The sequence below is a fragment of the Coptis chinensis genome, chromosome 5 (genome assembly GCF_015680905.1).
Source record: "Coptis chinensis isolate HL-2020 chromosome 5, ASM1568090v1, whole genome shotgun sequence".
Taxonomy (NCBI): domain Eukaryota; kingdom Viridiplantae; phylum Streptophyta; class Magnoliopsida; order Ranunculales; family Ranunculaceae; genus Coptis; species Coptis chinensis.
The window spans coordinates 89,402,369-89,463,316 of NC_141460.1; the positions used below are offsets into that span (position 1 = coordinate 89,402,369).

At 35.3% G+C, this 60,948-nt stretch overlaps 3 protein-coding genes across 3 annotated transcripts; 2 read left to right on the top strand and 1 right to left on the bottom strand.

Annotated features, from left to right (window-relative positions):
* Positions 1 to 42,148: 42,148 nt before the first annotated feature.
* Positions 42,149 to 43,734, bottom strand: LOC147499875 (calmodulin-2-like). The gene is made up of 4 exons (XM_086561631.1): positions 43,555 to 43,734; positions 43,060 to 43,217; positions 42,881 to 42,961; positions 42,149 to 42,505 (listed from the first exon to the last, which is right to left on the bottom strand). Exons 1-4 carry the CDS (start codon positions 43,628 to 43,630, stop codon positions 42,371 to 42,373), a joined length of 450 nt encoding a protein of 149 aa, XP_086417757.1. The 5' UTR covers positions 43,631 to 43,734; the 3' UTR covers positions 42,149 to 42,370.
* On the top strand, positions 43,683 to 52,720 carry LOC147499876 (uncharacterized). The gene is made up of 4 exons (XM_086563555.1): positions 43,683 to 43,700; positions 44,385 to 45,022; positions 50,359 to 50,978; positions 52,442 to 52,720. The coding sequence occupies exons 1-4, from the start codon at positions 43,683 to 43,685 to the stop codon at positions 52,633 to 52,635; spliced, it is 1,470 nt and encodes a 489-aa protein (XP_086419681.1). The 3' UTR covers positions 52,636 to 52,720.
* A 148-nt stretch (positions 52,721 to 52,868) lies between these two features.
* LOC147499877 (peptidyl-prolyl cis-trans isomerase CYP63-like) lies at positions 52,869 to 59,829 on the top strand. The gene is given in 16 exon segments (XM_086561632.1): positions 52,869 to 52,998; positions 53,296 to 53,390; positions 53,497 to 53,551; positions 53,885 to 53,973; positions 54,267 to 54,291; positions 54,400 to 54,438; positions 54,521 to 54,638; positions 54,914 to 55,077; positions 55,167 to 55,512; positions 55,592 to 55,731; positions 55,932 to 56,151; positions 56,296 to 56,516; positions 56,518 to 56,558; positions 56,560 to 56,681; positions 56,758 to 56,838; positions 59,161 to 59,829. Coding segments are annotated over 15 exon segments (2,133 nt in total). The 5' UTR covers positions 52,869 to 52,998; positions 53,296 to 53,312; the 3' UTR covers positions 59,555 to 59,829.
* The last annotated feature ends 1,119 nt before the right edge of the window (positions 59,830 to 60,948 follow it).

A 60,948-nucleotide genomic window follows, 5' to 3' on the forward strand; every position in this document is an offset into this window, starting at 1 on the left:
AATCTGACGAAGTTACTACGTTTAACTTCGCTAGTCTAAGTTTGAACGTTTTTACGCTCGCTTAGTTCGTTAATATCGCTATTTGACAAAATCGACGGTTATCGCATTTAACTTTGTCGGTTTAAGTTTGAACGCTTTTTACGCCGCTTAGTTCATTACTATCATTATTTAAAAATCGTGACGGTTACCACATTTAGCCGTCGGTTTAAGTTTGAACGCTTTTAAGCTCGCTTAGTCATTACTATCGCTATAACAAAATCGGACGGTTACTACGCTTAACTTCACCGGTCTAAGTTTGAACGCTTTTACGCCAGCTTAGTCCGTTACTATCACTACGACAATATCCAACTAAGTCACCGTGATTTCGCTTTGACAATCGAAGTTCTAACGCTTTTACACTCGCTTAGTCTAATTTTGCCGAAGTTAAGTATGCATTAGGGCGTTTTTCTCTCACGGGGCGACGTTCTATTTCATTTCAACCGCATAAATCTACAACATTGTCGGTTTTCCGCGGTATGTTATCCGACACAACAACAATATTAAATAATAAACCCATATTTATTTTTATTTTTCATCAAAAAGTTTTTTAGCTCTATAGTATTACATTCACACAATTACCTAAACAATTGTCAATTGTCTCTCAAATTGTCTTACGGTTGTTCGATTAAATCTTCATTTTCTTATTCGAAATCTGCATTCGCTTCGCTTAGTGCTTTCGGTTAACTATTTTCCGCAGTCATTATTTTTTAAGGCATTGTGCCGATCTTTCTATGAAAAATTTTCCGAAATAAAAATTTTCGGGCAACTTCATTATTTTTTCTAAGGCATTGTGCCGATCTTTCGACGAAAAATTCTCTGAACAAAAATTTTCGTCAGTGTCATTATTTTTTCTAAGGCATTGTGCCGATCTTTTTAAGAAAAATTTTCCGAACGAAAATTTTCGTCAATGTCATTATTATTATTTTTTTCTATGGCATTGTGCCGATCTTTCTCTGAAAAATTTTCCGGCGAAAATTTTAAATTTTCATTAATTAATTTTTCTAAGGCACTTCGTGTTTATCTTTCTCTGAAAAATTTTCCCGAACGAAAAATTTTCACAATGTCATTATTATTATTTTTTCTATGGCATTGTGCCGATCTTTCTCTGAAAAATTTTCCGAGCGAAAATTTTCGTCAGCTTCATTATTTTTTTCTATGGCATTGTGCCGATCTTTCTCTTAAAAATTTTCCGAGCGAAAATTTTCGTCATTATCATTATTTTTTCTAAGGCATTCTCGCGATCTTTCTCTGAGAAATTTACCGACCGAAATTTTTGACAAATTTCATTATTTTTTCTAAGGCATTAAGCCGAACTTTCTGAGCGAAACTTTCCGAGGCTCGTACAACTGTTGTTTCTCCGTGCGGCAAAAATTCGCATTACGTTAACTTTCTAAGCGAAAACTTTATTCAGCTTCTTTATTATTATTTTTTCTACGGCATTGTGATCTTTCCGTTCGAAACTTTTCGTCAATATCTTTTGCTCGTAATTCCGCCGTTTCAACCTGCGACGCAAATACAAATTTTTTCGTTAGTCTTTCAGACTTAACCAAAATTTGAAGCTAACTGGAAAAAAATAAAATACTGACATACCTGTTTCATGCTGTCGAATTTTTTTGCCACCGCTTTGTCATATTCTTCGAACTTTTCTCCGTCTTCTTCGGCAGCTCAAAGTAACTCAATAATTGCTCAATTTCTTTGATTAAATTGTACTCCCGCAACTTAATTGTGAGTAAGCCGTTACTACTTCATCTTCTTCGATTTTCGTTTCAAATTCGTACACTTCCTCCATTTCAAATTTCTCGAGTCCTAGTATTTTTTTTTTTTTTTTTTTTTTTTTTTTTTATTTCCTTAAGCGACCATCGACGCGGTTCCAGGTAGTCGCTGTATCTGTCACCTTCTTTCCACCTCACCAAGTCTGCGATCGTCATTGAGTTTTCTTCTCGAGTATTTTTCGCCCGTATAGTACGGTAGTTACTACCTGAAAAAACAAGAAAAACGGGTCAGATGGGTCAAAAACCGGGTCAGCTAGCTCAAAAATCGGGTTCACAAGATCCGGTGTAATTAACAGTACCAAAATCTCATAATCTTATATGATAATAATTCACACGTGACTGCCCTTCCCAATGGGACCAGCTTATTCTTGGCTGACACTCATCTTCTGGGCATTCAACAATTCAAGGACGACCAAACATCCATCCATTAAAATTTTATCTTCATCAATTAAGAAAGTAATCACGACCTTATGGATAAAGTTAGAGTACAGTACAAAGTGATACATCACAGCCCGAATATGGTAATGCCGGGTTTGAGCTTGACATTGATGTCACTATATTCTAACATTTTGAGTTTTTAGTTATCCTAACTAAACAAACACCATACTAACCTTTTCTTCAAAACCCGTAACTTTTCTTCATCTAAACTTCTCTTGCTTACGTCTGTGTAAAGTGTTTTTTATGGAGTGGGATATGCGGCCCCAAGACTTATATAGGATTACGCCGGGTTTTCCACAGCTTTGGGTGGAATTCTTCTCAACCTCGACTTCATCTCTACTCTCAATTCTTATCTCATCCCAACACTTTGAGTCCAATTCTGTTTAACTTCCTTTTATTATTATTATTACTATACTGCCCCTACGTTTAATTTTCAACGGTATAATCCAAATATCGCTATTCCGTTGGCACACTTCGTCGAATTCAGATTTCGTGTTATCACGTGATGCGTTCGGTACAGTTTTCACCAATCAATTTCTTTTGCAATTTTATTTATGTGCATTTTTTATTTTTTCTGTACATTTTCGGCCATCTTTTCTTTAACTACGTCATTGCGTCCCGTCTACATTTATTTGACATTATTTCGTTTCCGATAATTCATGAATTTTTTCCGAATGTCCATTTTCCTATCGTTTCCGTTCACACGACACTTTGTTATACATTCCGCTTACTTTTTTCTTATTCCAAGTTTTTCTTGATTTTTCTTCTTTTCTTTGCCATGTGAACTTTGTTCGCATGACATAGAGGGGGCGGTGTTTCGACCCCCACCTATGTGGCAAACGTCCATTAGTAGGGGTCTCTATTTTATTCATTTAATCAACAGGGCTAAAACCCAATTCGCAATATCATGGATCAATGTACAGGCCCATTAACTCATGTGTCTAAGGCTGAACCTTAGCCACATGGCTTGCCACTAATATACATTGATTTATGTCTAGATTCATTTCTTATCAAAAAGATAATTATCAGTTGACAGTTATATTCTATCACAATTACTCAAGCAACAAGATTACTTGAGCTACAAGGACTCTCTACTCTACCTCTATAAATACCAAACTATTTTTCATAAGGAACTATGTTGAAACTTGATCCCTAGAGAATAGATCTTGGGTACGTAGGCAGCCATTATTTGGTTCAGTTTCATCTCCCCCAACATCAAATTCCTCTGTTTCTTAGTGTGTTCTTTACCATTGCTCTCGTTGTGTTGAAGCAGTTTACTGCCGAAACAGGACCTATTATTAATTTGGATGATAAAGCATGTAACTTGTATTATCTTTGACAACTCCTTTCATTAATAAATTTCCTTACTTGCGTGCAAAAAAAAACTAGTTTCTTGAAGAAACTAAGGAGGTGCTGGTGGTATCTATGACGAGCAAATGGAGGTGCTAGTGTCTTCTATGAGCTGCTGAGAAAGGATCCATAGCAATCCACCCTCATATAGCCATGTAAATCCTATTCTTAGGCTTGGCAATAATGGTCAGTCCATACAATTCAAAGATAAGCGAAAAACTTTAACGTGGTACCATGCTATATGCATGGAAGAAAAGTTGTGCCTAGTTTTTTGTTCTCAAGTTGGCAGATCAAGCTTTTAATAGGTACTATAGAAGAATTTACATCTAGCCATATAGTTCAATAAATCATATTAGTCATCTACATGCTTATGCTATATGTCAACACTACGCTCACGCAGTCAATAAATCTATAAATTTTAGTCATTTTTGATATTTGATTGGCAGAGATACGCTTACAAACAAAGCTTTTGAGCCAGAGTTGAGGATCAATTGTAGTGAGGTTTTGATCATCAAGGCGCTTCCATGTTTTGATCGACTTCACTGCTCCCCAACCTTTCTTATCTGTCTTTTCCAGTGTCACGATGACCACTCTAGCCCTTCTATCCCACCCAACTATTCCATAAGCATGGTACCCAAATGCTTATTAATAAATTAGAGAAAACTAAAATGAAAATTCAAAAATTTGAACAGATAAAAATCAAAATTTAGGAGAAAATGAGGTACTTTTTTCTCCATTCTGAGATGTTAGAGAAGGTTCATCAAATATGAGTTAGGTTTGAATAAGAATTCAGATTGGCGAACCTACGCTTTCCACTTGAATTTGACAAAACCGAAGTGAAATCAAATTTGGGAGAAAGTAGAGGAGGCACCTTTTTCTCCATGCACAGAGGAGATGGAAGAGAAGTTTTACCAATAGTGGCGTGACTGCGATTTCCTCCATTGTTACTCAATTTTTTGACTGTGTTTGTTAAATTTTAACTGGAAAGGAAAGGATATACTTTTTTTGTGTTTCATCGGAAAAACAAAGATTTATTTTCTAATGGATAAACCTCGAACTCAAGACGCATAGTGAATGTGTGCTTGTTCTGGCTTAGTCACGAAGGAAATATTTATTGACGGTTCACTGTTTCTTAGCGATTTACTGATGTTTATTTTATTTGTTATTGATGGTTCAATTAAACGCCAAAATGGTCAAATAATGCACCCTAAAAAATTGCGAAGGGTGTTAATCCTTTATTATATTGCTAACCTGACTGTTTTTGGAAACACGTAATAAATTTATCATATTTTCTTGACGCCTGTGTCTTACACGACATAATGTTGGAATAGCCATCATGAAATTATTATATTTTCTTGATGCCTGTGTCTTACACGACATAATGTTGGAATAGCCGTTATGAAATTATCATTTTTTCTTGATGCCTGTGTCTTACACGACATAATGTTGGAATAGCCGTCATGAAATTATCATATTTTCTTGACGCCTGTGTCATACACAACATATTGTTGCAATTTCCGTCATAAAAATATCACCAAGACACCTATCTTGACGTTTTTCAACAAAACCGTCAAGATAGATAAAAAACATACGTCATAATATGTCCTTTTTTTAGTAGTGATATGCTACCAACTACAAAATTTTAAAAATTATTTTTCTTCATTCTAAACAGTGTCTAGCTAACTGAAAGAATTTGGAGTTTTCTAATTAATGAACGTGCAAGCACGGATAACCTCCCTCAAATTCTTAAGTGACCTGGCCGTTGGTTTGATAGAAAAATACAAAAAAATTAATTAATCTTAGTTAAAATTAGTAAACCCACCCACTACCAAAGCACGTTTCACAGACCTGACATCTAGGCCCAACACGAAGCCCATAGTAAAAAGCCTTATCCCAATTCTTAAAGCTTTATAACTAATAAGGTTAACTTTTTACAGGACTTCACAATCCACACTGTGTACCCGGACCAGTACTCGTATAATTGTTAAAATAACATAGACGTGCTTCAAGGATGTTGAAAATGCTATTTATACGCGTAGGAATGACGCTCCAGGTAACACCTCTTTACATCTTCGAATCTACTGTAAGAGGATTATATTTCTAGTAATAATCAAGCTATTTTTGCATGCTCGTTAGGAATTGCTTATTATACTTAAAACTTGCATGAGATTAAGATCTACTACACATAAACCTGCCTTATTAGTTTATCATCGGTGCAAAAATAATCGCCTATCTAGACATTCACACATCACCACACACACACCACCTACACCCACCCTAACTAAATTTGTAGCAATGGGTGAAGAAATAGTAGAGAAACCACTCTTTGATTTTTATAAGGCTTTAAACGATGGACCTGAGTCTTGCATCATTCTTGCAGATACTATGGGAGATTTTAGAATCCCCCCCAATATATTTAATTTGCTACCTATTTTCCATGGGTTAGACCATGAGAAGCCTTATTAACACTTATGTAGGATACAACAAGTTATTACTATATTCCATCATCCTAACATAACACCTACACAAATAAAGCTCAGGGTGTTTCCTTTCACCCTAGCTGACAAAGCAACAGCTTGGCTAACATCACAAAAGCCAAACTCTATCGACATATGGGGAAAACTAGTCGAATTATTTACGGAACAATTTTACGCACCACAGAAGACTGATGATATGCTATCACATATTCATTTATTTCGCCAAAAGCCTTAAGAATCCTTTTCTGAGGCTTGGAATCGTTTCACTGATCTTGTAGTAGAATGTCCCCATCATAATCTTGGTAAAGACACAGTAGTTTGTGCCTTCTTCAAAGGCTTATCCCAACACTATAAGGAGACTTTAGATATCATTAACGGAGGTAATTTCTTAAGCAAAGGAGCCACAGATGCTTATAACTTTCTAGATAAAAATCAATTTAAGAAAAGTAACAATTGGGGAGGTAACGATTACTCCCGCTCCATCCCTTCTTCTTCTACAGCTAAGGCAGCCAGTATGTTTGAGGTTAAATCAGATCCTGAACTTAGAACTTTAATTGAATTCCTTACTTATAAGGTAGATGCCCTTTCTGTAAATAAACAAGAAGTGAAACCCACTCCAGTCATGAATATAAACTCTCATTGTTGTAATTTCTATTTTAGTCCTGAGCATTCTGACTTCTATTGTTCTCTTGTCCATGAACATACACTACCATAGCCAGACAATTTCTGCGCTTTTAATAACAACCCTAACATACAATAGAGGCAAAACACTAATTATAATCCACAACAACAAGATACACCTCTAAATGTTAATAATCAAAATGTTAGGCCCACTACAAACTTCCACCAATTTAACCAACATCTAGGACAAGGACAAGTAGGTGACCAGAATAGAAGTTTAGTGCCCATGACCCAGAACTATTAACATCCAGACATGAACGCTCATCAAGCTTTAGTTCTGGTAACTCCACCAGTTAAACCATCTACAGAGGACGTAGTAGTAACTTTGCTGCAACATCAAAATCAAATTATGCAACAAAACTCCAACTTGATGAAGGAACAAAATGAACAAAACTGCAGATTTATGAAAGATCAGCATGATCAAAACACTAACATGCTACAATAAATAATGCAAATGATGCAGTCTTTGTGTGAAAAGGTTATTGATCTATCTCCTAACCAAAATAATAACCAAAACGACATGTTTCCAAGTCAAGAAGTGCCTAATCCTAAGTATACAAACACTACCTTCGAAGTAAATAGTATTTAATGTTATGGTAATATAAACCAAGGGGACCTACAGGCAGTCACTACCCTTCGTTCGAGTAAGGTAGTTGATAACCAAGTAACTATGCCTAAAGATCACCCACAAACTAAGAATGAAACCATACCAAATACTGTCATGGAAACTGAAGACCCTATAATTGTAGAAGTTCCAGTCCAACCACAACCAAAAGAGAAAACCTTACAAGACCAAATAATAGAAATTGATGATCCTACACCTGTAGAGGTTATAATATGGAAACCTAGTTGGAAAATGGCAACGGAGAAAGACAAGGTTAATAATATTGTTGACCTTTATGCTAAGTATAGAGAAAAACCACCATTTTCACATAGACTAGTTGTGTCTAAAAAGGACTAGAATTTTGATGAGATTAGGGAAGTGTTTAAAAATCTGAATATAAACCTACCTTTTTCTAGATGCTATAAAAAGTCTACCTGGACACGCTAAGTTTCTAAAAGAGTTGTGCACCACGAAGAGAAAAACCAACATACTTAGAGAAGCCTTCTTAACTAAACAATACCCATCTTTATCCGAACATAACAGATCGTTAAGTACAAGGACCACAATTAGATCCTCTTTGTACAATGCACCTTAGGCGATAACTTCATAACAACTGCACTATTAGACCTAGGGGCGAGTGTTAACTTACTCCATTTTTATTTATATAAAAAATTAGGTCTCCATGAGCTTAAACAAACCAAAATGACTTTGTAGTTAGCCGATCGTTCTATTAAGTATCCCAAAGGTGTAGTTGAAAACATTCTCGTTAAAGTTCAAGATTTTTACTACCCAACTGACTTTGTTATTCTTGACACAAAAGTTGCACATTATTCTATTCCCATAATCTTAAGTAATCCTTTCTTGGCAATTGCTAATGCCTAAATCAATTGTCGGGATGGATCAATGACTCTTTCCTTTGGGAATGCAATGCGAGGAAGTTAACATTTTAAGACTCAAGCATGGAAAACTAGGTTTGCATATAGAAGGAGAAGTGAAGTATATTGAGAGTCTTGTATATCACATTAGTGTAGCCGATGCCTTACTCTCCACACTAGTAGATACCCCTCTTAGGGAAGAAGACAAAGATCACAATTTTGACTCCCTAAACATAACTGAAATAGATGAAGAATTTTCCACCCTGCCTTCCGACCTTATGGGAGATGAAGTCAATCTCACAATGAATGAGATAGATGAATTTCTCAAAGAAGCAGATGAATACCACAATTATGTGGATGCGAACAACCTAGATGAAGAATTCGACGAGTTTCTGAGAGCCTGTGATGATCCAGCCTCTCAAGAAGTACCTAGAGCACTAATAAGCACCTAAAAGTGTAGTTTAAACCTTTTAATAGTATTCTACGTAGGCCAATTATGTTTATAATAAATAAAAGTTAGTACTGTTTATGTATTTTTATGCATTTCAGGACTTGAAGTTGATTAGGTGATTAAAAGCACCACTTTAGCATGGAAAATGAGTCAAGATGATTGCTGAGGAAGTTCTACCTTTAAAGCCCAAGAATCATTGAGAAAAGACTTTTTCAAGCCTAGTCAAAGTCAATCTGGGTAGAAAAAGACAGAAAAGTCAATAGAACTTCAACAGGACGTATCTTTGGACTCAGGGCCTCCGAATTGGGTCTACTTTATGTCAAAATAACCAACTCGAATCACCTTTCCAATGGACCCGTCCTTTCCCTAATAAGAGCTGTAAAAGTGGATGAAAAGGGTATGAAAATAATTTCTAACAGTTTGTGGCCTCTTTAGACCTAACCTAATGGACTTTGGGCTCACATTAGAGGTCTAAAGTCCCCTTTTGGCCCATGCATGAAATATTAACCCTAACCCTCTCCTATATAAAGAGGGTTAAGGCTAAACTTAATACTCCTCTTCTAGCAAACCCTCAGTAGTTTTAGTTTTAATAATTTTTTCTAACAACCTCTTAGTTATAATTAGTTTTACTTTCTTTAGGGTTAGAATAATTTAGTTTGTAGCCACCATTAATTCCCATCAATAAAAAGTTTTAGTATTTCAATTATGGTATTTTCTTTATACTATGTCTTATTATTATTGTTTAGTTAGCATGATTTCTATGACACAAAGGTAAACCTCCATTAGAGGAGCTTTATGAAGCCATGTGAGGATGATTAAACATTAGTTTAGTATTGTTTTGCCTTAAAAACTTCAAGTTCTTCATTGTGAGTGTCTAGAGATAGAGCTCATAACGTAGAACTAGAGTATAGCGCCACCACCAAAGAGATTTGTGGTGGAGCTAAATTCTTATGCTAGTGAAGCCTTGATCCGAGAGGACTTGGTAGTCACTAGGCATTAAAACAAGCGATTCGATACTAACTAATAGTCAATCGAATCGCGTGGCGGGTTAAACCCCTTCTAATCTCTTCTCTTGTCATTTAATACACTGTTTTTCACCCTCAAATCTACTGTTTTGACTATCACTAGTAAAGTATATTTCTAATCTAGACTTGCATTCAAGTAGTGTACGACTAGAGTGGTACGAACATAACTACTCTCCTCTTTATTACATGATTTAGAGAGTTTCATATCTTGATGAGTTTATGACTATTTAGTACCACATACTTTCATTTTTTTTCCTAAATGGTTCCTGTACTTTGTTTCTCGTGTATTAGTACCACGAACTCTTAATTTGTTTCAATTTAATACCTCAGTCTGTTTTTCGTTCAATTTGTCTAACTACGCTAAATAACCCAATTAGCCCAATGTCAAGATGACATTAGTGCTTCTTAATTTGAGTTTTGATTCCCTTAATTATCTTTGTTGTCTCCGTTAACTCTCTCTCTCTAAACCTTCTATCCAAAACATTTGTCATTTTTTGAATTTAAAGTTTGTTGTAAGAAAATCTGAAACATTCTATCTCTCTCAGTCTGGTATTAACCAATAGATCGAACTCCTCTCCACATCATCAATCTTAAAACCACTTATTTGTAACCAAAGAAAACCTTCACTCCTTCTTTCACACTCACTCCGTGTTTTAAACCCATCGATTACCACTCGTTTCAACACTCAGATATGTAACCGGGTTCATCGATCAGGTGGTCACTTATCATACTCGCCTTTGAACTCTGGGTCGAATTTTAGTGATAGGCCACCGACTGAAATGGCACCGTTGTTTCTTGGTTGAGATTATGAACATTAGCTTATTGTTATGGATAAACTAAGTGGTGAGGGTGCTAATAAACAACAGATGATTGATTTCATGTTTTGACCTGCTTCAAACAACAATCCATTTTCTAGCGCACATCCAAAAGATACATCAGGTCTTCCACGTCCCTGACGGTTTCCAATGTTGTTTCCTTTGCATTTATGAACCAATTATTTATCTGTTTCTGAGACAAACCAATTGATTCCGCTGAAGCAACCTTCTGTGTCTCCGATGGATATGGCCATTTATAGTGTAGTTTTCACCAATTGAGTATCTTTTGCTCCAGTAACATTCTATCTCTCTCAGTCGGATGAAATTTTTTTGCCTGAGATTCAATCAATTAAATAACCCAATTTGGGCTAATTGGGTTATTTACCCCTAAATTTTCTAATCTAATTGGGTTAATTGGGCTATTTGTGCTAATTGTGTTATTTACCCCTAAATTTTCTAATCTAATTGGGTTAATTGGGCTAATTGGGTTATTTAGCGCCATTAGACAAATTGGACGGAAAACTGACGGAGGTGCTAAATTGAAACAAATTAAGAGTTTGTGGTACTAATATGCGAGAAACAAGGTATATGTGCCATTTAGGGAAAAAAATGAAAGTACGTGGTACTAAATAGTCTTATCTTGATAATATACTGTTTCTTGCACTCTTCAATATTTACTGCTTTAACTTAGATAAGTCTTTCTTATCAATAGCGCTGCTTGCCATCTAGTTCATTTATATTACGCGTGTTTAGATTACAAAATACTATTTTTACTATTCACAAAACACACACTGAAAACACTGTTCGTAATTTCTTTGAATTTTCTCTACTATCTTGTTAGAGAGCATATGAGTTGTTCAACCAACTCTATGCCCTCCCCGTGACCTAACTCTAAAAATTTCAAACCCTAGTTTTAATTCACGAAGCCCTCAATTTTGTATTAAGCTAATTAGCCCAATTAGCCCAATTAACCCAATTAGTATTTAACTAATTGGGCTAATTATATTTAACTTCACAAGATCATGCCCAATTTTCCCTATTGCTAAGCGTGCACGCGCCCTAGGTTAAATATAGTAAATTAATCTTTTAATATTATTTGCAATATTCTCTAACGAGTACAATACAGTACTCGTATGCTATAAATTACAAAATTAAAAAAAAAAATATTTTTCTTCATTCTAAATGGTGTCTAGCAAACTGAAAGAATTTGGGATTCTCTAATTAAGGAACGTGCACGGACAGACAACCTCCCTCAAATTCCTAAGTGACCTGGCTGTTGGTTTGATAAAAAATACAAAAAATAAATAAATAATTAATCTTAGTTAAATTAGTAAGCCCACCCATTACCAAAGCCTGTTTCATAGGCCTGACATCCAGGCCCAACACGAAGCCTATAGTAAAAAACATTTTCCTAATTCTTAAAGTTTTAAAACTAATAAGGTTAAACTTTTTACAGAACTTCACAATCCACACCGTGTAACTGGAACAGTACTCGTATAATTGTTCAAGTAACATAGACGTGCTTCAAGGCTGTTGAAGACGCTATTTATACACGTAGCAAGGACGCTGTAGGTAACATCTTTTTACATCCTCGAATTGATATTAGAGGATTATATTTCTAGTAATAATCAGGCTATATTTGCATGCTCGTTAGGAATTGACTATTAGACTTAGAACTTGCATGAGATAATCACATAAACCTGCCATATTAGTTTATCATAGACACAGAAATAATCACCTATCTAGAAATTCACCAAGCACCACACGCACACCACCTACACCTACCACAACTATATTTGTAGGAATGGGTGAAGAAATAGCAGAGAGACCCCTCTCTAATTTCTATAAGGCTTTAAACGATAGACTTGAGTCCTACATAATTCTTGCAGATACTACAGGAGATTATTTCAGAATCCCCCCCAATATATTTTATCTGCTACCTGTTTTTCATGAGTTAGACCATGAGAAGCCTTATCAACACTTACGTAGGATACAACAAGTTCTTACTACATTTCATCATCCTAATGTAAGACCTTAACAAATAAAGCTCAGGGTGTTTCCTTTCATCCTAGTTTACGACAAAGCTTGCTTGGCTAAAAGACAAAAAGCCGAACTATGTCGACACATGGGAAAAATTAGTTGAATTATTAATGGAACAATTTTATCCACCACAGAAGACTGATGAAATGCTATCACATTTTCATTTATTTTGCCAAAAGCCTCAAGAATCCTTTTCTAAGGCTTGGAATCGTTTCACTGTTCTTTTAGTAGAATGTCCCTATCATAATCTTGGTAAAGACACACTAGTTCAGGCCTTCTTTAAAGGCATATCCGAACATCATAAATTGACTTTAGATATCATGAATGGAGGAAATTTCCTAGGTAAAGGAGCCCCATATGCTTATAACTTTCTAGATAATCAATCCAAGAAAAGTAACAACTTGGGAGGTAACGATTACTCCCACTCCATTCCTTCTTCTTTTATAGATAAGGCAGCCAGTATGTTTGAGGTTAAACAAGATCCTAAACATAAAACTTTAATTGAATCCCTCACTCGTAAGGTAGATGCCCTTTCTGTCAATAAACAAGAAGAGAAACCCACTTTAATAATGAATATAAACTCTCTTCGCTGTAATTTTTGTTTTAGTCTTGAGCATTCCAATCATTATTGTCCTCTTGCTTATGAACAACCGCCATCACAGCCAGAAGTTGTCTGCGCTTTTAATTATATACCTAACGCATCTTGGAGACAAAATCTTAATTTTAGTTGGGATAATAATCACCATCAAGCGGCACCTCTAGGTTTTAGTAATCAAAACGTTATGCCCACCAACAACTACAATCAATATCAACCAAGGCAAGGACAAGGGCAAGGTAATAATAATAATAATAATAGTAATAATAATAATAGAAGTTTAGTCCCGGTTAATAACAACTATCAAAATCCACCCATTAATAATCAACATGAGATAGTTCCTGTTACACAACCCGTGGCAACTAAACCTTCCCAAATTGATAGATTCGATGCATACATGCAAGCTTAACAACATATATTACTAGCTATCCAACAATCCATTAAACATTTATCCCAAGAAAAAACCCAACAAAAAGGCGTGTTTCTAGGTCAACCCGTACCTAATCCAAAATCAACAAACATAGCCTTTGAATTTACTGGTAATCCTAGTAATGACAATTTAATACAAGGAGAATTAAAAGCCGTAACTACTCTCTGTTTAGGGAAAGTGGTTGAAAACAAACTTATAATGCCTGAGGATTCCCCACAAATTGAAAAAGAAAATGAAACCTTACTAGATACCGTAGTTGAAACTGAAGATCTTACCACTGTAGAAGTACCAGTTAAACCTCAACCTAAGGGGAAAATAACAAAAGTTAAAGAAAAGCGCAATACTCCTATTGACCCTAATGCTAAATATAAGGAAAAAGCCCCATTTCCCCAGAGACTAGCTATGCTAAAGAAGGACAATAATTTTGACGAGATTAGGGAAGTGTTCAAATATTTAATGATAAACCTACCTTTCCTCCTTGATGCCATAAAACATCTTCCAAAACACGCTAAGTTTCTCAAAGATTTGTGCTCTACAAAGAGAAAAACAAATATACCTAAAGAAACCTTTTAACGAAACAATTTCCCTTTTATCCGAAAGCACAACATAATCGTTAAGTACAAAAAACCCTAGTCATCCCAATCAGATAATGATAGAAAATCTCTCCCAAGATTATTTTAATAAAACTTTTCTAGAAAATTAGATGCACAAATATCTTTCCTTTGGTAGTAATCGAGGGATGCTTACATCTAATAAGTACATGCCCCTTAGAATCTACTCCTATCCATGATATAGTTCCCGAGTTTGAAGAACTCATTCCCCAACAAAATCTGCATTATAGAGGAGGAAGACCCTTTTGAATCCCTCATTCCCTCCTCCCACCCCCCCGAGCTTAAACCTCTTCCCACTGAGTTAAAATACATTCATCTTGATCTGGATGGCACTCATCCTATTATCTCATCTCAGTTATCTGCTTTTGAAGAGGCAAATTTGATTAGGGTTATTCGTGAACATCGTTCTGCGATTGGTTGGTCTTTAGATGATATTAAGAGTATTGACCCTAGCGTATCCAAACATCGCATACATTTGGAGGATAATGTGAAAACCTCCCGTGAGCCACAACGTCGTTTGAACCCTACCATGAAAGAAGTAGTTAGAGCAGAAGTTTTGAGATTACTCGATGCTGGCATTATATACCCCATCTCAGATAGTGAATGGGTGAGCCCAGTTCATGTAGTCCTTAAGAAATCAGGTGTTATAATCATTCGTAATGTCGATGGAGAGTTAGTTTCCACCCAAGTTCCTATAACGTGGTGGATTTGTATTGATTATAGGAAGCTAAATGCTATGACACGTAAGGATCACTTTCCTTTATCCTTTGTTGACACAATGCTTGAACGTCTAACCAGCCATGCTTACTATTATTTTTTAGACGGCTACTCTGGCTATTTCTAGATTATTATTGACCTTGATGACCTAGAGAAGATTATATTCACATGTCCCTTTAGTACATATGTATATAAAAGAATGCCCTTTGGCTTTTGTAATGCACTGTACTTTCCAAATGTATCTTTGCATATTTTAGTGACATGGTGGAGAAATTCATGGAAGTGTTTATGGATGATTTTTCCATTCATGGTCATTCCTTTGTAGATTGTCTTTCAAATCTTTCTAAAGTTTTGAAACGGTGTCGAAAAGAACTTAGTCTTAAACTGGGAAAAGTGTCATTTTATGGTCACTAAAGGCATAGTTTTAGGTCATATTGTTTCTAAAATGGAATAGAAGTAGATAAAGCTAAAATAGATAAGATAGTGTCTCTGCCTATACCATGGACTGTTTTGTGACATTAGGGCCTTTCTAGGCCATGCAGGTTTCTACTGAGGCGTTTCATAAAGATTTTTCAAAAATAGTTAAGCCTTTAACAAAATTGGTTTTAAAAGATATTATTTTTTTGATTTTAATCATGACTGCAAATAGGCTTTTTGAAACTTTTAAAGCCGTTTTAACCTCTGATCTATCATACAACCACCGGACCGGTCTAAACCTTTTGAACTTATGTGTGATGCTAGTGATTATATTGTTGGTCTTTGTGCTAGGATAGAAGTTAGATAATAAGTATTCTTGTTATTTTTATGCTAGTAAAACCTTAAATGATGCTCAACGTAATTACACTACTACTGAAAAGGAATTTCTAGATGTTGTTTATGCCTTAGATAAGTTCCATCCCTACTTGGTTGGTTCCACGACCATCATCTATACAGACCATGCCGCGCTTAGGTACTTTCTCCCGAAGAAGGATGCTAAACAGAGATTGATCTGTTGGATTCTTCTCCTAACTGAATTTACCTTAGAAATTAAGGATAAAAAAAAGCTGAAAATGTAGTTGTAGATCACTTATATAGGTTAACTAATGAGGATGACAGTGATTCCAAATCAATATCTGATCCTTTTCCGGATTTTTGGCCAAAGTTAAGTTTTACTACTGGGATGAACCCTACCTTTTTAAGTATTGTGCAGATCAGATAATTCATCATTGCATTCCCCAGTGGGAGCACAATGAAGTCTTATCCTTCGCCATAAACAATCATCTTGGGGTCATTTTAGTAGAAAGAAAATTGCCGCCAAAGTTCTTCAATATATTTTTATTGGTCGACCCTTTTCAAGATACCCATGCACATTTAAAGCGTGTATTAGATGTCAACAACTAATAGGTTGACATCTAATACACGCTTAAATCCTATTCTTATAGTGGAGATTTTTATGTTTGGGGTATTAATTTTATGGGACCGTTTCCGTGATCGCGATGGTTTCATTTATATTATTGTAGTTGTAAACTACTTTTCTAAATAGGTTGAAGCCATGGCTTTGAAGTTTTAGATAGTAGTGTGTAACTTCAAAAGAGTTTGTAAGAAGTAAGGTTCATCCTAAATTGTTTAGAGTTTCGGTGTGGGAGTTAAGAAGAAGAAAGGTAGACTCTTGTTATAGATTTGTTTAATTTAAGCTAATGAAAACATGAAAACTCAAGTTGATGGTATGGAAATGACATGAAAACATTGAAAGACGTATTGATTGAAGATTGAAATAAGAACAACAAGATAAGATTGAAGATTGAAACAAACAAAGTAAAATAACAAGATTTAAATCAAAGGAAATGAAGAACAATAAAATCAAGGACTTGAATTGAAAAACTAGACAAGAAAATTAAAACAAATCAAATAGGTTGGACCCTAAAACAATGGATGCTTTCTCTCTCCCTAACTTTTAGATTATATACTCCTACTTTTGCCTTTTACTGATTTGTCCTTCTCCATTACAGATGAGACACCTCACACTTCACTTTTACTTTTGCTTTCTTTTTTGCTTTTTGATTTCTTCTTGACCAAGGTAGGTTTTGGGAGAATGTCATATTTTGAGATAAGGGCCTCCATCTCCAGTCTTCTGAGTTGAAGTCTTTAACCTTGACCTTTGACTTTGACCGTTGACCTTAACTGTTGACTTTGATTTTTTTTCCAGAACTTTTCCATAGTAGGTTCTGGTCTTCATAATAAGCGTGATTAAGGCTCCTTTGGGTGTTAAGACGTAACTTTTATGATAAGTGGTCTAAAATACTCCATAACCTGAAAAAGGCAATAAAAGCTATGAGTTGTCTTTTCGTTAAACGTAAGAACGGTTGTAATGTAGTAATATAAAGGTAATAAAATGCAAATTTGGGAGCTGATCACCACCCCCAAATAGCATCTTGTTTGTTCTCAAGCAAGGATGAGAGAAAAAACTAAGATCACAAATGAGTGATTTATTATAAGTTATACTAATCTCGTTTCGCAGAGTGCGATTGCATTGACCATATGCAACAAGGCCTTAAACCAACAGGAATTCCATAGTAGACGAGCTTTAAGCCTCGTGAGAGTTTTCCAGTGAAGGTACTCACAAACTTCTTCTATTTAGTACAAAGGGTCTTGTTTCCTAATTTATTCTCAGAAGTTCATACATCTCATTAGCGGTGAATAAGGACAAGCTCCTTTGAACTTAGAATAACATATGTACAATAATTTAATCATCTAAAGATAAACTTTCAAAACGTGAGCATTGAAATGCAAAAGCAAAGTTGTTTCTGAGACTTTTAGAGAGCGTCCTTAAGGTGGGATTCTCACAGGAGTGTGTTGCAATGACAACTCTCTGATAGATTCACTCAAGGTTCCTTCACAAAGTGCAACGAGCACTTATATTCCTCGCATATTCAAATAATGTCCAAAGAATCATATGGTGTCAATTAATCATGCTTGCCACTTACTATTACACCATCATATTCCTAATCGAAAGTTAGAGGTATTTTATTAGAAGTTACGGGCTAGGGTGATGGTTTAGAAAGAAAAAAAGGAAGGGAAAAACAAAATCGATAACTTGAGAAACTAGGTCTTCAAGATACTTGTAACCATATAAGAACCTAATTTTGTTCTTTTGCTTCCGAATTGTGATACATTCTTTTAGCCCTTTGGCTTTGTGACTCCATATGATTTTGAATTTCGGGAGTCCTAACTTTGCTTTTGTTTCTTTTTGTTTTTGATATCGTCTCCTTCTGATTTTGACTTTTTGGGAGATTCGATTTTTTACTCCTTTGATTTTTTTGGAGTCTTGGTTTTTATGGTCTTTCTTTCTTTTTATTTTTTAAGCAAATAACTGCTTACGTTTTTTGCAAGGTCTTCTCTTCTTTTTTTCGATATCCATCCGTGTTTCAACTTGTCGCCTAGGTAACTTTTTATTGTATGTTGTAACAGATTAGGAATTTTTGGTGAAGAATAAAAAGCTTTGAGAAAAGGGTGAAGCCCCTCAAGAGGGGTAACTAGAGGAAAATTATGTTTTGAGTCTTTAACGTTTATTTGGCTATATCGATCCAAAAAAGGCTTAAATTTTCTCCTAGGATATGGCGTGGTGATCAAGCAAGTAGATGTGTGGTCTTTCTATCTAGACATCCTTTGTGCCATCACCAATAGTCATTCAGATGAGGCTTTTTGGCTAGATTCTCATAGGATATTGAACTTAATTGTTTTAACCTTGGCTTCGGAAATTGACTGCTATATACAAACAAATGCTGATGCATGCCATTCATGAAAAGATGCAGAAACTATTATATGTATATTAGTCCAAGTACGAAGAACGAATCCTTACTCTATTGCTATAATGAAACTTCTAAACTTTTTATTCATCACAGAAAAGAAAAATAAGACTTTTTAATACTAAACAGAAAAATATTTTTGGTCTTTTTCAAAAAAAATTTAGAAATGAAGAAATATACTATTATATCTACTATATAGAAAATGCATAGTTTTTGCAAATTGTTACTATACCACCCCCAAATAGAACTATGCTTGTTCTCAAAGTATGAAGAGATAAGGAAAGAGATTAACATAGAAACATGAGCAAAAAACGGTTGATACACCTATATTCTATTCTTCATGATGAAAATACGCCACCCCCAAATAAGTTTGGGGTATGGGTTGTTTGATATTGAACGAGAAATACATGGTTTATTATACGAGGGATATTTATTCTACTATAAAATCTTTTTGGGTTTTTTTTTTGTATTTTTGAAAACATATATGAAATGCATAAAAGAAAAATGGAAAATTTTGGCATGATGTATATGTTTTACTTTCTACTCCTATACCAAATTCCATATGAAAAGCAAAATAAAATAAGCAGATAATATTAAGCATATAATTAAACTTATACTAACGTCATACACGTAAGAAAGAAAAAGAGAAAAATAAATAAATCCAACTATACGGACACTAGGGAAATGCCTAGTAAGAATCAATATGACTTCGTCCCCGACGCTGAGAAGATCCTTCTTTTGATGACGTTGGGTCCTAGCATGTCTATCACTACGCTGGGGCTGTGTCTCCATGCTATGCAGTGTTCTAGTTACAATGTCTTTGGCGCCGCCGCTCTCTTTTGGAAGGATCTTTGCTCCTCTCTCGAGGGTCCGTTGTTCCACTATAATGCTACCCCGAAGTTTCCCCGACCTGGTGGAAATACTTAATGCAGAATCCTCGACCGCCATGGGGAAGTGAATTTAGATCCATGGGCTGAGTGAACTGTTGAGTGGCATCTTTAGCAAAGTAATCCATTTTCTTAGTTCGTCAGTGCTTGCTTCAACACTCGGGCTTCGTGGGGCGCAGTGGGCATAGATAGGACTTATGGTAAGCGTCCATGATCTCCACTAGGGTGTTTGTGGCCTAGAACCCCAAGTCTTTGATGATCCTCGGTGACCAATACTTTGTAGAGGGGGTTGACTTCTTCGGTTTACGAGTTGCTCAAAGATAAAGGAGACGATGTAGAAGATGTTCTTCTATGCTCTTGAAGAATCCCTAAATTATGAAGCATCGCCTTATCGATATCGAAGTCTTACGAGCCTAGCAGGTTGTAGGTCGTCCCAATCTTGCCAAACCGGTTCGTTCAGTAGTGAACTCAAACGCACATACGATGAGACTTGGGGTTTTTCACCCCCTCAAGAAGTGTCTTTACCATTATCACGTCAATGGTCTTACCGTCTGGGGAGTGTTCCGTCTGAACATAAGCCTTCAAAGGAATCATTAGAACTACACTCAACACCTCCTTGGTCAGCTCCAGTGAGGGACCATCCTTGACAACCGTGATGCGATCATCCTTCCCTTTAAGCATGCAGTTATAAAATGAAATAGTAAGAGAGGGAAAATATGCCACACCTTCCAACAAAACCAAGGGTTCCCATCCTCTTCTTCTAATCTTAGCCTTGTAGTGCATTTTAAATAGATCAGAATTGAAATGGTTTTGAAATTTTTGCTCCAGCACGATTTTAAAAACTCGAGCTATTTAGAGTAGGGATTGATAAAATTGGGGTTTTAAGTTGGAATGAGGGTTGAAAATGGAGCAGGCTGTAAAATTTTTAAGTGGTGGTGCTTTGGGGTGAGGTCGCAAGCTAAGAAGGGGTGGTCGCGAGCTGGTGTGGGCGGCTAGGGTTGGGGATTTTCTGAGGAAGAAGAAAGGAAGTTGGGCGGTCGCATGGGTTAAATAGTTTGATGGGCATGTGCCTCTTTAATGAAATGGATATTTTCGCCCAAGCCCAAATGAAATCAGGAAATTCTGATCTTGTCCTCAGTGCCTAGCTTGCCAACTTCAAGAGCCGATCTGCGCTTCGTTACTTTTCCGATCTTGACCCATGAGGTACCAAAATGATCAACATCGAAAATGCAACATAACGGTGTAGGGTATACTCACATCTAATGGTGGATGAAAAACAGATTATGGAAAGAACTATACAGGAACTGTAGGGAAATATGTACAGATAACATAAAGAAAATTTTAATTAATGTTTTTAGGTTTTGAATAAATTTGATTGAAACTTTTTAAAAAGGTGGGTCGTTTTAAGTCAAATCCCCAAGACTTGGAAGTTTTTTTGAAAACTTGAGTCAATCCCAACCAGATCTTTGGATTAATCTATTAGACCGAAGCGTAATACACGGAGGATATAACACGTGTAGACTTTATAAATAGAATTATTATGAGGTTGAAGACCGGGGACAAGTTGGTGTTTGACGCCGTTCGAGCACCGATCTTCTCTTATAGTTTGTCTCTTACGCGGCGATGAACTCTTACCTAAACCAGAATGATTTTCGGTATATGTGTTCATATCTTACGCTGCAGTTCTCTAGGAAGTGCTTGCACACGATCATTGAAACTGATCCATCTAGTTTTACTAGGTAGAGGGTTTTTGTTTGCTACAGAAGACATTTTGGAAAAGTTTTTCAGAAAAGAGAGAGATTGAGAAGGGGAAAAGATTTTTAAGAAAGGAAAATTTTGTACAAGTTTGAGTCTTTTAACGTCAGATTCTCGAGAAAAAATTTGAGAGGTGGAGGCAAAAGATAGAATTAAACAGAGAATAATATCATTTTGGGTTACTCTAGTTGCTTCATTATCGTTTGGAGCCTCGTTTTTTTTTTTAAATAAGTTAGTTTTCTTAATCAAAATATATCTCTAACCATATAGAGGTTTTGACAAGAAGATAAAGTTCTACATTAATCCGGTATCATTTTGGTTACTCCGGGCCGTATAAATTTCATTTTTATATCCTCTAGTTTTGAAAATTATGGAGAGATGTTTTAAGAAACTCAGTGAAAAAAGTTGTAATTTTAGATGCTACTATTTGAAAGCAAACCATAACATATAATCTTATGCAGCTTTCGTGTTGGCTCTGTGGCGAACTCAATGTAGACAGACAGAGCTTCAACTACGCGAGTTGAGGGATTTACTGCGCAAGACATGGAATGTCCTGACCTGGGTGAATAGCTCGGTGATATAGCCGACCCTTAGTAAGCAAAGCTGATCTCAAACCGCCCCTAGAGTGCGTTGTTCTAGGGGTTGGTCTGTGTAAAATCCATTGCCCGTTTTGAAAAATCACTTAACTATTGATGTATCGAGAATCTATCATTAATAGAACAAAGAAAACAAACATTTCTGTAAAAAAAATGTAAAATAAAGAAAAGAAAAATTGTATACTAAGCCCATGAAGATGTAGATTATAGAAAGTATACTTCAAAGATTTGTGAGAAGTTGAGGTTTAACCTAGATTGTTTAGAGTTGAGAGATTGGGAGTTTAGGAAAGAAGGTAGACTCTTAGTTTAGGACTTGGCTAGTTTAGTTGTGAATGAAAACATTGAAAAGCAAATTGTTGAAGATTGAAATGACTCAAAACATTGAAAGCAAATGATTGAATGAAAGATTTAAAACAAGAAGAACAAGGAAATATTAATTGATTGAAATAAACAAGATAAAATAACAAGATTGAAATACAAGAAAATAAAGAACAATAAAGTAGAACTTTAATTGAAAAACAAGACTGGAAAAGTAAAACAAAACCAAATGGTTTGGATCCTAATACAATGGATGATTTTTCTCTCCTTTAGTTTTTGTTTATATACCCTCCTTTTTGCCAATTATAGATTTGCCCTTCTCCATTAGTCTTGAGACACCTCACATCACCTTTTGCTTTTGCTTTTGATTTCTTTCTCACCAAGATAAGTTTAGGAGAAGACCTACTTTTGAGTTGAGGACATCCATCTTGGGCATTTAGAGTTGAGGACTTTTGACCTTTGACCTTTGACCTTTGACTTTTGACCGTTGACTTTGACCATTGACTTTTTTGGCACTTTTTCCTAGCAACTTTTGGTCTTCATAATAAACATGATTAAGGCTCCTTTTGGTGCTAAGACACTCTTTTATGATAATTGGTCAAAATATCTCCATAACCCTAAAAAGTCAATAAAACTATGAGTTGTCTTTTAGTTAAGCATAAGAAAGGCTGTAATGCATTAATAAAGGGGTAATAAAATGCATATTTGGGAGCTGATCACCACCCCTAAATAACATCTTGCTTTTCCTCAAGTAAGGATGAGAGAAAAAACTAAGATCACAAATGTGTGATTTATTATCAACTAAACATCTCGTTTTGCAGAGTACGACAGATTGACTTCATATGCAACAAGGCCTTAAACCACTAGGAATTCCCTAGTAGACGAGCTTTAAGGCTCGTGGAGAGTTTTCTAGTGAAGGTACTCACAAACTTCTTCTATTTAATACAAAGAATCTTGTTCCATTATTTATTCTCAAATGATCATACATCTTATTAGCGTGAATAAGGAAAAGCTCCTTTAAACGTAGAATAACATATGTACAAAGAATTTAATCATCTAAAGATAAATGTGTAAAACATGAGCAATGAAATGCAAAGGCAGAGTTATTTCTGAGACTTTTTGAGAGCATCCTTAAGGTGGGTTCTCACAGGGTGTGTTGCAATGACAACTCTCGATAGATTCACTCAAGTTTTGTTCTCTCAAGTCACGCGGCACTTAAATTCCTCACATACTCAAATGATGTCTAAAGGAACCAAACATTGATCACGCTTGCCACTTACTATTACACCATCCTATTCCTAATTAAGCTAGATGTCTTTTTATTAGGAGTTACAGGGCTAGGGTGATGGTCTAGAAAAAAAAAAGGAAGGGAAAAACAAAAATATGATAAGTTGAGAAATCGGGTCTTCAAGATACTTGTAACTAGAGAAGAACATCGTTTTGTTCTTTTGCTTTCAATTATGATTCATTCATTTAGCCCTTTGGCTTTGTGACTCCATATGAATTTGAATTTTGGGAGTTCTAACTTGCTTTTGTTTATCGTGAGAAGAACATCATTTTGTTCTTTGCTTTCAATTATGATTTATTCATTTAGTCCTTTGGCTTTGTGACTCCATATGAATTTGAATTTTGGGAGTTCTAACTTGCTTTGTTTATCTTTTGTTTTGTTTTTGATATCGCCTCCTTTTGATTTTTGAACTTTGGGAGATTCGATTTTGACTCCTTTGAATCTTTTGGAGTTTTTGGTTTTGATGGGTCTTTCTTCCTCTTTCTTTCTTTTCTTTTTTACTAACCGATCTATTTTGGTACAAAGTCTTCTTCTTTTTTTTAGATATCCATCTAATTCTCATGTCGCCACCGGGTCAACTTTTTATTGGGTTTGGTAACGGTTAGGATTTTATGGCAAAGAATAAAAAGGCTTTTAGAAAGGGTGAAGACTAGAGAGAAAAACTATCTTTTGGGTTTTTAACATTTATTTGGCTATATATGGATCCAAAATGGCCTAAATTCTCTCATATGATATATGGCGGTGATTAAGCAAGTGGACGTGTGGTCATTCTATCTAGACATCCTTTGTGTCATCACTCAATAATCATTCGATGAGGCTTTTGGCAGATTCTCCAGGATATGGAACTTAATTGTTTTTAACCTTGGCCGGAAACTCAACGCTAAATACAAACAAATGCTGACGCATGCCATTTATGAAAAAGATGCAAAACTATTATCGTATATTAGTCTAAGTACGAAGATCAAGTCCTTTTCTATTGCTATAATGAGATTTCTAAACTTTTATTCATCATGAGAAAGGAAATATTACTTTTTTAATACTAAATGAAAAATATTTTTGGTCTTTTTCAAAAAAAAAAATTAGAATGGAAGAAATATACTTACATATAGAAAATTTATAATTTTTTCAAAATGTTACTATACTACCCCCCAAATAGAACTATGCTTTGTCTTCAAAAGTATGAAGAGATATGGAAAGAGATTACCATAGAAACATGAGCAAAGCGTTTGATACACTGTATTGCGATTCTTCATGATGAAAATAAGCCACCCCAAATAAGATTTGGGCATGGGTTTGTTTGATATGTAATCCAGGTAAATACATGATTTATTATACTAGGGATATTTATTCTATTATAAAAATATTTTTGGTTTTTGTTTTTGAAAACATATATAATGCAGAAAATCTAACATGCATGCTTGAATATTATTACACTAACAAGTGAAGAAATAAAAAGTGTGAAATGTTAAATATGTAAACAATTATTTATACATACACATGAAATGTGTGTGTGTGTGTGTGTGTGTGTGTGGTTTTTTTTTTTTTTTGTTTGTTGAATAATTGTTTTTCTCAATCTAAAGGTATCTATAACCATATAGAGGTTTTGACAAGAAGATAAAATTATATAATGGATCCGTATCATTTTGGTTACCTAGTATTTATAATTTTCATTTTTAAGAAACTATGGAGAGATGTTTTAAGAAACTCATACTCAAAAAGCCGCGGATTTCTAAATCTGAATTTTGAAAACAAACCATAACGGTGATCTTAAGCAACTTTTGTTGGGTACTATTATTTAACTCAATCCAATGACTATGGCTCGTGTAATGTGTGTTGGGGATTTCATCGCTAGTAAGACATAATGGAATGGTTTAGCTTATTGGACACTGGCGGTGTGGTGGAACTAGGTCTCTTTGGTGGATTTTTGCAGTTCAGCAAAAATGGGATGGAACCAATGCTATGTTCAGTTATGTGGGGGTACCTTGTCCTTGTTTGATGGTTGATAAACCACGGAGGAGGCGGGTTTATGGCTTTAGGTGTTGCCTCCATGGTGTATTTGATACATTGAGCAGCACATATTTCTTTTGGTGGAAGTGATGGTATGATGGTGAGCAAAGGATAATTGGTATCACGGTTTAAGTTGAACCCAGTGCATGGTGATATGGGGGCCCTTAACATGGCGGTTCTCAAATGCCCTGAGAGAATGAAGATTGCATACTAGGGTTGGTCTAATGGAATCCAAATTTCCACTTCAAAAAAATAGAAGCCATTCTATGCCACTTCAACTCTGCTTTCAAATGAACTGGTGTAGAATCTATTCCTCATTCCTCAATATCACTTCTCATATATGAGGAGTGTTTTCCGGATAGGATAAGGAACCGCCTCGCATAGAGAGAGCCATCAAACTCAATTTTTGTACATTTTATGGGGGATAGGGAGCCATTGGACTCAGCCTGGGCTAAGCACACTATTTGGCATTCTAGGATAGTTGATCAAGCGAGCTCGATTTTTAATCAAAAAAAGTCTAATGGAGTACCAACAAGTGCACCTCAAATACAAGAAAGATCATTCCCACAGCAGTAATAAGCTCTCCTAAAAAATGTAAAAACAACACTAAAACATTGTTTTGAATTGTAAAGGGATAAAAGGCCGGCTTTTATCTGATTAATAGACAGAGGCCGTATTTATTGATACTAAAAGAATACAATATGCAAATCAACTTAAGGATAGAATATCCTTGTTACATAACATTAAAGAAAAGAAGATATAACACTAAAGGAAAGAAGATATATGGAGATATACTTCAACATTTTGATCATTCCCTAAAGTCTGTGCGATGGAGGCTTACACCTCGCAACTGAGGCGTACACCTTAGGAACGCCTCATGCACTGAAGCGTATGCCTCCTATGCATATACGCATTACTCAACGCTTCTAAGGAGTTTTAGGTACGCCTCGCCTCGAGGCGCCTCAAATGTTTTTTAAAACATTGCGTACTCTCTTTAAAAAAGTAACCAGCACAAGAAGTTGTCGTATGTATATAGTTTTTATTTATCTATGTCCTACATATCCATCTTAGTTTGCCTGTTTTACTGCTCCAGAGCCAGAGGATACTGAGGTTCAAGCACCTGATGAATCCTCAACTCTTTTGATGTTAGAAGATCGAAATGATGAATATATCCAATCAGTTTTATCACCTGAAGATGGAAGTTCAAATGTGACAGCTTCTGCTTCTGGTACGAATCCAACAGAAACAAATCATCCCAATATACTTGAACAAACATGGAAGGAAAGAGGTTAGTGTGTCTCCTTTATTGTTCGTAATTCTTATTTAGATTCAATAGGCCTGACTTTTGAATCATTTAGGAGTCATAGATACAATTTATATGGGAGTTTAGGATCAAGAGAAGAATAGTTACATTAGACATATTCTTTCCGAATGTAGCATTATTCCTAATAGTTAATACCTCCAAGTTGATTACTTATTAACTGTAACATTGGGGGAAGAATCAATGAATTCATCTCTGGACACAATATCAACTCCACTGGATTCAGAAGTTGTGGCATCAAAAGATCTAACTTTCAATCAATATAAGCCTGTTAACATTGACGCAGAACAAAATTCAGATGTTGGAAGTGTACTGCTGAGAAGTGATCCATTCACTTTAACAACACCTCATGATTCTGAGGAAATAAAGAACGAAACTGAAGATGTTCCCATATGGAAGTGTTATCTCTGTTACAAGTTTAGAAGTAGAAAAGCATAAGGATGACATGCAAAAAAGAAAGAAATGCAACTTGAAGAAGAGAAATTACTAGGTACAAAACAACACTGATGAAAGGGAATTCAGAATCACAGTTGGAGCTAATGTTGAAGAGATATTGAAAGATGTGCTCAATGATGGTGACATAGGAGATAATGAACAACAAGCGCTCAAACAGAACTTTGATAGAAAAGACTCCACAGATTTACAACTGAAACTTGTTCCTGTGACCAGATCACTTGAACCATTTCAAGTAGAAACTTCCCAATCCCAAAGAAAAATTTGTGGTTTTAATTAATGACACAAGTATGACTGGGAATGATTCTGGCCTCGAATGGAACAAACATAGTGTCAATACAGTTTCACTTCCTAAGGAGTTGGAGGAAGAACCAAAGGTGGACAAGTCATATAAGCTTTGAAACTACCTCAATAGGCGTGGATAATGAAGAGGCAAACAACGGGATTGAGATAACGGACTGAACAAGTATGGGATCAAAACGGATTCTCAAACTAGCAAGAATAAGGTGATTGACAATGGAGACCAAGCTGCCATCTATGACAGTAATATTTCAGTTTATGAGATGAAGACGGGTTTGGAGAAAGAAGCTGAGATGCGCGGTGAAGTTTCATCTGATTTGGCTGTGGTTGATACCAATTCCATAGGAGAAAGAATTTCCATGTGTTATTTTTCCTTGTGTAGCTCAAATGTAGACGAAACGGTTGCAGAGGAAAGAGAGCATCACGACAATGTAAGGAAGGATGTAATAGAAATAGAGATACTGAAGCCTGTTTTTTTCCACTTTGATCCTACAGAACACGTTACAGCATATCCCAGTTTCTTCAGTCAAAATTTAATCTCAAGATCCCTTAGAGAACCTCACTGTAGTGGCCACTGAGATGGTAGATAACTTGGAACCGAAGCAAGAGGTTTCCAAAGTCGCTGATGTTAGTATAGACTCAAATTTTGATGTAGGGATCTCAAGAGAAGAAACTTCAATGCAATTTGAAACGTATGTCATTTCTACAGATCTATCTCAAGGTCAAGAACTAATATGGGGTCCCACTGCCGCTAAATGTGGTAATGGTTTAAGCATGGATATCGGATCTCCTGACAGCACTGGGAGTTACAACACTGCCTATGAACAGGAAATTTTAAGTCCCAAGGTTGACGACAAGATAAAGTCCACTTTTGCAGAAAAGCAAGGTGAAACTGTGATTGAGAAGTATGAAAATCCTACCGTTGAAGCTAAATGCAGTGTTGAGAGGTTCAATATTGCGTTGTCTTCAAAAGACTGGAACATCCATGCTGAAGTCACTGAAGTTTCAAAGGTTAAAAAAATCTGAAGAGCCTACGAAAATCCCATTACAATACGAAGAACAGACTATAACTACTGAGGCCTTCAATAAAAACTCCTATGGTTCAGAAACCGTTGCTAGTAATGTTGACTCTATAATTGCAGAAACTGTTCCTTCAGCATTCAAAGAAGATCAAGAAAGCTATAGTGAAAAGCTAGGACAGCATCAAATTTCAGAAGAAAAGCAAGTCGTGACGTTGGGAAGAACCGACTCTGGGAAGTCAAACATTCCACTTTTCAGCTTCTTGAAGGAAGAAAGCTATTCTGCTGGGTCACAACAGGAACAAGAGAGACTAGTTGCAAACAACGCAATTGAAGAAAATCGGAATTCTCACAATTACACAGTCATGGCTATCGCTTCCCAAGGAGGAGAGAAACGCAAGCCTAGGCCTTTCTTCTTCAGTGTCTGCATGTGTGGTACATAAGATATCCACTGAGGTCTTCGTATGTTTGTATACGTTGAGATGTTTTTTGTTCACATGTTTTCAACATTTTTGTGTCATGGGGGAGAGAGTTTGGGTAAAGAAAATGAGACTACAGAGCAAGATATTTGCTGGAAACATAGAATCAAAATAATTATATAAAGAGTGATTGTGCACCTTTGCAGTTGTGGTTTGTCAATCTTTGTATTCTTTTTTGATCGGTTTACAGGATTATGTGATATTGATTCATAATTTCATATATAAGAATTATTTCTCCATCTTGTGTGATTGAGAATTTTGTAATAAAGTGCAGTGTTGGAGGAAGATTGTACTTCAAGCAGCTTTGTTACCCTATGGTGTAATGTATCCCCATAATGTTCTGCTATATTGTGAATCTAATTCTGAAGTGGACATTACTCTTGCATATTTCTTGTATGTTTTTGTTGAGTTGCCTCTCTGGAAATGAAAACATAATTCAGATCATTATTCCGTTTATCTAATTTTTGTTCTGTTTCTCAAAAGAATGTAACTGTTTAACGTTTTATTACAACTGTCAAACGTTTTGTAGAATTGGTCAAGTGTAGACTGAACTTTTTGCTTGTTAGTGTTAATAAGCTCTTCACAAGTTTTTCCACATCATGCTTTCCCACAGTCAATTTTATAAAAGAGAAAGGAAATCACGGGTAATGAATGTTCTGCGTCAGTGGCTAGCTGAGTCTTTAGGCTGCATGTTTGATGCAGTACAGGATCTAGCAGATGCGTATATGGACGCACATGATAGTGTCTCGGTGGTTTAGGTGCTTGCTTTGTTGCTTGTGCGCATTGTCTTTGTTTTTATCATTGTTATTTAGTTCAAGTTGGACAAATCTCTGGCCTTTCACAAGCTGTTGAGTGACTTGAGTCTGCTAATCCATATGCTGCTGTTGTTGATCAAACAATAGCTAGCAGTCGATCATATCCGTTTACCTTTTCTTGCACATGTAATTACCTTCAACTGCTGCCACCACACCATAGCACGACCATGAAACCTTGTCGCTACCAGTGCAACCCATTTGGTCTCTTGCCCCTCCTTGAAATCCATGACCTCCTCCACTGTACCGATCAAATCAATCAGTTCATCCTCCGGTAGTAAACCCCCATGAAATCCGGGCAATTCAATTTTTAACCCAAATTCCCAACGTCTGTTCTCGTTCTGGAACAAGCGGAAAGTTTTCATCTTCTTCTAAGCCAGCAAATGGGTATGCTAGACCTAATTTGCGTATTATAGCTTTGATTAGTTTGGTACCAAGGCGATAGTGTATATACGACGATGCAATTACCCCTTGTCTTTATATATATAAATACAAGTATGCAAACTGTGCTAGGCATCGAGGTTTTTTTTTTCTTGAAGTCTTGAAGCCCGTTATTCGAGATCGATAATTTGCATGGTTTTTTTGGATTCTAATTGTAATTATATATGGGAGGCGCATCAATATTTCTCTAAATTATTAATAAAAGAGGGCTTGTTCTAAATTCAGGGAGAAAAATGGAAAATAATTATATAATTTAAGTTACATTAGGGAGGTTCTTCTAAATTATTAATAAAGAGGGTGGTTTCTAATTTTTGTGAGGGAGGTGTTTATAAATTAAATAGGGAGATTTCAATTTGCCTACTCGATAGTGGAGAGTGGGTTCGACTATCACCTCTCTCTATATTAAAGCATAGTACATCTTATGTGGATAGTCTCTTTCCTAGGTGGCGCATTCTTCAGACATAGATATGCCACGTGGACAGTCTTAATTAATCATAAGAAGTTTTCTAATACAATATGAACTCTTAATCTTAAAAAGTTTCCTAATACATCACAATTCTAATAAGTCAATAACATCTGACAATAAAATTTTATACGACTTCAATAAAAAAAACATTGCTAAATCAACTCTAAAAACTTATGCTAATAATTATCAGTCATTGAATTCCTCACAAAAATTTAGAGGATGTGAATTTTAGAAATGATTCCGGCCATATGGCCGGGTCTAAAACCTTGTCAAGATATTATAGCTCAACCCTCTTCAATTTCAATTGAGGAAGCATTTTTAGAGTGCCCACGTGTCATGGCTAGTTAAGAAAAAGTAAGAGATAAAATAAGAAACAAATATTTATCTTTATCTTTAGATATATATTATAGTTGTACCCTCACCAATCTATTTTTTGGAGCACTCCTAGAGACTCTAGGTTTTTCTAAACTCTATTAGTAATTATAAAAAAGTAGGATATAAAAAAGGAAACAATCCTATCTAGAGTTTCACAGAGTCTCTAACTTTTCCTAAACACTATAGCTAATTACGAAAAAAAACAATCATATTTAGAGTTTCATAAAGTCTCAAACTTTTCCTACATAATATAGCTAATTAAAAAAAAAAAAAAAAAAAAAACTAAATTGCTAAAAATAATAGTTTCCACCGAAAACGATTTTCCTAAAACCCTTTCGATTTGATGCGCCATCCACTGTGAGATTTAGACATTTATTCATAGTTAAGGATTCCAAAATTCACAATTCCGACTACAATAATTCACGACATATTCTAATTCCTTATATATATATTATAGTTATACCCTCACCAATCTACTTTTGGAACACTTTGGAGACTCCATTTTTTTTTTTTTTTTTTTTTCTAAACTGTACTATTAATTATAAAAAAATATGATATAAATAAGGAAACAATCTCATTTAGAGTTTCATATAGTCTTTAACTTTTCCTAAAACACTATAGCTAATTCTGAAAAAAACAATCTCATTTAGAGTTTTCACGAGTCTCCTCCTTTTCCTAAACAATATAGCTAATTATGAAGAAAAAAAATATGAGACAAAAAACTAAATTGTTAAAAACAATAGTTTCCACCATAAACGATTTTCTTAAAACCCTTTCGATTTGATGCGTCATCCATTGTGGAAAATTAGACATTTATTCATAGTTATGAATTCCAAAAATCACAATTCTGGCCATAATAATTACGATATATTCCAATTAAATTTATGAATTTATAATTTTTCAACACTATAATGTAAACGGAATCTGCTAGTAATAATATATATATATATATATATATATATATATATATATATATATATATATATATATATATATATATATATATATGACATTTTGGTATCGAGCCTAGGTTAGCCTAGAATGATGAAGGTCTAGGTGATCCTCGGATTGTGGTAATGGGTAGTAGGAGTGTTTTTTATGGTGTTAAGTTTTTTGTTGTTTTCAAGTTTGTTTGTTCCCGTTTTGGATTTTGGTCTTTCGTGATTTTAAGTATAAAGGAGTGTTTCTCAATACGTGGTTTTAATTTACGTATGTCCACATGTAAGGTTATACATTATTGTATATGTGTATTCCTTTTTAAGGTGTGTATACTTGGGTATACACTTATATCTAATTTCTAATATTTGTTTACATGACCTTTTGGTGCAAGCCGTAAATGAAGTGTAATTAACCTTAGCGACATGTTTTAGATTATCACATAAAATTGAGTCATTGAGATATGATCAGTTAACTTAGAAGAATTATTGCTTGGCATATGTTTGTTTGGTTAATCTACATTCTTTTTTCTAGAATCTCGAGGCGAGATTCATTTAAAGGTGTGTATATTATAACAACCCCAATTTTTAAACAACATAAATTAAATTATTTGATTGAAAATAACTATTATATTATGAAGTCTAGCTTATTCTAGAATTTGTTTAGCTATTGTTGATTTTCAAAAAAAAAAAAAAGTTAATGTTTTACTTGAATTGTTTGTTAGAACTTATGTGGGTATTTTATAATCATTTTAGGCTTGAAAAGATTGTTAAAATGTACCCATTCATATAGGTATGGACCTTGGGTGTTTTAGACCCATTGGAGGCCCACAAGGTTACCTTTTTAAACAGACTTAAAACATGGAATAAATAAGAGCTTGAATTTTTCTCTGAAAAAAATATGATTATTCAAAATCAAAACCCTAGCCTCCAATAAAAAGAAGGGGAAGAGGAAGAAAAGAGAAAAAGGGGACTTAAAGTATTGGGCTCACCGCGACTATTGATATTCATAGTTGTTTACATCTTGTAGACTTAATAAGGTGAGTTATATTTATTTCTTTTATTGTTTCCATAGAAATAGGATATGTTGTTTGTTATGTGTGATCATATGGATTGTATATTGGGAGGATAAAGCCATTAATAAATTGTATAGAGTTTTGTGAAAAAGATGAACAGTTAACAGTAAACACCATTCTAGAAAAGTTGTCTGTGCAGTCTTTTAATTCTGTTCAGATGGAGATCTTTCCGCACACGGATGTCTCTCAAATTTAATCCATAGTTTCCCGACACATTGTAGTCTGACATATTAAAATTTTAGATAGATCCAACGGTTGGATTTCTGTCGAGGCGCGCATAAGCGTGACACGTCGTAGTGTTTCTACACCAGAAAAACTGCAGTGTGCAGTCTTTTGTTTCTGCTTAGATGGTGTCGTTTCCATACTCGGATTTGTATGAAATTTAATCCATCGTTTCCTGACACATTGTAGTCTGACATATTAAAATTTTAGACAGATCCAACGGTTGGATTTCTGTCGAGGTGCGCATAAGCATGACAGGTCCTAGTGTTTCTACACCAGAAAAACTGCAGTGTGCAGTCTTTTGTTTCTTCTTAGATGGTGACCTTTCCGTACTCGGATTTGTATGAAATTTAATCTATAGTTTCCTGACACATTTTAGTCTTCCATATTAGATTTTTAGATTTATCCAATGGCTTGATATCTGTCGAGGCTTCCATTAGTGGGACTAGTCGTAGTAGAAACTACACCAGAAAACTGATGGGTGCAGTCCTTTTGTTTCTGTTTAGATGGAGGTCAACCTATTATCGGATTGACCTCAAATTTAATCCATAGATTCTTGATATCCAGTTAAATGACATATACAAATTTTAGGCAGATCCAATGGTGGGTTGTCTGTCAAGGCACGGATTAACAAGGTTGTTAGAATTAGCTCAAGTTTAAAATAGATATAGTTGGGTGGTTACATGATGGCATTAGATGGTCAGTGGTTATTATACTTTCGATATATTCTTACTATTGTGAAAATATTGGTGTGGAATGAAAATATATCTATATGTTTTATTTTATCGTGATTATTAAAATATTTGGAGAATTGGTTAAGAGCTACGTAAGGCTTGATTCTAATCTTAAAAGATTGGATCATTAAAAAGCCTTTATGTACAGTCCACTCACTATATCTATAATATATATATTAGTTTGTGTGATAACTATGTGATTGTGTTAAAAAGTACTGTTGTTTTGATACTACATAAATATATATGTGTGAGATAGAAGTTGTATATGAATATAGACTTTAGTATATGTAGATCTGTTTTGGACATTAGTGTGTGTGGACTTGAATTTGGGTTAATGAAATATTTGTTTACAATATTGTATATATGAGTGTGGTTATGTAAATTGTATTTGTTTGATTATAAGTCTGTTTACATTAAATGATGCTTAAGTGCTTGATTTGCCTTGACACGCAAAATGACTCTCTACATGTGTGGTCTGTTTTGACATGAGTAATGCTAGTATAATTATAAGTGATAATAATGTTTTAAAGTGTCGCCCACATCTTTAGAACTCTCCATGCCTCGTGATTTGGTAATGAGATATTATGACTTGTGATGTCATGTGATAGATGGGTATTCATTGAATGTGCCATGAATGACCCGGGTATTCATTGAATGTGCCATGAATGACCCAATAGTTTGGACTGCCCTAGAGAGGAACTAAGGTATTCGCCTTGCGGGTTGGTCATATTCCTTGAATGTACGGGAATGTAGGTTTGGGTATTCCTTGAATGTGATGGAATGACTCAGGGCATTCATTGAATGTGCCATGAATGGCCGTTAGTGTTATGATGGGTATTCCTTGAATGTGGTGGGAATGACCCAAGGTATTCATTGAATGTGCCATGAATGACCCGATATTTTGTTATGCCCAAAGGAGGCTTTGTGATTATGTGTATGGAAAGCCCGAGAGATGGTGACTGACAAGTTACGAAGTTTACAAGATAAAAATATGTTTCTGGAGGCTGATATCCCGCTTGGGACATATGTCTTGTAGTGGTAATTTTCGGTGTGAGTGAGGCACACGGATATGTGTGATTTGGCAAATGTGTGTAGTGCAAATCGTGGAGTAGGAACTAAAAGGTTGGGCTGTGTCTTTGAATAAATGAGTCAACGAGATAATTAATAAGCAAAGTAAAATATTGATTTTACGTGTGATGGAGTTATTGCATATGATGTATATGATTTCTTATGCTAAATGCTTACGTGGTTTGTATGAGTTGACACTCACAAGGGATGAATGTACTCCTTGGTTGTGACTTTTCCTCGTTCTCATAAGTAGACGAGTGATACTAAAGTAAAAGTATATGAATTGTGTAATGTTATGGATATGAAGTGTAACGGTAAATAATATTAGTAAATGATTGTGATTTCTATGTGACTGTGAAATGACTATAACTTGATATGTTATTACGAAACTATTAATGACTTGTGATAGTCTGAGATCTATGGTTATGCACGCAGTAAACTTTATGACGTAATGATGTCATATGAATGACTACCCTTGATGAAGGTATTATGATAAGTGGTATTCCCGAATATGGACGAACCGTAATATCAATTAGACTTAATTGTCTTAAATGAGGTTTGGTTATTAATGGAATTTTGACCATTTGAGATAAATCATTTTATTGTGATGTCTAACTCTTTTTTTGCGGAGAGGGTAGGATCTATTAATCTTTTCAAGCAGGGACGTAAATATCCTACCCTAAGGCGACGTGTTGGCTTAAAAGGTAAGGTATACCAAACACATATTTAATTAGGTTGTCATATGTGCATTTAATAAATGGAATATAAGTGGTATTGTATTGTGAGTTATTTTGGAAAGTTGGAATGGCGAAAGCAATTGTTATATGAGATTCTTGGAATTTGTATGTTGGGTGTGAAATCTTACTTGGGAAGAAACTACACGCCCGTTTTTTGGAAAACGGAACTATATTGTCTTCCAAGTTAAAATTGTTTGAAATGTTACATTTATTCATTTAAAAGATTATTATATATTTTGTTGTTAGTCTACTCATACCAAGCAAATTTAATTTCTTCGACCCATGTTTGCTTTGTTTTGCAACGTGGGTGTGTTCTTAGGAACATAGATGGTGGAGTGCACGATGGATGAGAGGCGTGATTTGGAGTTGCTCTTGGAGTCTTATGGTTTAAGATTTTTCAAGAGTGGGTTAGTTTCTTTATAGTTTAATAATGTAATTTAAGGATTTTTTCCTTTTCGTTTCTTTTGATTTCAGTTTTTTTTGTATATATAGGGTTTTGGGTTTGATCAGGGTTTTTGGGTTTTGTTTTAAATATTGTGGGTTTGGGAGATAATTAAATATAATTGTTTTAAATATTATATATAAATTTATATATATATATATATATTTATATATATATATATATATATATATATATATATATATATATATATATATAAAATAACTGAATGAAACTAATGTCAATAACAATTAATGGAGAACCGAAAATTGGATGTAAATGCATCGAACTAACTTCAAATAATATTTAACGGGAAATCGGAAACTTGATGCAAATGCAAAAATTAAGCTAATCTTAAAAAGTAATTAATAGAAAATCGGAATATGAATACAAATGTATTAAACTAACCTCAAAGAATAATTAATGAGAAATCAAAATTTGGATGCAAATACATAAAAAAATAATTATCGGGAAATCGAAAACTGGATGCAAATGTATTGAACTAAAACTCAAAGATTAAATTAAATTGTATTGAACTAATCTCGAAGAAAAAATAATTATAAATTGGAAACATAATGCAAATGCATGGAACTAATCTTAAATAATAATTAACGGGAAATCGGAAACCGGATGCAACTGCACTGAACTAATCTCAAAAAATAAATTAGATGCAAATACATTGAACTAACCTCAAGAAATAATTAACAGAAAATTGGAAACTGTATACAAATTCATTGAACTAACCTCAAACAATAATTAATGGGAAATCATAAACTAGATGCAAATGCAACCGTATCAAATAATAAACGATAAATTGGAAATTGGATGCAAATGCATTAAATTAATCTCACAGAATAATTAACGGGAAATCAGAAACTCGATGCAAATGTATTGAACTGACTTCAAATAACAATTAATAGGAAATTGAAAATTGGATGCAAATGTATTGAACTAACCGCAAAGAATAATTAACAATAAATTGGAAATTGGATGCAACTGCATTGAACTAACCTCAAAAAATAAATAACGGGAATCATAAATTAGATGCAACTGCGTGCATTGAATTAACCTCAAAATATAAATAACGGAAAATCAAAAACTTGATACAAATGCATTGAACTAACCTCAAAACATAGTTGGTGAGTTATATGTTGTGGAAATATCTTGATAAGTATAGTTTTGCATTTAAAATGGTGTTTATCTTATCTCTTTCCGTATGATTGGGAAATCATTACTATTCAAGTAGCTTCAATATATATAAATTTCGCCTTATTAGGCAATCTCATAAAACTTCAATCAAACAACAAAATGAAGTTGACGGGTTTTATCAAAGGCGAGTTCTTTTTTTTTAATGGAGAGTGAGGTTTTCACATTATAAGAAATTTAGATGAGTTATCAATATAATATTAATATATAATAGTTCTGCATATTTGCAAATATTTTTCAGAATAATTAATATAACAACTAACACCTATTCGTAGATAATCTTTGAAGATTCCACATAGTGAGTCATGCATAATTTAAAGAATAATTAACGGGAAATCGAGAACTGGATAATCTTTGATGATCCCACATAGTAAATCAATCATAATTTATTTTTTATGTCATGTTTGTAAGGACACTAAAGATGGATCAGTAGAAGTTGGTATTACACACCACATTGGACAATTAAAAGAAAATCGGAAACTGGATTCAAATACATAACTAAGCTCAAAAAGTAATTAACGCGAAATCGGAAACTTTATGCAAATGCAACAAACTAAACTAAAAAAGTAATTAACTAGAAATCAGAAACTGAATGCAATTGCATTAAACTAACGTCAGAGAATAACTAACGGGAAATTAGAAATTGGATGCAAATCCTTGAAAAATATTTCGAAAAATCGAAAACAGTATACAAATACATCAAACAAACCTCAAATAATAATTAATGGGAACCCGAAAATTAAACTGGATGCAAATGCATTGAACTAAACTCAAAAAATAATTAACAGAAAATCAAAAACCGAATGCAACTGCATTGAACTAACCTCATAGAATAATTGGTGGGAAATCAGAAACTAAATACAAATGCATTGAAATAATCTCAAATAATAGTTAACAGGAAACTAGAAACCGGATGTAATTGCATCGAACTAAACTCAAAGCATAAATAATCAGAACTAGATGCAGATATATTGAACTAACCTTAAAGAGTTATTAATGGAAAATCGGAAACTGGATGCAAATGTAATGAACTAATCTCAATATGACTAATTAACGAAACATTGGAAAATGGGTAAAACTGCACTGAACTAACTTAAATAAATAATTAATTTAATAGGAAATTATAAATTTGATGTAACTGCATTGAACCAACCTCAAAAAATAATTAACAGAAAATAAAAAACTTGATGCAAATGCATTGAACTAATCTCATAGAACAATTAACATAAAATTGAAAATTGGATGCAACTGCATTGAACTAACCTCAAAGAATAATTAATGGAAAATTAGAAATTGGATGCAACTGCATTAAACTAAAATCAGAGATTAACTAACGGGAAATCAGAAATTGGATGCAAATGCATTGAAATAACCTCAAATAATAGTTAACTGGAAATCGGAAGCCAGATGTAACTGCATCGCACTGACCTTAAAGCATAAATAACTAGAAATTATAAACTATCGAACTAACCTAGAAAAATAATTAACGGGAAATAAAAAACTGGATGCATATGTATTGAACTAATCTCAAAGAGTAATTAACGGGAGATTGGAATCTGGATGCAAATGCAGTGAACTAATCTCAAAGACAAATTAACAAAACATCGAAAATTGGATGCAACTGTATTGAATTAACCTTAATGAATAACTAAAAGAAATCATAAATTCAATGAAATTGCACTGAACTAACCTCAAATAATAATTAACGAAAAATCGGAAACTTTATGCAACTACATTGAACTAACCTCAAAGAATAATTAATGAGAAATTGAAAGCTAAATGCAACGTATTACATTGAACTAACCTAGGGATGCCCAAATGGGTACCCAACCTGACCTGGGCCGAACCTGACTTTTTGGGTTTTGAACGGGTATTGGGTTACCCAAACCCGAACCGGTTTTCAGCGGGTCGGGTATTTTGTTGAGAAGTGTGACCCAACCCTACCCTAAACCTATATTTCGGGTACCCATCGGGCTCGGGTTCAGGTTTTGGGTAGGATAAAGCCCGATATAAATGAAGAAAGAAGACAATAAGAAACTTTATTTGAAATATATATCTACATTTTATTCCTTCTTCAGCTATCTACCAATCCTTCAAACAAAATAAAACTTATAATAAACTTGGAAGTAATTATCACCTATACTCAGACATAATTATTTGATATGATTTAAAAATATATGGACTCAGAATGAACTATAGACACATGATCACGTGCAATTACTGAAAAAATTGGAAATCCCGACATAAATTTTTTCATAATCCAATATATTAAATAACTCATCTATCATTGTAAACATAAATGAGATCATAATCCAAATATTTATCTAACTCATTCTTTTATATGAGATTAGTAGTATGCAATTGAAACCGGATTTGGGGTTCGATTTTGGTCCGGGTTCGGTTTTGGGTTTTTTAGCCCTTTTAACGGGTTTAGGGATAAATTATCGGGTCGGTCCAGGTTTGGAGAGGGTGACCCAACTCTACCCTATGTATTTCGGTTTGGGTTCAGGTTCGGGTTCGGGCATGGTTCAGTGCGGGTATTTTGTTCGAGTTTTGGGCGGATTTCGGGCAAGATGGACATCCCTAAACTAACCTCAAAGAATAATTAATGGAAAATCAGAAACGTGATGCAAATGCATTGAACTAATAACCCTAAAACATGTTTGTATTATATGTAGGGGGAATAAATGTCTCGACAAATATAATTTTGAATTTTAAGTAATGTTTATCATAATTATTTTATTATGATTGGGAATGTCTTGCTATTCAAGTAGCTTCAATATTATCTTTGCCACATTGGGAATTCTCACAAAACTTCAATCAAACTTCTATTATTAAACCTAACAACAAAAAGAAATCGATGGGTTTTATCAAGGTTTGATGCTTTTTTTTATAGAGAGTGGTGCAAGAAATTTGAATGAGTGATTAATATAATTTTCATATCTCATAGCTATACATAATTGCTAATATTTTTTATAATAATTTAATATAACGGTACCCATTCGTAGGACGGGTTTAATATAAGGAACATTCAACCTTTTGAATCTAAGGAATGGCTCGGTATGGGATTTAAGAAGAAGTATGCATCTTAGGCTAATAGGCTGCCACTAATAATATACGTGCAAATTCAACAAAAGTTCATTGGTTGAAATTTAAGTGAAACTAAGATGTTTTGAGAGCTTGGGTTGTGTTGGTAGATGGTCCACTATCAAGATCTCTAATCTCTGTCAAAGATGATGAAGGTTCCTAAAAAAGCAGAGAGTTGATTGGATTTGGCATTCATGTTATGACGTCGGATTGAGATTTGAACGATAATGACAATGCAACTGAGGAGAGTCCTTTTCTTATTAGGATCAGTTGACAATTGCCCCTGTACTGAGGAGAGCCTTGGATACTGTTCTGAAAAAACTAGACTGCACACATGTACCGAGATTATTGGTTGTCAATTTTTAAGTTTCTTCCACTTTCATTTTAAAGTCAATTCTAATAAATACTCAAAAATGACACCAAAGACTTGGTAATTAAGTCTCTTTACAATATTACGTATTGGATGGCCGCTTACTAGCCTTGTAGTTGGAAAAATAGAAACAGGATCATGTATGACAAGGGCCAGTGAAGTTACGCGTTCTACTGCATTCAAATAAGAAAAGCAATATACAGAGCCTATAACCTCTCTAAGGGACACAGGATAACACAACAGCTGATCTCTCCGTTCTACATGGATTGGGTCTACAAGGGGAATTGAGGAGAGCGCCCAAGATCATGATGATGGAGTGCTATTGGCTACCTCCATCCACCAACTATGGTCATTAAAATCAGTGCTCGGATGGTTCTTCAATGGGAAATTCAGGAAGTGCCGGATGGTGGTCCTTGTTCAGAGACAGTGACATCATTGTGCTGGGGTCATTCGTCGGTGGACTAGGAGTGGAGACCAACTTTGTGGCTGAAAGTCAAGCTATATTGCATTGAGTTTAGCCAAGGCTATTCAACAAGGTTGGAAGAGAATATGGATAGTAACAGATTCAATCAAGCGCAGCAGTTCAAGCATTATATTCAATACAAACCAAGTGCATTGGAAAGCCAGATCTTTATGGAGCAGGTTCAAAAATGAGGTTGAGTGGCTACACATCTCTTCCACATGGCAGGAGTGCAACTTTGGTGCTGATGCACGCAAAGGTGCATCTCTACCCAAAGGACACACTCAATGGTGGGATGGAAGACCAGATTTCCTAGCTGCTAGGATTGAACATCAAGACATGGCATAATACATATTTCTTACTTGTTGTAATCTATGTATATAGTTGGTATGCCTCACCATATACAACTACATATTATTTTGCTTCATTCTTTTCATTTGTAACACTTTTCACTTTTGGCTAGTCAATACAATTATATACTATACCTTTAGCAAAGAAAATATATAACATATTGTATATATCCTCCACAGTTTGAGCTTCACGGATTGTTGTTAAATGCGTGGATCCTAGTCACCATTCAAAATGCATATAATAGACCGAATAGCTTATGTTATATACATATTATGCTTGTTTAGGTAGACTGTTCTTTTGTTTACATCTTTACACATGCGCGCCCCTCAAACGACATGCTCTGTCCTCTAATCCTCTATGTATACGGTTAAGGATATAAAGATTAAGGATATAATGGCTGATCTGATCTCAAGGAAAGGAAGCATATGAATCGTCAGGATTCCACTTTTCACCAAAACATGAATCACACGGCCAACATCATCCTCACAAATTCCTCATAATTGACTTGGCCATCACCATCCAAATCGGCCTCTTTTATCATTTGGTTGGCCTCTTCATCTGTAAGACTCTCACCAAGACTGATCATTACGTGCCTCAGCTGTAAACGTGAAAAAACAAACATTATATTAGGTACAACAAAAAGTACTCTGGACTTGAACAATGTGAATTCACATATGTTTTTTACGTATTAGCTACGTATGCTCATTTTGGTGTACGTTGATTCTAGGTATGGATCAACTAGAAATATGCATGATGTCGACACATCATACACGTGGAATTTCTTTCTCTCAGTTAACCGTAATTCGTGTAAACGATGTTAATGGCCTCTAAGAAGCCAGATATATATTACAATTTAAATGGTCGTCCAATGGGACTGATACCTTTTACGTAGTTAGCAGAAGTGATTAACTAAACGCGGCAATCCTGCATCCCGAAAAGAGCTAAAACATACACTCTAATAGAAGAGTTTTACCTCATTAGCAGATATGAAGCCATTTTGATCTTTGTCAAATACTCTGAAAGCTTCTTTCAGCTCTTCGTCAGCATCAACTTCCTGTAGGAAAAGCACAGCAAACAGCATTAGTAATATAGTATGGACAGAATTATAAGTAGACTCGTTATGGTTTTCTCTTTTTTTGTTATCCTCCTAACCTTAATCTTTTCTGCCATGAGATTCAAGAACTCTCCAAACTCGATTGTTCCATTCCTATTTAAGTCAACTTCGCCAATCATTTGTTGGAGTTCCTCCTGCGTCGGGTTTTGATCCAATGACTGAATGACTGTTGCTAGCTCCTCAATAGTAATGCAACCTAAAGAGCAGATCAATTCATTGAAAATAATTCAGAAAAAAAAACTTTTTATTAAAATACCACAAAAAGAAGGAAACAAATATAGTCGAATTCAGAATTACTTGCTTAATTAACACACATACACATTTCATGTTCTGCTCTTATGTTATAGGTCAATAGAGATCACTTTAATGTATTTAAGATTATATTGCATACAGGGTTTAAGGGAAGATCTATCTGTGTATCCATCATATATAAGTAATATACAAACCGGACAGTTTACAAATTAAAGAGTAATGAAACAGATATCTGCACAGTTTGAAGTTTAAACGCATGATCGGACACAGGAAGAACTCACCATCTCCATCATTGTCGAATAAAGAGAAGACTTCCCGAAACTCAGAAATCTGATCTCTAGTCAAGACACTAGCCATGCTTGAGTTTGTGGAAGCTTAATCAGAGAAGTACTAAAAAAAATAAATCGTAATGCATGTACTGAAAAAAGTAAGGTTCGTTCGTTGTCTCAAGTCTCAAAACTAGTTGTGTTTAAATAGAGAAGTCTGAACATGACAGCAAAATGGACCTTTACGTGACAGTCAAATACGCTTACAACGATTTTTTTTTTCCAATTAATCTTGTGGTTATGATTTTAAAGTCTTGAACACGTTTCAAGTTTGAAAATTAAGTTAAAGAAAAAAAAAGGTTTTAATGACTTATAATAGATGGTCTTGAAAATAACTAGTATTATAGAGTCTAGACTCTATAACATATGAACTCTTTTGATCACAAAGATACATGATTTTAAGTCAATCAACAAGCAGCGATTGTGACCATCAGATAGACTGCTCCGGCACGTGCGTAGAGAAAATAAGAGTTACCTAACCTAACAAACAAACCCCACCTAAAAACGCGAAAAATTTACATCCACTGTCAAACTTCCGTCTCTCGCCACTCTTTCGCGTAAACAAGTCTCAAGTCTCAACTCTTTCGCGTAAACAAGTCTCTCTCTCTTTACAAAATTAATTGAACTATACACATTCCTAATACCAAAGATGACGTAATTGCTATTATAAAAAAGTTCATTTCTTCTTGGAGTGAAAATTTACAAAAACATTGGGTGGAGAATCAAATGAATATTATTGAAAACTATGATGTTGAACCTCACACTGCTTGTTTTTTTTTTCCTAGATATTTATCTTTCACGATGGTTGTATTTGGGACTGTGATCGATATTGTGCTGTACTTCTTGAAGTTGAGCTTGAACAAGCTAATTTACTTGATCAAGCTTGCTTTGGTTGTCACATTGTCACAGCCTGTAAGGATAAGAAACACTATGAGTTGAGTTTGGAGGAAGCTTTTTACCTTTTCCATTCTTTAAAGTGTCTTGAGGTTGTATGGAGAGATAAATGTCTCGAGAATGATGAACTATGGGAGTTTATGACGTCAAGGAGAAAACTGTTTCCAATTTTCTACAAGGCCTATTCTCATCTTAGAGCGAAAAACTGGGCTGTGAAATCTGAAATTAAATATGGCGTGGATTTTGTGGCGTACTGTCATCATCCTTCTCTGGTTCACTCTGAGTATGCGGTGATTGTACTGAAAGGCGATGAGGATATAACACACTTGATGGCTTGGCCTTCTCTTCATGCCACATTACGATTTGAAGATGGTGTTGCCAAAACATTGTTGCTTCTTCACATCAATAATGTTCACGATAGGGTCTCATCTTCATGTTTCGAGCATTACACTGCCGAGGAACAAATAATTTCTAGATGGAATCCGGAGCAATGTCACGAGGAACATACAACTTCAAATACTGGAATTGAGTAAGTACTGTAATTTAGAAAATAATTTCTTCTAGTTTTATGTCAATCAATAGGAAACTTTATATCAATTATGAAGTAAAACAATTCCTGGAAGTCTAATTTAAGAAGCATTGCATTGATTTTTAAATCAAATAAATAGAAACCCTAGATTTATGAATGAAATTGTATTATGATTAGTTTGTTTCATTATTACAAAGAAGTATTTATATACATGATTACATTGTAGGTATTATAACTGATTCTGTTACATACACCTGTCAGTTGGTTACAATGGAAGCTTCTTATGCTTGTCTTGACTTCTTTCTTTGACTTCTGATAGAGAATCACTAATACCCCCCTTCAAGCTGAAGGGAGAGGATTGGACTGACAGCTTGGAGATGAGCAGCTTGAACCTTGGAGCAGATAATCCCTTTGTCAGAACATCAGCAAGTTGGCCCTTGGAACAGAGATATTGAACATCTAAAAAGTTATTTGTAACTAGTTCCCTGACATAATGGTAGTCAATTTCCACATGCTTTGTCCTTGCATGAAAAACAGGGTTATTGGCTAGAGATATTGCACTTATATTGTCACAGTGAATCACAGGACACCTTGGAAGAGAAATTTGCATATCTTTAAATAATACACATAACCAGTAAAAGTTTCAAGCAAGTATGTGCTAAAGCCCCAGATTCAGCTTACGTGGAGCTTCTACAAGCAGATTGTCTTTCTTAGCGCACCAAGAGATAGGGTTTGATCCTAAGAAAATGCAATAGCCCCAGAATGGATCTTCTATCCATAGGACACCAAACCCAATCAAAGATCGATAAAGGCATTTAAATGTAAAGAACCTTTAGTAAACCATAATCCATGAGTAATTGTACCTTTTAGATATCTCAAGATTCTTTTAACTGTACTCATATGAGTCTTGGATTGTGCATAAACTGACAAACTAAGTTTACTGCAAAGGATATGTCTGGTCTTGTCCAAGTCAGATATTGTAGACTTCCTACAATTGACATGTATGTAGTGGGATCAACAAGCTTTTCACCAGTATGATTATCAAGTGCAGGGGTAGATTAATCGAGTAGTGCAAGCAAAGGTTTGGCTTCTAACATCTTTGCTCTTGTAAGTAGATCATGAATATACTTTTGTCCGAGACAAAACAGAGACCTCTAGAGCTTCTTTGAACTTCAAGAAAAAAAAAAATTGTACAAAACCAAGATCCTTGATAGGGAAAAATTTGAACTCAATTGATGTATAACTTCTTGATATTTGATGTAATTATTCCCGAAGAATCAAAATATCATCCACATAGACTAATAAGTAAATCAACGACTTGACTTCCTTCTTAATGAAAATAGAGTGATCTGCTTCAGAAGTGACAAAACCTAAAGAGAGTAGAACTTGATAGAGTTCTTCATACCAAGCACGAGGGGCTTGTTTAAGTCCATAAAGGGATTTCGGTAGCTTGCACACATAAGTTGGTTTGAGAGGATCAACAAAACCTTGAGGTTGAGACATAAAAACTTCCTCTTTCAGATGCCCATGAAGAAAAGCATTTGACACATCTAATTGTCTAATATCCCAATCAGAGTTCACTGCTAAAGAGATAGGATAATAACTTTGATTGATGCTTGAGGGCTTAGCAAATGATTTGAATGTTTCTTGATAGTCAAAACCACTTCTCTCGATGAAAACCTTTTGCAACAAATCTTGCTTTAAGTTTGTCCAGTGAGCCATTTGACTTTTGTTTAATCCTAAACACCCATTTATGTCCCAATACATTCTGTTTTGGATCAGGTGGAACAAGAATCCAAGTTTTGTTTTTGATAAGAGCATTGTCAGTAACCATAGCTGATCTCCAGTTAGGATCTTTATAAGCTTGGGAAAAACATGTAGGTGTTGTAGGTAGAGCTGACAAAGAGGAATGTAAAGCATATGAAATGGGATGTTTAGTAGTTAAAAGGACTTTAGGTTTGAAAATTCCATGTTTGGATCTTGTAGTCATAGAATGAGTAGGATTTGAGTAAGTAATTCTTGAAGAAGTAGGAGAAATGATAGGTGAGGGTGATGTATCAATGGTAGATGAATCAGAAATAGAATTAGGTATAGATTGATTTTCAGGAGAGATGGATTGTTCTGAAGTGCCAGAGTAAGTACAAAAATCATAAATAATAAAAGAAGTAATTGAATTTGAAACAGTTGAAGTTTTAAAGGGAAACTCCAGTTCATTGAAAACCACATGTCTGGAGATGTAAATTCTTCCAGTAGAATTATCAAGACACTTGTAACCTTTGTGTTGTAGGTTGTAACCAATAAAAATGCATGGTTTGGACCTTATTTCAAGTTTGTGAGAGGTATATGGTTTCAACTAGGGAAAATATCTACAGCCAAAGGCTTTGAGGGTTGAGTAATTTGGGTGTATGAAAGAGTTTTTGCCATGGAGAGATATGGTTCAAAGAACGAGATGGCAATCTGTTTATTAAGTAAACTAAAGTAGAGAAAATATCCACCCAGAAGTGAGGAGGGACATGAGATTGGGAAATCAAGGTTCTGGCCATATCTAGGACGTGTCTATGTTTTCTTTCCACTACACCATTTTGTTATGGTGTATGTGGACAAGAAAATTGATGTTTAATGCCATGAGATGCTAGAAATCCTTCAAAATTGGTATTGGTAAATTCCCCACCAGCATCAGTTCTAATGCATTTTATTTTGAAGTTTAAGAAATTTTCAATGAATGCTTTGAATAACTGAAATGTAGAATCAAAATCAGATTTCAAAACCAAATGGAAAAATCCAACAATATCTAGAAAAATCATCTACTATGCTTGCATAGAATCTCATACCATTTATTGAGAGAATAGGAGAAGGACCCCATAGGTCAATATGCAACAATTGCAAAGGAGAAGTAGATTTACATGTAGAAAGTTTGAAAGATAGTTTTCTACTTTTTCCTAAAGCACAAGCATTACAAAAGGGTAAAATGGAAGATCCTTGAACATCAAAACTTTTATCTCTGATAAGGTTGGTAAGAACAACAGAAGCAGGATGGCCTAATCTCAAATCCCAAATTGAAGCTGGTGCTTTGGTAGAAACAAAAGCAGTACGATGTTGATGATGAAGATGCAGGGGATATAAGCCATTATCAGTTGGGCCTTGGAAAAGAATCTTCCCCGATGCAATGTCCTTGACATAAAATGCATTAGGGGTAAAAATCAGCACACAATGATTATCAGTAACAAATTTGTAAACACTTAACAAATTGTGTGTGATATGTGGCACATGTAGAATGTCATGCATTGTAAACTTATGACTGGAATTCAAAGGAGTTAAGAATGAAGAACCAGTATATTTAATAGATGGACAAACCTTGACCATTGCCAACAAGGATTTTGTCAGTGCCTTTTGTAGTCAGAATGAAGAGACAAATTCGAAAGATCCGAAGTAAGATGGTTTGTTGCGCCTGTATCAGCATACCACATTGAGTCCTTTGTATTATAGGAAGAAGTTGAAGCATGTTGAGGAGAGTCTTCTTCAGTGAGATTGGCAAGCATTGCAAGCTTAGCTGGAGGAATTCGACCAACATAAGAATGGTTCATCCTATTGTGACAGTCAATAGCCAAATGACCAAACTTGTTGCAGATTTGACATTGTGGTCGAGTGGTCTGGGAGCTTGATGAACTTGAACCCTTGTATGAAGTATAGCCATTGCTTGAATTATAACCATTTCCTGAATTTGAGTAACTATTGTTGTCACTGCCAGTATTACCATTGTAGTTTCCTCTTCCTCTTCCTCTATAATTTCCTCTGTTTGATCCTCGAAAGTTATTTCTGCCACTTCCACGATTATCATTACCACCGCCATTATAACCCCCTTTGTATTGATTTCCAGAGGAATTCCCAGCATAAAAGGCTTGATGAGTATTATCAGAATGGATAGATGCGCCATGTAAACCTTCTATGATGAGGTCTTCACTAAGAACAAGACTGTGAAGTTCTTAAGCTGAAATATAATCATGCCTAGATCTAACTCTTATAGAAGTACATAAAGCAGCATACTCAGTAGGTAAACCTTTTAGTGTATGAAAAATTATATCTCCTTCATCAAGAGGGCACCCTGAAGCAGCAAGAGCATCTGTAATCTGTTTAATCTGATTAAGATAGGTTGACATAGTGGAACCACCTTTCTTTATATCCTGAAGCTTACCCTTGAGCTGAATAACATGTGCTCTAGAAAGGGTTGAAAACCTAACTTCCAGTGTTAACTACAATTCTCTTGATGATTTAATACCAACCACATAAGGAAGAATCTCTACATTTAGAGTGGTATTTAACCAAATTAGCAACATTTGATCTCTTTTAATCCAACTAACATAATTTGGATTAACTTGAGAAGTAATATTTCCAAAATTATCGAATAGAAACTTTGATGGACTAGAATCAGTACCTTCAATGAGTCCATTAAGATCATAAGTGTTGAATATTGGTAAAAAGAATTGCTTCCAGATCAAATAATTTTCTCTTGTAAGCTTTACTAGAACCATGTTGGAAATGTTCGGAAATGAATATGATGTATTTTGCGGTGGTGCTGCCATTGGCATCATGTTTATAGAAGAATTACTGAAACCTTGAAAAATAGGAATAGATTGCTGAGAAGTGGTACAACTTTGATTGAAACCTTGTTGTTGTTGTTGTTGATTGAAATCACCATAGACAGAGTTGATTCCATGAAATTGATGATTAGAACTTTGACCTGTATTGATTCCATAAGCTTGATGATTGAATCCATAAGTTTGTCGATTTACTCCTTGAACTGGATTACTTCCAAGAAACTGATTCATTTCTTGATTTGGAGTGATTGAAGAAGTTAATGGAATCGAAGCAATGTTTTGCTGATTCGCAGCTGGAATTTGATCGTCAGAAATTGTTGAATTGACATGATTTATTGGATTTAGATCTTCAGTAATCAGATTTAATTTGTATTTGTATTGTTGTTTGAAGGCTGAGAATTCTGATTTGTTCTTGCCATTGAGAACTAATCTTTGAATTTGAAGAAAGTAAGATGGAGTTCAAATGAGCTTTAATGGCTCTGATACCAAAATAGAAACCCTAGATTTATGAATGAAATTGTATTATGATTAGTTTGTTTCATTATTACAAAGAAGTATTTATATACATGATTACATTGTAGGTATTGTAACTGGTTCTGTTACATACAGCTGTCAGTTGGTTACAATGGAAGCTTCTTATGCTTGTCTTGACTTCCTTCTTTGACTTCTGATAGAGAATCACTAATACAAATAACCATTGTGCATCTTTCTTGTGTCTGTTCGAATCTATTTTTGGGACAGGACCTTCTGTGATGCTATCCATCATGTCCAAAGGTCTCCTAATTATCATTTCAACAAGTTCTCAGTTCGTCTGAATCTAACTCTTACTTCCCCTTCTCCAATGATGGTGGATTTAAACACAAGATGGAAGGGGAAGGGTTCAAAAGCTATTGCTCTTGCAAATCCTATGTCAAAAATTGTTGCACAACTTCAATCTTCTCTATCCCAGTCAAAGGCATATGGATTGCTTGCAGGCTTTGTTGTACTTCTTCAAGTGGGTCATGAACAAGCTGATCTACTTATTAGAGCGTGTTTTGGTCATCCCATTATCACAGACAATGAAGATAATCAATGGTATGAGTTGAGTTTGGAGGAAGATTTTTACCTGTGCCATTCTTTAAAATGTTTTGAGATTGTTAGGAAGAATCACTACTTCCAAAATAATGAGGAAGTATGGCAGTTGATGAAGTCAAAGAGAGACATATTTTCAATTTCTTACAAGGTGTATTCTCATCTGCGACCAAAAAATTGGGTTGTGACATCAAGAATTCAATATGGTGTGGACTTTGTGGCCTACAGTCATCATCCTGCTTCTCTTGTTCATTATGAGTATGCTGTCCTTGTATCAGAATGTAATCAGGGCCGGCTCAAGGGTGGATGTGGCCTTAGGCGACGATCCAAAGTGAGGCCTTTTTTTTCTAAGCTCATTGACAAGTTTTTTTTTTATTCCAACATTTCATATCCAATCTTTACTTCCTTTACTAGCTAATTGACTCATGCTACTGTTAGAACTAAACAATTTACAACAAAAACAAAACACTCTATCTAAGTCTTTTGAGTAGACAAGCCATGTCCTCTCAGGCGTGCCTCGACTATTTAGTTTTTGAGCGTAATGTACTGCGGAAAAATGCCTAGCATTCTCATCTTTAGGATAATTAAAACCAAACTCCTCCCTAATTGGAGTTCTTTCAACCAAAAAATCTCTCAAGTTTGTACTAACATTTTCCCAGTGCTTTGGATCATATATATTTGAAGGTCCAAATTCTAGATTGTCATTAAGACCTTCATTTTCTTGAGAATATGTGAACTATGCATTTCATTATCGATAATATTTTCATCTCCATCAATTTGTTCCGGTCTTTTCGTTATTTTCTAATTGTGTTAAATTGCTTGGTGGCTCATTTACTAACTCTTCAAAGAGAACTAGTTGGCACATTTTCTTTAGTTTTAGTGACATACTTAAGAAGAGCCCCTTTTGGATTGAATCAATTCTTCCTCTTTTCTCTTTCTTTTTGAGTTTGGTATATCCAGAATCAAATTTTCTTGACATACTTACAATAAAAGGACATCAAAAAAAAAATAATGAACAAGAGAAAAGAACAAAATCAATGTGATTTTTACGAGAAAATTAGTGCCCTTTTAATTTCTTTAGTGTGTAACTCTGTTAATAGAAGCCAAAATGCAAATAATTTCTGAAATTGACAAAGAGAATAATATGTAAATAATAGATTCATATCAAAAAGAAATTATCAATTTCACATTAAAGAGTATAAATTGATTACCTTCCAAATACAAAAAGTATTAAATACCAATTTGTGAGATTGTGAGAATGTGATTTTAAGATATCAATGGTTTGGGAGTGAAAAATGGAAGTAGTAAGAGAGAGATCGTTGAGAAAGAGATAATTAAATTTGTCTTTAATTAACTTAAGAAGAAGTGGAAAAGGTGCCATAGAATGTGGAGATTTTGCATTAACCGTGGGATTTTCTATTTCCATTTAAGTTAAGAGGTCTAACTAGATGAGGACACTCCCACAAAAAATTAGACTACTACATGTTTTTTCGATTTGGCATATAGTTTTGAGATACAAATTATGTAGTGGACCACTGGATATTATTTCCTTTAAACCAATTCAATTTCGAAATTTAGTGCGTGGGGAGAATTGGAAAAAACAAATAGACGACATTGTCCTTTTTTGTGTTTTGTTTGCCTTTTTAAAAAATGGTAATATCAAACATGTGCAAAGAGAAACAAGGAAATTTTGAGGCCTTCCAAATCGAGGCCTTAGGGTCCTTAACTTCGCCTAATGGATGTAATATAATAGTAGTAGAAATGCTCGCTTGCTGGCATGGCCCGACCTTCATACCACAGTTCGCCTTGAAGGTGGTGTTGCCAAGACATTGTTTATTGTTAGTTCTTCATATAGAGAAAAATGGTTGTGACACAGTCTCCTCTTCATGTTTAAAACACTATACTGTAGAGGAACAAACAGTCACCAGATGGAGTTCAGAGCGATAAGTAGTTGCTGAATAAAAGAACTTAGTCAGAGATGTAACACACTTTTTTCTTATATTAGCACTGGTATATTTACGTAGTTGTGCATGTGAAAGGAAAAGAGAAGTCATGTAGTTGGTCTCTGGTCAATCCGTTGCACAAGACTGGTGCATGATCCAAAAACATCCAACACGCTTGATTTATCGGCTGGTATAATGTGGAATGGATCTGATATTTTAAAACTATCATAGACCTCAATATTTCAGTATGAAATATCAAACTGATATTTTCAATAAATCAGTGATTCTCAACACGTTAAAAATTCCAAGAACACATCTTTTTGAGGGTTGAGCTCAGCAGTCAGTCGTGCCTCTTCACTCTCTCAAGGTAACCTCTCAAAACTCCTTTCTGTTTCATTCGTTTAATCAACTTTTTTTTTTTTTATGTTTCAATTTGATACACTTATTATATTCTCCGTTATTCACAGTTTAAGTTGTTAGGGTTTAGGGTTTATGGGATTGTTTTTTTCCTTGGATCTAATTTACACCAGTAGATTTAGTAAACACGTGAATTTAATGCTCAAAGAGTGTAAATTTTTTGTAGTATCTACCAATGTGTCGTTTTATGAGGAATTGTTTCGATTTTTTATATTTGTGTTTATCTAAAGTTGGTTTAGTTCTACAGTTGTGAAGTGAGGAAAAATGGCAAAGAGCAAGAACCCTCTTGTGTTTTTGGATGTTGTGATTGATGGGGGTCGTCCGGAAAAGATTGTTATTGAGGTAAATAAAGCCCTGAACTTATTATGAGCAATTTAGTAGATTTTTCAAATGATTCCAGTATTTTTCTTGTGGCATATGTTGACTTATTTCTCATGAAAATTTTCAGCTATTTTCAGATGTCGTACCCAAGACAGCTGAGAATTTCCGTGCACTCTGCACAGGTGTGTATTTTTTTATTCACTTCCTTCTATTAGTTCATATATACTGAATATTCTCAATGGTTCGATTACCGCTTCGCTTTTGCTCTATCAGCAGTGCTACTCGGACCTACTTATATAACCTAGTTTTGCGACTCATTACTTGGATAACATTGGTTTGCATTGACATACATGTGGGTGCGTGTCTCGATGTTAATCAACAATTATTCGTTAGTAGGCTGGTTAAGTAGGTCCGTGTATAATTAATGATGCTTTGAATGTAAAAGTTCATATAGTTCATCTTTACATGTAAGTATTAAGTTCTCCAATAATAATTAAGCTTCTGTTTTTTTGTAGGTGAGAAAGGCACTGGATCATGTACTAAAAAGCAATTACACTTCAAGGGATCACTTTTTCATCGCATAATTAAGGGATTTATGGTTCAGGTACTTGATATATATATATATATATATGTAAGATTAAGTTTTATTACTTTCAAACATAGTTTTGAGAAGAGTGAGGAGTCTAAGGCTTAAGCTTTGAGGCTGCTTGCTTCTAGCACCAAAAGCATTAGCTGTACACAAAGTAGAATAAGGGTTATCTTGTTAAATTCAACCTAACGCCTCCCATGTGCTTAAGTCACTAATGAGGTATTATGTTGTATTCAAGTTGATGAATTTATTTTAGATGTTTCTGTTGTTGTTTATGAGTCACTAATGAGGTATTAAATTTATGGCAGGGTGGTGATTTCTCAAAGCGTGATGGTATAATTTTTTCCCTACCATATATCTTTGTAGTATTTGGTTTGGCTGTCTTTATTCTCCCTTTTTCCATGAGAAGATAAACAAGTAACAATATTCCCTACTTTGCAGGCACTGGTGGAGAAAGTATATGGGGGGGAAGGTTTGCAGGTATATGATTGTTAGTGAAGTTATTTTACTATTCTTAATTTTTGGTGTTTGCTGAATTAACAGTTTGCCCTATTTTTTGCAGATGAAAACTTTAAACTATCGCATAACGAGGCTGGTCTTCTATCAATGGCTAATGCTGGAAAGCACACAAATGGTTCTCAGTTTTTCATCACTTTGAAGGCTACACCTCATTTGGATGGGTAATTTTCTATTTATATATCCATGTGTTTAAGCGTGTGTGTGTGTACTTTCTCTTACCAATAAAAAACATGTATATGCCTACTCTTTATTTTGTAATTGTAAAGATCAATTGCACATTTGCATTTGTGGATTTGTGATGGATTATGATATAGTGCCTATTTGTTTCTCCTTTTGACCCGCCTTTCCCTCTCTACTAATCATTTATTTAATGCTTGTAATGGTTTTATGCTGTTTAAAATGAAATTTTGTATGACCAACAATTTTTATGTGACAGGAAGCATGTCGTTTTTGGAAAAGTTGTAAAAGGAATGGACACTGTTTTTCGTATTGAGAAGCAGGCAGGTTCAGAGGATGGGAAACCTTGTTGTCTTGTGAAAATTGTAGATTGTGGTGAAGGTTCTGAAAAAAAATTTAATGAAGCAGTCATAGCAGAAAAAGGTAAGTCAGTATAATATATTTCTTCTAGATTTATTTCTGGATACCTTTCTGGTTAGCCCTCTATGTAACATGTCAGCAATAATTTGCAGAAAAAAGGAAGGCTAAAAAAACTGGGAAAGCTTCCTTTTCTGATGATAGTTCTGATGAAAAACGAACGACTAGACACAAAAAATCTCTGAAGGACCGAAAGAAGAAGCGCAAAAGGAGATACTCTTTATCTGTTTCCGAAAGCTCAGATGACTCGAGTTCTGATTCCTATTCTTCTTCTAGTGATTCTGATTCTTCGCCATCAGACTCAAGCTCTAGTGATGGAAGGCGTAGGAGGAAGAAAACATCAAAAACAAATAGCCATAGACGTGGTAGGAAAAAGAGGGATGTGCGAAGGGAGAGGAGGAGAAGACGCCACAATAAAAGATCAAAACGCAAGTCTAAAAGGTCTGGTTTTCATCTGTCATGTTGTTTTAAATTTCACCACCTGAAGTTTTTTTTACCTAGTCTTTGAATTTTTATTTAGGGGTTCTGATAGCTCAAGTGATTTGGAGACTGATAGCGGCATCAGCGAATCTGATGATGACGTAGCTCATCCTCAAGAATCTGCTCCTGCAGCCTTCATAAATTCTTTGCATGATGAGATAAAATCTTCCGAAGATCCCGGTATGCCATATTTGACATTGTCATAGCCAGTGTTTTTGTTGCTCAGATAATTTCATTTCTTTATGCCTCCCACGTGTGTCAATGTGTATGCGGGGATCCAAGGCCTCAAAATTGTGTGTGTGTGTTGTGTTTTTTTACCCCTTGAAAAAACATGATAATGAAGAATTTTCACTTGGTTTTATTGTCTTTAATTTGTATAGCCGTAGACAAGCATCCACCTCAGCCAATCTCTAGAAAAGCAGATATTGATCAGCAAAAGAAAGATGGACTGAAGCTTGCTAAAGACGATTCATCACATGAAGAGGGTGAGTTTGCCCAAGAAAAAGGAGATCATCTGAACAATGGGCACGACACAGAAATGAAATCGGATAAAATTGCAAATAAATACCCTGATTCAGACAATGAGTCTAGCAAATCCAGGTAATTGTTTAGTTTCACCTAATTGTCATCTGTACACCTTGTATGCACCGAGGCACCACTGAAGGAGGGCAGCGCTCAAATGAGCATAGCAATCTATCTCTTTACTCATAATGCGCTGGAGTAACTTTTGTCTTTTGTTACCAGGAGTTCGAGTCCAACTCCTAAAAGGTACCAAAGTACTAGCCCAAGGAGAAGTTCAGGTACTAGTCCCAGAAGAAGTCCGAGGAAAAGTTCGAGGTTGCGAAGTATCAGTCCAGCTGGACGATACAACAGGCAAACCAATAGAAGTTATTCAGGGAGTCCAAGAAGGAGCCCTCCCGTAAAGCCCCTGAGCCTCCTGTTGCTAGTAGTCGCGGAGTTTGTCTAGAAGTCGTTCTCCAGATGGCAATCCGAAGCATTATAAGAAGAGGGCGTGGCTTCACTGAGCGTTATGCTTCTGCACGTAAATATCGGACTCCATCTCCTGAGCGTTCACCTCCTAGGCCCTACCGTTATGGAGGAAGGAATATTCAAGAACGAAACCGGGATAGGTAAGTTCAACAATTTATACAACCCAGATGAAATGAGTTCCGTATTGCTGACGTTGAAATTGTCATGGAATGCTAGGTATTCTGGCTATAGAGGTTATCGTGAACGCTCGCCACTAAGACGGATCTGGAGTCCACCTAGACGCAGGAGTCCCGCCAGGTTATCTCTCTCTCTCTTGTGAACAATTAATAATTTAATATTTTTATTTTAAAGACGTTTCTGATTGTTAACATTTTTTATTTCTAAAAGAAACAATCAGAAATATCTTTTTTTCGCTCATCATGGTGCTAGCCTCCTGTTATATTATGTAACACTGTAAAAAGTAGTCTCTGATTAAAAAGATCTTCAGAGTAGTAAGTCTGATTGCCTGGAAACATAAGCAATGCCACTTGTCTAAAAAAATATAATTCGGTGCGGTTAAGAACGATGCTTGCTGATTTTTGTGTGGATTGATTTAGACGGTGAGAAGATGTTTGGTTTGTCATTGTTGTGTGTTCACAATATGTTGACTCTGTATGTGTACTTTGTAGCTATCCTCCAGACAAACCCGAAAGCATAGATGATTGGAAGATTTATATTGAGTGGAAACACTACAGTCTATACAACTTAATACCTGATTCTAGTCTTCTTCTGACGCATAAGTTGATATAGTAGATGTCATACTTCTACAGATATTTTAAGTCGGACAAAATGTGTCAATCGAAATTCGAAAGTATATCATGTGCTGATTGAAGTATTAAATGTTGACAATGAAAGGAATTGGGAACTAACATTTTTGGAATTGTAGACATAATCTTAGCAAATAACAATGGGGTGGCTTTTAAACTGAGAGAGAGAACTGCTATGTGAAAGTGATACCCTTATTAGCTTATCTTTGAAAACAGTTGAATAATTACTTTTCTTTTAATTCTGTCGGATAAAATAACATTAGTATATACGGAAATCCAAGCTGCGGTTTAGTTGTCATGGTTAGATTTGGAATCGTCATCTCCAAGGTGATGCCTCCTCAATGATTAGGTGATACCTGCCTCACTGATTGTGCGTGCGACCTATAATGTAGAGATCAAGTCTCTGCTTCTTCTTAACGTATCTCTAGTCATGTCACATTGTCACCACATAGTGAATTGGAATGTGTCTCCTTGCTTCTTTTTTGTTTTTGTTCATGCTTGATAAAATAATAACCAAAATTGTGTAGAACACATAAAATATAAATAATATAATTATTTTTTAAAATATGCACAGAGACATCTGATGAGTGCTGTATCTATTTGGTTTTTTGATTGGGAAAGTATGGATTATATATATATATATATATATATATATATAAACAATAATACAATAGGATGAGGTATCCTACAATACAGAAGCATAAGAAGATAAATAAAAACAGAGAACAATATTTGTGCTGTATAAGAAGATATCCATTTCCCCTTTGTTTTAGTGTATCAATTTTTGTGCTACTGTATTTTTGAGCCTCGTCTAAAAATGTGAAGGATGAGGTATCCTATAAGAGAACAGAGGAATTGAAAAACAAACAACATAAGACAAAAGGCACATCAATCGTGCACATGAAAACGACCCAAAAGTGAGTCCCATATAAATACAAAACTACTAAAAAGGGTATCCTCTCTTCCAGAGTCAATGCCCAGTGGGTCATCGATCCATTAGTTGAGATGACTATCTGCTCCACGCTTAAGACCTTTATAGCACTCTTGTTGACTTGGATGATGAACTTTACCCTCGATCCATTCCGTTACTCTGATAGTTTAAGCCTTGGATGCAGACGAAAAAATCAGCACATGAATAATTTATTTTTTCAGCAAGTAGGCCGCTTTTCTGTTGGTAGGTGAGGAATAAATTTTGTGTCAAGCCCCAATTAAATGTTCATAGCACCTGAGATGATGGAGCTATCTAATATTCTACTCTAATATTCTCCGTTTTTTGCAAGAATCTCCTTATTAGTAAGGGTGGAATTCAAGCTAAACAAGCCGAGCTTTACCATGCTCAAGCTCGGCTCGCTAATTACACGAGCTTTAAATTGAGCTCGAGCTCGGCTCATATAGTTAAACGAGTGAGCTCGAGCCGAGCTTAAACGAGCCAAGCCCAAGCCGAGCTTAAACGAGCCAAGCCCAAGCCGAGCTCCGAGCCCTCGGTTATTTTACACTATAAATATGCTATTTGAACTAAACGAGCCGAGCTTTATCAAACTCATTTGTTACACGAGCTTTTATTTGAGCTCGAGCTCGGCTCATATAGTAAACGAGCGAGCCCGAGCCGAGCTTAAACGAGCCAAGCCCAAGCCGAGCTCCGAGCCCTCGGCTCAAATTCCACCCTTACTTATTAGCACTGCTTTTGTGACAGTGAGTCTGCTTTCAGTGATTCCAATTTTTATGTTCATCATATGACTAATATGCTTACTGGTTTTGTCCTCCTAGTTCCTACAAGTTCCTCTCATAATGTTCTTTTGCCCTTTCCTTGTAGATACCAAAGCAGGAGAAGTCGAAGTAGAAGCATCTCCCGCAGCCCACGTCATTCTAACGGCCGTGTCAGGGATCATAGCCGGAGCCCAAGACATAGTCGAAGTTCAGTTGATGGACGGTCTTCAGTGAGTGAGAGGCTCCAATCACGACTTGGCCCCCGTGGAGGTGAAAGCCACCCTTCAGATAAGAACCGTTCAAGGTCAAGATCAAAGTCTCCGTCGAGATCAAGGAGCAGAAGCTTATCCAGGTCTGCTTCCTCTGCTGATGGCAGTCCCCGCAAGCCTGTTGAAAAGGCAAAGCTACAGTCTCCTAGCAGATCTAGATCCAGTTCTCCAGTTGGGAACAGGGGTCTGGTTTCTTATGGAGATTTGAGCCCTGACATTGGGGAGGGTTAGTTTTGAAGCTAGTGTGAACTGACGAGTATATCTCGAGGTTGTACTTTGATGACTGGACAGATGTTCTGCTGCGTCCACTTTTTGTGATTGGGTTTTCTCTTGTCGTGACTTGTGACTAAGCTGAGCTTGTTAATGTAGTATCCAGATATTAATATCTTTGAATATGTGGCTCTCAATTTGTTGGCTTCTGCACTAAATTACCCCGATTATTCAATCAGAGATGTCTGTGCTTATCTAAGGCTAATACGAGCAGCGAAGAAAGTTCTACGTGACAACTTCCATACTTTCGGTATTTATTTTTGTGTCAAGTTATAAAAAAGATTATTTATCAACTTCAAAGAAACGATGTTTGTCAAGCTTTTCCTGTTCATCTTGTTGGACTTCAAAATCTATGGTTAAGAGTCATTATGGTTGTAATTATGGCAAATTAAAGGCTAAAGCAGAGTACAAGTTCTGCAAAGCCAGCTCCAAATGCAACAAATATCACCATATCTTACTAGCGTGCAAATAGCTCAAAAGATCATCAGATTCTATGGCTACTGAGTTTGGAATTAAGTTTGTAAAATATTTAGAATTTTGCATATTTTTTCTGTCGCCAAGTCTTGTCAAAAAATGTTTTAGCTGGAGGAGAGGCTCATCCAAGAGACCAAAATGCAATCTGGCCTCATGGGAAAAACAAAAAGAAGTGATCCATCGATGGTAAGTAATTGTTGAGGAATTGACAAATGGCATGAAATGCAGGCTCACGAGAAAAGTAGAAACAAAATGAGCTAAATGTACAGATAGAACTTATGAGGATTTGAAGACAAATCACAAATCCAATATAGGATAGTAGAAACATTCTATGATGTGATTCTGGCAGATCTGCGTAGTAACGTGTTTGGCTCTATTGTTTTTGCAAGAAAACGTCTTTGTGTAGAGTTGACAGTGCTTCATTGTTATTGTATGGACCTCTAAATTACTGTTCCCCAAATGCCGAACTAACCCCTTCTCTTTGCTCCCCTCTCCTCCCTCTATTCTCTCTTCTTCCCTTTCTGCTCCCCTTTCTCTCTTTTTCTTGGCCTCCCTCTTTTCTCCACATCTTCTCCTTTTTATATTTCCCTTCCCTTCTTCAGGACCGTCCATCTGCCCTCTCATCCGACGACCCGAAGTCAACCGTACACTTGCCACCGTGGACTAGGGTTCTGCGGCTTTGATCCGCTGCTCCTCCTCGTCCTTGCGTAGGTTGCTTCCTATCCGCTGCACCGCGGACTTGGTCCAAGAGGTGCATCTCATGCTATTACAAATGCCCCTTCTCGACTCCGCGGTCCTGTTAACGGATCCGGGGTGGAGAACACTCTTCGCTATTTTCTCTCCCACGCCCTTTCCCCTTCCTTGGTTTGCGTGTGGGCTTT

What these genes read in the sequence shown, in the direction of transcription:
- LOC147499876 (XM_086563555.1), top strand. An exon ending in ACTTCAAATACTGGAATTGA is followed by an intron (nt 45,023 to 50,358) that starts GTAAGTACTGTA and finishes TTTTTGGGACAG; the next exon opens with GACCTTCTGTGATGCTATCC. An exon ending in TGTATCAGAATGTAATCAGG is followed by an intron (nt 50,979 to 52,441) that starts GCCGGCTCAAGG and finishes GTAATATAATAG; the next exon opens with TAGTAGAAATGCTCGCTTGC.
- LOC147499875 (XM_086561631.1), bottom strand. Translation starts at nt 43,630, where the DNA reads ATGGCTAGTGTCTTGACTAGAGATCAGATTTCTGAGTTTCGGGAAGTC. An exon ending in ATTCGACAATGATGGAGATG is followed by an intron (nt 43,218 to 43,554) that starts GTGAGTTCTTCC and finishes TCTGCTCTTTAG; the next exon opens with GTTGCATTACTATTGAGGAG. An exon ending in TCATGGCAGAAAAGATTAAG is followed by an intron (nt 42,962 to 43,059) that starts GTTAGGAGGATA and finishes CTTTTCCTACAG; the next exon opens with GAAGTTGATGCTGACGAAGA.